Source organism: Humulus lupulus, chromosome 4 (assembly GCF_963169125.1).
Source record: "Humulus lupulus chromosome 4, drHumLupu1.1, whole genome shotgun sequence".
NCBI classification, from domain to species: Eukaryota; Viridiplantae; Streptophyta; class Magnoliopsida; order Rosales; family Cannabaceae; genus Humulus; species Humulus lupulus.
Window position 1 is genome coordinate 194,315,325 of NC_084796.1, and position 72,089 is coordinate 194,387,413.

Below are 72,089 nucleotides of genomic sequence, written 5' to 3' on the forward strand. Positions count from 1 at the left end.
GAGTTTTTGTTTGATTTTTACTGCTCATTTGGATAAAACCATTGTGCAACTTAATATTTCCCATGGATTTTTTTAAAAAAAAAACTTTTTGTAAAAAAACTATTGAAAATAATCTTCTTCTCAAAGAGATTTATGTATTGAAAATTGATTTTGTAAACAGGTTTCAGCCCATAGATGCCAAATGAATTTTGATAATCTGGCATATAACAAACATATTGTTCAATAGAAGAAGATTAACAAGCAAAATGGACAACTCAAAAAGGACATAATCATAGTTCAATTTCAAACAAATGGAGAGTGGAGTCAAATTTCACTTTCTATTGACAAATTTTTCAGTAATCAAACAATTCTCCCTTTTCTAAAAAGGAGAATAAGTATATGGTGTACAAATTTTTTATTGCTAACTCTTTTTAGTTAGTGCTACAAATTACAATCACTTCAATTGAGAAGTTATATCAATGAAGACATCTTCAATTGGAACTTCTTTAACGATTTTGGGCAATCTACTAATTTTAGTAGATGATACATACAGTTGTCATGATTATTATATTTTCTTGTTTATTTCCTTCTATAAATAAATCTGTACGTGCATACTTTATAACACATGATACAAACAGTGTACGACAAAGTCCATAGATAAAAAAATAAATCTATGAACTGTCAAACATATATTTTTAAATCGACTATTAGTTTTCCCAAGTCAAAACATGACAAAAAAAATGTTTTAAGATCAATGTATATTCATGGTATAATTCATATTAAATTTATAACCTTATATTAACGAAGACAAAATAATGATTGGAATTAAGAAAAACAGACATGAAATACTGATAAAAAAATTAAACAAAACACCACTACTTGTAATATTAATGGAAATTAATAAAAGGAAAACGTGGGACTTAAAAACAAATCACCCCATGATACAAACTCCTAAGCAGCAAAACACTAGGAAAATCTCCTAGTAAACTCAAAAGCAAGATTGTCAGCATAAACATTACACAAAATACTGCCAATCTCTACAAAGATCAGAAAATCGAACAAACTCTTTTGTGTTAAACAACCGTATAGCTACCCAATGTCCTTCTTTGTCCCATATGGAACATTAAAACATTAATTAGTTATTTTTTCATACTCATTTTGTCGAGCTGATTAGTACTACTTATAAATAAAACATCCTATGTTCTCTTATCAAATATACCCAAAATAGAGAAAATGAAAAGGAACAAACATTATTTTTTCACTTATTCTTTAATGCATCACTCGTCGAAATACTTTCATAAGGATTCCATGCACTTTCCCATGCAGGAGATTTTCTAGTCATCGCTGTTCTGATACTGCCAAAAGGATTTATGTCTGCAACCTAAGACAAATCAGATTGGTTGATAGAATGAATTAATTGTAGGTGAATACTTGAGAGAGAGAAGATGCAAAAGCCCTAAGCATAGACCAATAAACTTATAGGCCAGTTTGAACCAAATGTTAAAGTAGCATTGCCACTTAGAAGTGACCCAAACAAATAAGAACCCTTTCGAGCCCTATCAAATCCAAGCTTTTTTGTGGCATATTCAAAATCATACAATAGGTGCTCTGGCTATTAACATTTGACATATAAAATTACCTCGAATATATAAATAGGTTCAACAAACGTAAAGTATTTATAAGTTCAGCCAATTCTACGCCAAGGTGGAGCAAATATTGCTATACAAAGGAACCCATTCTCTGTAAAGTCATCCTAAACATGAATTACGTAAAGTATCATCAATAAATGAACTGACTAGTAATGACACTAACATGACATGGATATTCGCCCTAAAATTATGCTTGTAATCTCAGCAACCTATATATGTGTGTGTATCCCTGCCACCACATAATTTTATTGTTTATACATGAATTGGTTAGAATAAAATTATCCCACATTAATCAATTAGACTAATTTATCTCATTAGGTGAATTCTAATATGCTCTCTAATTACATAACCTAAACACATTATATGCTCTCTAATTACATAACCTAATCACTTAATAAACATTATACACTCCAATCCTATCATTCTTTCCAAACATGATCTAAAAGACATTCACAACTCTAGCCAATTCTTACTAAATATTGGACTAACACTTACTATACTTTAGCAACTTACCACCACCAAATAAAAACATATAACCAAAAGGAAAAGCACCTTGAAAAAACTAAAACAAAATAAATAAATTTTAAAAATTAAGAGTTGAATAAAATAAACCCCAACTCAAACAGTAGATAACAATATTGGCAATGGGTGTTGATATTTCATTTCTTGTAACCTTAAATGCTACAGTATGTTACTAGAGTGCAACAGAGAGCTACGATGAACCTGTACTGAAGCAATAATCCCTAGTTCACCGAACCGGTCTGCAGTCCCAGGTGCAAGATGTTGGGCATGCTCAATCTGAAAGTTAGCTCTAGTCATGCAAAAATAAGCATGGAAAGAAATATCAATATTAAAACTTTACAATACTTAATAGCTACTTGGAGCTTAAAATTATGGTAACTTTAAGAATCTTGATCAAATCAGAGAGTCTAGTCTGATTGTTGCCTGATTTTTTTTTTTTTTGTATTTTGTAAATTTGAAGATTTTATTTTGTTCCAAGAAATCCGGATATACAGCTATAGATTTAATTTGATTTGTTCCTATTTTTCCATATTGTAATATGCCTAAATAAGAAAGATAATTTTGTCTTCCTTAATCAACGAATCATATCACATTTTCTACCCTATTCTAGAGCAAAAACTCTTACCCGGGATCTTCGATCCCTTATTCCATTTTTAGAAATTATGGATTCATACATATCGAGGATCCTGTCATTTGCTCTATCACCTATAGCGTGAATGGCAACCTGAAAGAAGAATAATAACAGTTATAAGTCTTATGACAGAAGAATAATAACAGTTATAAGTCTCATGATGGAAGAATAATAACAGTTATAAGTCTTATAACCCGCCATGCTTCCTGTAATGCCCTGAAATCCCTAATGCGGTTTAATGGCTGGATTAGAAGGCCAGGAGGGGAACAACTGCTTAATTATGCCATTAACTGATAATATGCATGTTTATGTGAATTATATTATAATATGATGTTAAATGCATGCATGTGGGTCCACATTTCATTACAGGGGTGTTTTGGTAATTTGGCCCATTGAGGGCATAATTGTATATTTATATGCATGTCGGTGACATATTGTTGAGACCACATTATAATGTGGGTTTGTTCGAGCTATTTGGAATGAGACGATATTGGAATATTAATTAGTGGTCTAGTCATAACAAGTTTAAGTTCGGGGCTCGGGGTGAGTCTTGGGGTGATTTTAATGATTAGAGCGTTGTTGGGAATTAAAAGGGTAACGGGAAATGAATTGTTGGTGTTTGAGAATATCTAGAATAGCGGGAATTGGAGAGTGTTAATTATGATTAACGGAGTAGGCGGAAAATGTCAATTTTTCCCTTGGGAGCCTTCAGAAATCCTTATTTGACCTAGGGGTATTTTGGTCTTTTCACCCCTAGGATAGATATAAGCCATTGAAGGCTGTATAAAGAAGAGGAAAACAGAGCAACTTCAAGAGCTTCTCCCATACTTATTTTCTTCCCTTTTTCTTTGTGATTTTTGAGCCTAACTTGAGGATTCAAGCTTGGGAAGTAAGTCTTGAGAGCTTGGGAGTGTGTTCCACCATTGAAGAGCATTATAATCTGATATTGAGGTAAGTTTCTAGCCATTAAAATCCATGGTTTGCTCTGTTTTAGCTATGGTTTTCAGCTGAGGTTTCTAGGTTGGATGAGTGGTTTTGTTGGGAGTTTTTGGCTAGGGTTCTTGTGGTTGTGATGCTTGGGGCATGTGAGGATGGTTTTTGGGTTCATTTGGCACCAAAAATGAGGTTTGGAAGCATTGGAATCGAGTTGGAATTGAAGGAGTCAAAGGAAGAGGTTTCAAGGGAGTTTCTGGTTGGGTGTACTGCTACACATGGTTCTATTGGGCGGTTTGGGGTTCTGAGTATAGCGTTGGGGCGCTATTGAGCAGCGCTGTAGCGCTGCTCTATTCGTCCAGAATCCCATTTTGAGTGTTTTTAAGGGTTTTTGGCTCGGGGTTTCAATTCTTAAGGCTCAGGATCGAATCTACTCACCGTATGGGCATGTTTCGAGGTCCCAAGAGTGGGGTTTAGGTTAAGATCCTTTCATTGTTGATTTTCATTAATGGAGGTTATAATTGGTTGTGATTAGTTAACCACTAAGGAATCAAAAGGTCGATCATTCTCAGGAGTTGTTCTTGTTTTATTTCTCGCTCGAACGAGAGGTAAGAAAACTGCACCCTGTGTATATGACATGCGTGATTGTTGTTGAGGCATGTTGGTTGAGAAATGTGGACATTGATTGCATATTAAATGCCAGCAGATGTTGTTTACTTGTGTATGGCACTGATCACTTAGAATCGGCACTGGTCGCTTATTACTGACCTGAGAGTCAGAAACGGCATTAGCGTCCTGAACGCAAGGCCGATAAAAGATTGGATCTAATTGAAATCAGCGTTGAATGACTCTAGGAGAATTAATGTTGGACCAACTCTAAGGTCGATGAAACTTATAAGCACTTGACTAGTCTAGGAGTAGTTACTCAGAGCCAGGGCCTAAGGCCTAGGTGACAGCTTGTCACATGGCTAGGGAGCGGAACCCCACAGATATGACTCTATGGTCATGCGATAGGTTATATTGGTGACTTGTTCATCGAGCACCTATCTTGATAAGCTAATGAAAGGATCACTTATTTGTAAAGCTCCGGTGACCCTAACATCACATGGCTAAAGGGAGCTGAACCCACCTTAGTGACCTTTCAACTATCACTCATCTGTTTTGGACTGAAAGTCCTGAATGATTATTATGATCATTGTTGATATTATATTCATGCGTTATTGTGTTATCTTGCTGGGCTTTGGCTCATGGGTGCTATGTTGTGCAGGTAAAGGGAAAGAAAAGCTCACCCAGCCTTGAATGGAGAGCTTAGGTGGTGCTGTCTACATATGCAACCGCTTGACCACCACGGCCAAGGAGTTCTCATAGGAACTAAGGGGTTTACCCTATTTTTGCTGCTTAAGTCGGCGGGTTGTAAATTTGAAACAGTAATGACCATTTTGAGTTGTAAATAACTTGTAAAAGTTTTTGTTGGGCCCATGAACAGTTTTATGTATTAAATAAAATATATCCTATCCTTTTGATTGGTTTTCCACCTTAGCCTGTTAATAATAATTAGAAGCATGTTTTTAACCAAAGGACTCAAGTAGCGAGTTAAATTTCCGGTTCACCGTTCATCGTTACTGTTCTAGGGTAACCAGGGCATTACACTTCCTCATGTGTCTTAGGTTGGAATGTGCAAAACAAGATTGTAATACAATTATAAATTTCCACTTGATACAGTAACATCACATGATCCGATACAAAAACTACGAAAAACTATAATGATTGGCATTTTAGATAGAAAAAAGATTCAAATAAACGATAATTCTGCATAGCAAAAGAGAATGTGAAAAAACCACAAAGAATCTCAGCTAAAAACATTCAACAAAATAGATCTAAAGGTCGATAGTTCTTAAACAAAGAAATTTAAGTGAATAAAAAATAACAATAACATTTTCAAGCAAAAATTTGTGCAACCTCTTTGACTTCGCTATCAAGGTCCTTAGTGCAGCCAGTACTTCCAACTACAATTAAATATTGAAAGAAATTTGAATATAAACACAAACATAAATCTAAAAGGCATTAAATAGACAAAGCCCATATGACGCAAAAATATATTATACTCAAACTAAGATAAGTACAAATGAATATTTATTTTTAAATTTTTTTACAAGACTATTTGATGCAAAAATAGAAATACCAAATAAATACACAAGATGAGGAAAATTAATCACCTAACTTAATGTTCATTTTAAACAAACTAGCATCTTCCCATTCTTTCAAAGATGTAAAATTTGAGAGAACTAAGAAACAAGGTTCATGCATGCATTAATTTAGAGTTGTTCAACTTATTCTTCAATATGAAATTAACTAGCAAATGAGGTAACTAACTAGGCATGGAAGTTATAAAACTTAGTTGGATCTATCCGTAGCTTTTGATGGGCACTAACATAAATTTTGTTTTCAATTTAGGAATTTTTTGCATAATGAAAACAAACCAAACTTGCATAATGTCTATGGTGTAGTGTTTGGTGGCTTTTGGGGTCAATTTATTAGCTATGGTTTTCTTTTTGGTTGGTGGTGGGGTTGATTGAGTGGTGGATTTTTGCTTTTGATCTCTTGTTTTTGTGGTTGCCATAAGGGTGTAAAATGATAGCCAAGAATGGCTATGGAACTTCACAAATAAAATATTATCAAGCAATAAGGCAATCTAGCAATATATCCACGTGCATATCAACTACCAAAGCTTCCCTGTAACAATAAGGCTCAGTTATATATCCAAAAGGACCAGCGGTTAAGTATCACAAACAACTCAAGAACACAATCCAAAGCCACAGATTCAACTCAAGAAATATTTTTCATTGATAGTTCAGGAGAAATAACTGTCCAAAAGGCAACATGCCCCCTCACAGATCAAAGTAAACAACAATAGACCCCTGTGTAATTTCCCCAAAATCACAATGCTACACTCAAAGATCAAGACAGGAGGAATATTTCCACAATACACAATAGAATTAACCAAAGATGACAACGCAAGAGGAACAATTCACAAACACAACTAAACCAATCCAAGGTATATAAAAATATTACCTAGAAAGATCTAAAAAGGAGCAGCTCGGTAGTGGTGGAACGACATTGGGGCTTGGGTTGTGGTGTTGCTTAACCAGGAACTCATAAAGTTGGGGTTGGGGCTGAATTTTTTCTGGGTGCAATGGAGCTCTCAATGCAGGAGTTTTCTTGGAGACACACATGGCCTCGCATTAACGGGAGGCGTGCCTGGGCTTGTGGAATCTAGGCCCTCACTTGGTGCACACCCGAGGCTCTACAGCAGAATGGGTGCAGAATTGTGCCTGGTGGTGGCTCGTGAATGGAAGTCACACTAGGTCGAAGGCATGCAGAGGTGGGCTCGCAACTGAGGTCACTTGGTTAGGGGGTAGGGTTCACGGGTGCCTGAGATTTGGACCTTGGCTTGGAGAAGAAGGGTTGTGAGGATGATGGTTAGGTGGTCGGAGCTAAGGATGATGGTGGTTACGGGAGAGGCGGCTAGGGCGAAGGGAAGAGAAAGAGACGAGAAGGAAGATGGGAAAAAAGGTATCGGGGTAGGCTGGTTATTTTTTTATATTATATTTCTATTACTTTACCACTTTTTACATAGTATATATTATAATACATTTTCAAAAGACTTAATTATGTGTTGTGGAAAGTAGATTTTGGTGTAGTGACACCGCTAAATTATGTCGATACCACAACGACATCAACCATAATACTGATGATTGCCAACAACTAAAGGAAGAGATCGAAACTCTCATCCGAGCTGGACTGTTATCCCAGTATGCCCAAAACCGAGTTGTTCCTAATTAGCCAGACCGGGAAAAATAATAACCCAGTTTCAAAAAATCTGGTCGGCCAACCTCAGGCTTAGACAGATCAGGGGAACCAAGTCGTTCCCCCTCCAATAATAGGAGAGAATATAACCATTATTGCCAAAGGACCTTATTTTACAAGCACTAGTAATGGGATCCAAAAAAGTTACATACAGGAGCTAAAAACCCACAAGGATACTGAATTTATTCCAGAGCAGAGGTTATTACAACAACAGGGTTGGAGAAACAACCAATCATTTTCACACAAGAGGACACTAGCAACGTTCAATTCCCGCATAATGACTCTCTTGTGGTAACCGTTCATCTCCCTAATCAAAGGGTACGAAGGATATTGGTTGATAATGGGAGCTTAGTAAACGTGATTTTCAGGTCCACCCTATAAAAGATGGGATTGTCCATAACCGATCTTATGGCAACCTCATTGACCCTATACAAATTTTCAGGAGAAGGAACGACAGCCATAGTGACGATCGGACTTGTAGTTACGCTAAAGGATGATACGCGAACTATTTCTAAAATACTCGAGTTCATCGTAATCGATTATCTAGCCGCATGCAACACAATTTTGGGATGACCCGCGTTGATGACTTTTTGAGGCTATCACCTTGTTGACGCAATTTTTCGCCAATAGTAGATTTAGAAATCTAATAAGGATATTACTGCTTATTTGTAAACCGTAATGAAATTATAAGAACACTTTTGTACACACACAAATTTTACATGGTTCAGTGGTTAAAATCCACCTAGTCCACGAGACAATATTATTGCTTTTCTCTCACAATTTCTGCATAGTTTCTGTAATACAAAAAGTTCGTCCCCTTTCCTTTCCATTATCCCTCATATTTAAGTGGAATTTCCTGAACAGGTTTGGGTAACTGTGTGCATAAATATGGTATACATTTAATACAGATTATTCCCATTTACATTGGGATACAATTGCATATCAAAATAGAATATACTCCTGCTATCACGTATCATAAATGATAAATATGCAATACAGACTAGGCATTAATGAGAGTATAAAGATCCTTTTGAGTCTCTTAGAATCCTTCAGTATGTGTTCTGACTAGGTTTCCATGAGCTGAATATCTTCATCGAGTTGGTGATCAAAGATTATCTGAACCTTAGCTAGGATTAACTTTAGAGTGCCAAAAGGGGAATCTAGCCACTATATCTCTCGAATTGAACCGTTATCCTAAGAGGCGGCCTAACAACCACCTGAATGTCATAATGCCAAGTCCTATCTTGATCTTCTCATATCATTGTTAACTAGAGGTTCTACTTGGTTGCTTTTCCACATATTCATCTGCCAGCTGTTCCCCGAGCTGAGTGACTAGACTCATGCAAATTTTTAGGGTACAACATTTTCCCCCCAAGCTCCTGCTCATGCTTGATGTCATCACTTTCTGACATGCACATTAGGGGATTTTTGGCTTCTTCCATGTGAAATCGTGCTTTCCTTCTACTCTAGTGTTGGACACGTGGTTGTTTGTAATTGGCGTCCATTCAGGTTTCGAGGACTGTGACAACTGTCTTGTCAACTTTTTACTGTCGTATGGCTCATTTAATCTTGGCCTTTGGATCTCGAACTATCCCAATCGAATGCTCGAATTAATTCCCAAAGTTTACATATAAATAGGGAGATCAGACCTAAACCTTACCACCTTAGCATTCAAAAACTTTCTATAACGCCCCACATCACTATGGTTGCTTCTTGGAATGATGACTGGCCCTACAAACCAACACGAGTCTTTCCAGTGTGCTTTGTCCTCACTCGCACGCTTCCTGGGAAAACTTCCCAGGAGGTCACCAATCTTGAGATTAATCCAGGTCAAGCACGCTTAACATTGGAGTTCTCAAGTGATAGGCTACCGAAAAGAAGATGCATCTTGCTGATATAGGTAGTACCCATCAATCCATTTAAGCCTTCTTCAACTATGTAGTCCCATACCTACACAGTCTTAGAATCATAACACTTGACCTTCCCCAGGCGGTGTGGGATTGCACAGCTTTACCTGGTCTTTCCCCTTATGGATCACGGGATTCTGACTGTCACAATCACCCCCCTTACGGGCCCGACGTCCCCGTCGACCACACTTCCAGCTAGGTCAAGGCTCTGATACCATTTGTAACGCCCCACGTCACTATGGCTGCTTCCTGGAATGACGACAGGCCCTACAAACCAACTAGAGTCTTTCCAGTGTGCTTTGTCCTTACTCGCACGCTTCTTGGGAAAACTTCCCAGGAGGTCACCCATCTTGAGATTACTCCAAGTCAAGAACGCTTAACTTTGGAGTTCTCAAGTGATGGGCTACCAAAAAGAAGATGCATCTTGCTCATATAGGTAGTACCCATCAATCCATTTAAGCTCTCTTCAACTGTGTAGTCCTATCCCTACACAGTCTTAGAATCATCACACTTGACCTTCCCTAGGCGGTGTGGGATTGCACAGCTTTAACGGTCTTTCCCCATACAGATCACGGGATTCTGACTGTCACACTTTCCTTTTCAAAAATAAAATTTCCCTTTTTCTCTTAAACTTTTCCAAAAGACATTCATCACCCTTCAGATTCTCAGAAGCTTTCAAGGAGCTTCATGTGGACGTATCGATATTTTCTTTGAACAAACATATAAATTGTAAGTATTTCCTCATCTGGTTTGAATCTTTCAATTCTTTATTTTCTAATGATTTTTTTTTTACTTCAGAAAACATTCTTTGTTTAATATCGCTTAGGGTATGTCTAAGTTTAAATAGGATTTGGTTTAGGCTAAATGAAAAAGATTAGGCTTGTTTAGAAATAAGGTATTCATAAAACTTGGCAAAATTTCTAGGTTTTACAAAGAAAATGTTACTGGTAAATCGATTAGAATGCCTATTTGGATGTAGAAGCAAAGAGGGCTCTAGGCTTGGTTCTAGTTAGCTTAAGGGTCACGATTCCTTAAGTAGTTTTGCGTTAAACCTCTTTCAAAAAAAAAGTAATGGGTCTGACCAGTCTGACACATGAATCCCGAAGTATCAGAGAATTTCACAAATTCAAATTGTGTGGCCTAGGACCATGCGTGGAACCACGCACTGATGATAGGACACATCTTTAGCTCGTGTCAATTTTAAATCACCAAAAGTAAACCACTGAAACCCTCGGATCATCATACCTTTTATCACTATTGCTAGTAATTGTCTTAGGTCGCCACTAATGGGCCTCTTTGTCGTCAGGCGATAGATCATGCCCCCCTAAAGAAAAATATCGTCAACTCCTTTGCTTAGAGCAGGAATAAGGGCAAGCAGGTCACGTATGACTCCCCAATTTCTCATTTTGGCCCTGTGGTGGTGAGGGAACTTCTCGTCAACCCCAACGCTTTCTTCGAGGCCAAGCACATAGTGTCCCCGATAACGACATAGGGGCAGGTTAACAAGATCCTACTGATCCATGGGATTGAGATGGGAGTAGATGCCCTCCTTGCCCGACCTCCGTTGGAAGGAGAGCGGAGCTACGCCCCTCTTTAAGATGACTATGGGGCTTGTAGTGATGAGCACCTAAAGGTAAGTGGATTCCTCCCATTAGACTAGAATTTCACAGATTTCATGAACTATGTCAAACTGGCTCCATTCCAGCTTCCCCCAAACTCGTATCAATTTTTGGTGGGGTTAAAATATTTTGTTCTGATGCACGAGTGGGAGGTCCCTACTTAGGCATATATTATGTATATTTTCGACCTCACGTCTAGTCTTGACCAGAAGGGATGATGAGATGGTTTTTATTACCTCACTCGCTTTCCCAACTCAGCCTCTATCATCGACCACCCTAGCCACCCAAATGACTATAAAGACCTGTTCTTTATGTCAAATGGGTTCAAGTACTGTGAGCATCGATACTTCAACCGCCCTCGTACGTCTTCTAACTTTATGAATTTAGTACATAAATTCTTTTATCACTTTCACTTTTTTGTTTTGTTTAAGTATTCTAACTGAGTTCATTCCTTGTGCAGTTTTATTTGTGAGGATAAAGCGGTCTGAGACCCTCGGGGATCAATATGAGACAATGTCTAGTCTTCCTCCAAAGTAGAAATACTTTCTTTTGAATGTGAATGACGCCACCATGATGGCCTGCAACCTGATCAGTAAGAGCCAGACACTAACTCTCAAAACTTGAGGTCCACTTCGTGTTATTCCCGAGCTCCCCCCTCCTTAAGGAGTCTTGCTCGCCATTGAAGAGACTGAGGAGGTAGAGGATGTGGCACCTCTAGTGCATAAGAGGCGAGCTTCTGAAGAAAATCACGGACCTGATCCAGAATGAGCTGCTTCCGAGGCAGCAACCGGCCTCTCCGGCCAAGATAACCCATATAGAGAATTGGACCGGGCTGCTGTGTGTGGACCATTTGGTGGTACGCTATGACCACATCTACCCCAAAGGTACCATTGTGGTTCACAACACTCTCCATTTTAGGTCCTCTATTTTTTAGGAGTATGGGACAAACCGTAGGACCCGCCTCCCTTCCGTCAGGCTGTTTATGCCCCTAGTTTTTAGGCAGTATGTAGATGAGTCCAGCTCAGAGGAGGAATCTGAACCCCTTAGAACCTAGGAAGTAATAATTTTAGACTCTCCAATGTAACACCCTCACTTATTTTAGTTAAAACCATATCTGAGGTGTTACGTTTTAAAACTATATCATAATTACTTTCTGCAGAAGTCTGGATATATATTTTTTTTTATAAAAAAGAAAAGAAAACTTATTTCACATTATTTACATTAAACATAAAGTGTGTCTCAGTCATATTATACATAAGTATTAAATAACCCAAATTTTTTTCAAAACATAACTTCACACTTTATTAAAAATATCACATTGATAAACCGAAATAACCCACAAAAGGTCGATATGTTCATATGTACAAATCAGGGTCAGGACCATGCTTCAATTCTCCTTATGTCATTAACTCATTTCTTTCTCTACCTGCAACACAAGACAACTACGAGCCTAAAGCTCAGCAAGCATAGTAATGCATGCAATACTAATGATTACCCAAAGTCAAAGGACATACACTTCTTTTTAAATTTTGGGCCTGTTAATATTGTGCACACTGTTTGAATTGGTCAATGCATGTAGGGCTTGTTACACATATAATATAAAATCCCATGGGTTGTCCTCCGGCTAGCCATCACCACAGTAGGGTGCATTAGAAACCTTATTCCATCGTCGCCACGTCGGGCTCAAGAGTTAAGGTGGCCACACTCTGTGGTGTCAATACATATAACAATAACTCATATGGAGGAGAAATAAAAACGGAAACATGGCAAACAATATAATTGGTTCACTAAAACCTAGCCCAAATTATTGGGCTGCCACTATAAGCCTACTATAGGCCTCCGTTTACACTTACTAACACTTTCATTTGCCTTTTCAAAACAGTGGCACTGAACTTAAACTTCTTATTACAACTTGCTTTTATGTTGCATAAAACTTGATAAGGCATCATATAATTAATCATCATAATATCATGCATGGTCTTATATCAGACAATAATTCACCATATCACTATTATGCCATGCATACAAATTTATGATGAAGTGTCAATGTATGTTAATACCACTTACTTACAAAATATTCATATAATGCATACTTTCACATAACATATAATTCTTATGTTGCAGTTACGTACTTTACTTACCTTCTGTCAAAAATATATTTCACTGTGTAACAAGTGGTGTCTTAGGTGTTGATGTGCTTATCCTGACAATTGCATGGCTTTCTCATCATAATGATGGCAGTAAGACATTGAACTATCATTTAAAAATACCCATAAAACATCATATCAAATTTCATATCCAAATCATGCCTAAAATGCCTTAAACCACCTAGATCGAGCGTTAGATTTATCTTAGACACTTAGAGAAATTTTGACAGAGTTTCCCCTTAATTTTAGCTCTCCCCAAATATCAAAATCAATCAATAATCAACATCAAATAACCTACCATAACCATATATCCCAAATACCAACATAATTCATCACAAAGTTATCATATACCGATTTTGATAAAATTCTAATTTCCAAGATCATCACCCAAATTAAATGAGTCTCCACATCTATTCAAATATTTATAAACATATCTACCCTCTTATAAACTCAATAAAATAACCAAAAATCAGCTTGTACTCCAAGAACCCCAAAAACCTCATAAATCACAAGATTTCACTTACCGAGCAACTTTTCGGTGAAAACAATCTCTTCAAGCTTTTCTAAACCTCAAACCTCTTGGAAACCACCAAGAAATTTCTTAAAAAAGATAAAACACCATAGATAAGCTCTCAGAAAAATTCAAAAACATGGTTTAACTTTAAAGTACAAAAACTTACCATCTTTTGAGACTATGTGGCCCAAAGATGCCACCTTCTCTAGCCGAAATTCACATTTCTTAAATTTGGCATAAAGTTTTTTCTTTTAATTTCTCCCACATCACCCCTCAAATGTTCCTCATGTTCTTCTTTGGATTGAGAATACACCAAAATATCATCAATAAACACTATTACAAACTTATCAAGGTAGTCCTTAAACACATATTTAATTAAGTCCATGAATGCAGCTGGAGCATTAGTTAATCCAAATGGCATCACAAGGAACTCATAATGGCCATACCGAGTTTGAAATGCGATTTTTGGTACATCCTCTTCTCTAATCTTTAATTGGTGATACCCAGATCTCAAATCAATCTTTGAAAATACTCCTCTTCCATGTAATTGATCAAAAAGATCATCAATTCTAGGAAGTGGATACTTATTCTTGACTTTCAACTTGTTCAGTTCTCTATAATCAAGACACATTTGCATTGTCCCATCCTTTTTCTTCACAAATAGCACCGGAGTTCCCCATGGTGAAAAACTAGGCCTGATAAACTTTTTATCTAGGAGTTCTTACAATTGTATCTTTAATTCCTTTAGTTCTGCTGGTGCCATTCTATAAGGTGCCTTGGACACAAGGGCTATTCCAGGAAGTAGCTCGATCACAAATTCAATTTCTCTATCTAGAGGCAATCCCGGTAAATCTTCTAGAAACACTTCTAAGAAATCTCTAACTACCGATACATCTTCCAGTTTTAACTTTTGCTCCTTATAAGTGTCAACCACACTGGTGAGATAACCCATACATCCACTTTCCAACAGTCACCTGGCCTTCATAACAGAAATTAAAGGAATGCAACTTTTTGATGTCCTTCCAATAAACATAAACTCATCTTCCTTCGAAGTCTTAAATATCACTGTTTTCTTTCTACAATAAATAGTGGCATTATACTTTGAAAGCCAATCCATACCCAAAATCACCTCATAATCATGCATCTTTAACATTATTAGATCAGCATATAATTCCCTACCATCAACGCAAATAGGAACCCCCCTCAACCAATAAGTAGAATACAAAATCTCTCCAGATGGTAACATTGTACTAAAATCTTCTGACAATTTTTCACACGATCTACCCAACCTTTTTACATATGTCAGGGATGCAAATGAATGTGTGGCACCTGAATCTATTAATGCATCAGTGAGAATACCATATACAAAAATATCACCTGACACCACAGAGTTGTTGGTATCAGAATCACCCTAAGTAATCGTGAACACCCTAACATTTGTCTTTTGAGGTTCATCCTTCTATTGTTAGTTCTTCATAAATGGACAATCTTTAATAAAAATGATCCCCCTTGCCACATTTGAAGCAGCTCTTAGTTAGAAGCATGCACTCCCCGAAATGATTCTTTCGACAAGTTTGACATCGTGGCTGTTGTTGGAATCCAAATTGCCTATTTTGCTGACCTCCTTTAAATTTCTTATTCTGTCCTTGTCTAAATTGAAAATTATGGGCCCCTCTTTTGTTGTCATTGGGAAAGCGGCTTTGTTCTTTGTTGAATGGAGTGTCTCTACGAGGCATGCTAGTAGCAGCTTTAGCTTTTGTTACTTTTCTTCTCTGTGTTCAGCTCTCGAAGATTTCTCCACAGCTTGAGCATAAGAAAGAGGCCCTGTACGTCCCATATCCACATCTCTAGCCAATTCTGGTTGCAGACCCTCCAAGAAGTGATTCACTCTACTAGTTTCAGTGTTAACCAAGTCTGGTGCAAACTTGGCTAACCGGTCAAATGTCCTGGCGTACTTAGCCACTGAAAGATTCCCTTGTTGTAATCTAGTGAACTCACTTACTTTAGCTGTCAACACAGCTTCATTATAAAACTTTTCATTGAAGAATAGTTCAAATTCTGCCCAAGTCTTCTGATTCACTTCTCTAGTGTGCTTAACCACTTCCCACCAAATCTTAGCATCCTTTTTCAGTGTATGTGCAGCACAAGAAACCTTTTCCCTATCACTTAGTTGCATAAACTCAAAGATGTCTTCTAAAGAACTCTTCCAGTCTTGTGCGTCAAGTGGGTCAGTGCTACCTTCAAATACTGGTGGGTGTTATTTTCAGAAACGTTCATATAGTGGTTCCATGGGGTGCACTACAGGTGGGGCTTGTGGATGTGGAGCTTGAGGAGGTGTTGGAGTTTCAGTAGGTTGTGATGGTACTTGTTTTTGTCGTTGTTCTGCTAACAAATTCTTAATTTGTTCAACTTGTCTATTCACTACCGCTCGTAATTGAGCCATTTATTGTTCATATTTATTACTGCAAGATCCTTCAGTAGCCCCCATTGCATGTTCACGATCCATATGTGTTATTATATATATATATATATATATCTTAAGACAAAATGCCCATAACTTATGTCATTTATCCAATAATGCACATTAGGCATGCAACCATCACATAATAAATGCACACATAAAACTTACAGGTGAACTGAGCATTATCCTTTCCTCAATGTGTACATATGAACGATCTACAAGAACATTTTAATCATAGCTCTGGTACCAACTTATAACACCCTCACTTATTTTACTTAAAACCATATATGAGGTGTTACATTTTAAAACTATACCATAATTACTTTCTGCGGAAGTTTGGATATATATATATTTTTAAAAGGAAACTTATTTCACATTGTTTACATTAAACATAAAGTGTGTCTCAAACATATTATACATAAGTATTAAATAACCCAATTTGTTTACAAAACATAACTTCACACTTTATTACAAATATCACATTGATAAACTAAAATAACCCACAAAAGGACGATATGTTCATATGTACAAATCAAGGTCAGGACCTTGCTTCAATTCTCCTTATGTCATTCACTCATTTCTCTCTTTACCTGCAACATAAGACAACTGTGAACCTAAAGCTCAGTAAGCAAAGTAATGCATGTAATGCTTATGATTACCCAATGTCAAAGGACATACACAACTTCTTTTTAAATTTTGGACCCCTTAATATTTTTCACACTGTTTGAATTGGTCAATGCCTGCAGGCCTTGTTACACATATAATATAAAATCCCATGGGTTCTCCTCCAGCTAGCCATCACCACAGTAGGACGCATTAAAAACCTTATTCCATCGTTGGCCCATCGGGCTCAAGAGTTAAGGCGGCCACACACTGTGGTGTCAATACATATAACAATAACTCATATGGAGAAGAAATAAAAATGGAAACATGGCAAACAATACAATTGGGTCACTAAAACCTAGCCCAAATTATTGGGCTGCCACTATAAGCCTACTATAGGCCTCTGCTTACACTTACTAACACTTTCATTTGCCTTTTCAAAACAGTGGCACTGAACTTAAACTTCTTATTACAACTTGCTTTTATGTTGCATAAAACTTGCTAAGGCATCATATAATTAATCATCATAATATCATGCATGGTCTTATATCATACAATAATTCACCATATCACTATTATGCCATGCATACAAATTTATGATGAAGTGTCAATGTATGTTAATACCACTACTTACAAAATATTCATATAATGCATACTTTCACATAACATATAATTCTTGTGTTGCAGTTGAGTACTTTACTTACCTTCTGTCCAAAATATATTTCCCCGTGTAACCAGTGGTGTCTTAGGTGTTGATGTGCTTATCCTGACAATGGCATGGCTTTCTCATTGTAATGATAGCAGTAAGACATTGAACTATCATTTAAAAATACCCATAAAACATCATATCAAATTTCATATCAAAATCATGCCTAAAATGCCTTAAACCACCTAGATCGAGCATTAGGTTTATCTTAGACACTTAGAGAAATTTTGACAGAGTTTCCCCTTAATTTTAGCTCTCCCCAAATATCAAAATCAATTAGTAATCAACATTAAATAACCTACCATAATCATAAATCCCAAATACCAACATAATTCATCCCAAAGTTATCATATACCGATTTTGATAAAATTCTAATTTCCAAGATCATCACCCAAATTAAATGAGTCTCCACATCTATTCAAACATTTATAAACATATCTATCCTCTTATAAACTCAATAAAATAACCAAAAATCAGCTTGTACTCCAAGAACCCAAAAAACCTCATAAAACACAAAATTTCACTTAGAGAGCAACTTTTCGGCGAAAACAATCTCTTCAAGCTTTTCTAAACCTCAAACCACTTGGAAACCATCAAGAAATTTCTTAAAAAATATAAAACACCATAGATAAGCTCTCAGAAAAATTTTAAAACATGGTTTAACTTCCAAGTACAAGAACTTACCATAGAATGACCAAAACTAAGCTTAATCCACTTCTTTGGCTTTGATTTCACTTGGTTCTCCTTAGAATCACTTCGAACCAGCCAAGAAATGGTTTTTGGTTTTATTTTCTCTCTATTTTTCAGAGTCTTGGTTGTGCAAAGTGATAAGGTTGATGACAATCCTTTATTTTCAATGATTAGGCCTTATTGTATCAAAATTTGACACCTTTCACCTCATCATTTCACCTTTTCACTTATGAAAACCTTATCACTTAAATAATTTCAACTTAATCATATGTTAGGCCTATTATCCTTATGTGTGAGACACTCACCCCAAACCTTAGGTCCATATGAGGTCATACCCAATAGTTATGCTTACCCGATCGAGCGTAGCGCACTTATGCTAAGCTTGTTTTGACTTTGCATCAATACCACTGATTATGTGTACCTCCCATCAAGACTTGATCTAATGGTTCTCAAACCATTTTTAATTCATAAATGAGACCTTAATCATACCTCAATTATATTTGGTAAATCCACTAATACTCAATTTTTCCCCGAAATACTAGTAATCGACATTGTACTATTTTTCACCACTTAACATCTTTTGCCTTCTATATCTCACTTTTCTCACTTGATTTCATGCCTTGTCCATATTTTTCATACTTTCTTATATCTTGAACACATCACACACCCATAAAAGACAACTCAAATGCCACAAGGTTAAAAAATATTGAACATACACATAGACATCATATACACAACTTTTATACTTATACATGGAAACACTTATAAGAATATGCATATGCTCAAATTATACATATTGTATGATATGTAATTCAATGCAATCATGTTATTATTGGCTATATTATATAAAAATAATGTGGGTGCTACATCCCCCTCCTTCGGTAATCCAGGAGTTAGAGGTTATGCCTAACCAAGTCCATAACCCTGAGCTGATCTTAGTAGATTCCTCCCCTAGCTCGGAGGGTAGGCTTATTGCTCTTTTTCTTGTCTTTACATTACTTTGACTAATTATTTCTTATATCTGAATCTTCTACTCATTCTTTTTCAGGCGAAGATATGGAGCGGCCAGATTCCTCGTGTTTTAGGGGTGCCTTTAATCCCAGCAGAGCTGGAGCTAGTCCTGTGGTGCAAAGGCGCAGACTAACAAAGAAACATACTCCTAAGAATTGGACTTCCACCGAGTCTCCAGCTAAGGAAAAAGTTTCCAGCTCCACCTAGGAGCAACCACAAAAGATTTCCCCCAGCCCTGGTGACATCGGTCATAGTTCTCCAGACCATGCCTCCTCTTCCTCGTCATGTACCTTCCTCGGTTCCCTAAGTGATCCAAGGCGAGGCTCCCTTCGTTCAGATCCCGGTGAAGCTACTCGTCTTGGAAAGGATCCCCTAGGCATTTCAGGGAACTATTTATGAGATGGTGAGCCATATGGTGGGCCATGCCTATAGAGCCAATGCCAAGGACATAAGGGCTATGGAGGAGTGTACTACTGAGGACATCCTCGAGTCTGCTATGGGGATAAACCTCACTATGAGTGCTTCTCATTCTTCTAACTTTTTCTTTTTCTTTTCTTCTTAGTTTTTCTTTTTTTTTTTTTTAAATAGCTAACATTGACTTGCCTTTTCCTATTGCAGTCTGTCCTGGCTCGACTCTGCAGAATTTCTCGGCTTAAAGCTAGAGATGAGGAACTCTAAGCCACCCTAAGCGTCACTCCAAGAGAGCGAGCAATCCGCAAAGGCCTCCCTAGTTTCCTTCCAGGAGAGCGAGCGAGCTGCAAAGGTAGGCGAGCGGATGGTGAAGAACCAGGTCTTGGAAGTGATTCATCGCTTGGACCAGCTGCAGGCCAAGAATGAGTGGCTCAGAAAGAAACTTGAAGAGGTCGAGGCCAAAGCCAAAGAAGAAACTGAGAGGGTGAGGACAGAGATCGCAAAGTTCTCGACTCAAATGGAGAAGATGCTTTACTATTGCTGGGCTTTTAAATAGGATAGGAACTTCACCTTCATGCAACCAGGTCTATGGGAACCATATCTTGACAAGTTCAAGATTCGATTCTCACAAGAACCCTTGGAGACCGCAAAAGCTTCTGACACTGCTTGTGGAGATGGCGAAGAGGTGACATTTTTGAAGTGAGTCGACAAACCCCGGTGATGATATAATTATTTTTTTTATAATTTTATGCTTTTGTAATTATGTCCCTAGGGACCAAAACAATCGCCTTCAGGCACAGATCGAGGTTTTTTCCCGTCAAGATAACAATATATTTTTTAATACATATCTAACTTGTGATCTATTTGTGTTCCCCTTAGTCTATTGTTTTCTCATGTTTTTTAATCCTTAGATTCTTGTACATTCAAAATCTTAGCGGTTGTCTTTAGATCGGGATAGATTTTGATGGCTCAACTAACTAATTTTAGTCGACATCTTAGTTGCGTCCAATATTTTTCTCGCTTAATTGCATCATACAAGTTAGGAATAAGGCCTCGGGCCTGGTCGTATCCAGGGGTTTTAATAGGCTTAATAGCTTTGTACCTGTTAGGAATCAAGCCTCGGACCTGGTTGTATCCAGGGGTTTTAATAGGTTTAATAGCTTTGTACCTGTTAGTAATCAAGCCTCGAACGTGGTTGTATCCAGGGGTTTTATTTTTAGAGATTTCTTAAACTTAGTTCTTGTCTGGAATTTTGAAAATCCAAGCTTTAAAAAGCCGATGATTAATCAATTTTTCCAAACTGTAAGTTTCAATTTTCATCCGAACAAGCTGAACTCTTTTAAAAGCTATCTTCGGTTATGTGCCCAAAAGCAACTGGAACTTATAAATGTTTTAGGTTGCTTTTACAGAATGAGATCGTGATAACAAAACAATAAAATTGATTACTTAATAATCCAACTGTTATTAAACTGAAATGGCTTTTATAAACAAGCTTTACATAAATGGTAATTCCAAAAACATTAAAGACAACAAAATTATTGATAATACTTTTTGAGGTGTAGGGCATTCCAGGTCTGAGGGACTATTTCTCCACTTAGCCAAGCTAGCTTGAAAGTCCCTTCGCGCAAGATCTCCACGATCTGATATGATCGTTCTCAGTTCGGACCTAACACATCGTCCTTGGGATCTTCACTTGCTAAAAATACCCTTCGAAGAACCAGATTTCCTAATTTGAGTCTGTGTCATTTCACCTTCGAATTGAAATAATGAGTAATTTTCTGTTGATAATGGGTGAGCTATAATTGTGATGTCTCTCTTTTTTATTCGATTAGATCAAAGGATGCACTAAGTAGCTCATGGTTATGATCTTGATCAAAGGTCTTTTGTCTTTGGGTCATCACCAACACCTCAATTGGGAGCATAGCCTCGCTTCCAAAGGTCAGAGAAAAAGGGGTATGTCCCGTGGAGGTTCGATGTGAGTTCCGGTAGGCCTAGAGTACCTGCGGAAGCTTCTCGGGCCATAATCCCTTGGCTTCATCTAATTGTTTCTTCAAGTTGGCCTTCAGGGTCTTATTTACGACCTTGACTTGACCATTGGCATGTGGGTATGCAACTGACGAGAAACTCTTGGTTATGCCATATTTTTCAAAAAATTATGTGAAAAGATCACTATCGAATTGAGTTTCGTTGTCTAACACAATTTTTTCGAGAGCCCAAATCGAAATATTATATTTTTTACAACAAAATCCAAGACTATCTTTGAGGTGATGGTTATGAAAGGTTCAGCCTCTACCCACTTTGTGAAGTAATCGATGGCGATAACAACATAATGAACTCCTCCTATTCCTATCAGCAATGAACCAATTAAGTCAACTCCCCATACTGCAAATGACAAAGGGGATGAGATCATGGTTAGCTCGACAGGAGCAGCTCGGGCAATTATGGCGAAGAGTTGACATTTGTCACACTTCTGCACATACAAGATCAAGTCCTTTGTCAGCGTGGGCCAAAGATAGCCCTGTCTCAGTACCTTTAGAGGTAGATTTTTCCCCCTAGCATGGTCTCCGCAGAATCCTTTGAGTATTTCTTGCAAAATATTTTGCGCTTCCTCAGGAAGAACACATCGCAAGAGTGTTAGTAAATGCCCTCGGTGATATAGAATCCCTTCAACCATGACAAATCGCAGAGCTTGATATAACTGCTTTCTCACGTCCTTTCGATCGTCAGGTAGCTTTCCGGTTGTGAGGTACTCCACTATGGGGGTCATCCATGTCGATTTTTTTTTCAATCATTCCAACCTCAATTGTTTCTACTATTATACTCGAGCTTTCCAGGAATTCCACTCAGACTACATTCACTGTATCCGCCTCTTTGGTGGTAGCAAGTCAAGCCAGGGCATCAGCATTGGAATTCTACTCGTGAGGTACTTATTCAACGGAGCTGAACTCAAACTCAAACAATTTGCTCGTAACCTTGGCTAAGTAGGCCACCAATTTGATACTGCAACCTTCATATTCCCTCAATATATGATTGACTACGAGCTGAGAATCACTATAACATTGGATGGCATTTGCCTTTAGCTCTTTCGCCACCTTTAGCCCTGCTAATAAGGCCTCATATTTTCCTTCGTTGTTGGATGAGTTGAATATGAATCTGAGAGTTGTATGGAATTGATGCTCTTTAGGTGAGATTAATATTACCCCAGCTCTCGATCTATTTTCATTAGACGATCCATCAATGGAGATTTTCTATAATTCCTGCACCAGTTCCCATATCATCTCGTCCTGAAAACCTGTGCACTCGGCCACAAAATCAGCAAGGGCTTGGCTCTTAATTTCTGTTTGTGGCATATATAATATCTCGAACTAGCTGAGTTTGATGGCCCATTTTAATAGACGTGTTGATGTTTCAGGTTTTGCAAAACCTGCCATAAAGGTTGGTCAGTTAAGACGTGGATAAAATGTGACTGGAAGTAAGGCCTTAGCTTCCTTAAAGCTAAAATAAGACAGAACACGAGCTCCGAGAATTCTTTTACTTACATAATACATAGGTTTCTGCGCTCGATTTTCTTCTTGAACTAACACAGCACTAGCTGCATTTTCTATCATGGGCATATATAGAAACAGACACTCCCCGGACGTCAGTTTTGATAGTATGCAGGGTTCAGCTAGATGTGCTTTCAAGTCGTGAAATGCCTATTCACATTCTTCAGTCCATTCAAACTTCTTGTTTCCTCTGAGCCAGTTATAAATTGGGAGACACTTGTTAGTGGATTTTGAAACAAAGTGGTTTAAGGCTACCACCTTTCCAGTTAAGCTTTGTACTTCATTACGCGACCTAGGCAAAGGCATTTCTAACAATGACCTAATTTTCTCTAGATTCGCCTCTATCCCCCTTGTGTTAACTATAAACCCCAGAAACTTTCCCGAAGAAACTCTAAAAGTGCACTTCTAGGGATTCATGTTATATTTCCTCAATATGCCAAAACATTCTTCCAGGTCGGATACATGATTACTGGTAGTCTTTGATTTAACGATCACATCATCGACATACACCTCTATGTTTCTCCTGATCTGGTTAAGGAACATTTTGTTGAGAATTCGTTGGTACGTAGCACCGAAATTCTTCAGCCATAATGGCATAACTTTGTAGCAGTATACGGTATGCACTGTCATGAAGCTGCTATGCTCTTGGTCTGTAGGGTTCATTGTGATCTGGTGATATACAGAATACGCGTCCATGAAAGACATGAGCTCGTGACCAGCTGTGGCGTCTACCAAATGATCAATTCTTGGCAATGGGAAACAGTCCTTAAGACAAGCCTTGTTGAGATCGAAGAAATCAATACAAGTTCTCCACTTACCGTTTGGCTTCGGGACCAGAACGAGGTTAGCAACTCAAATCGGGTATTTTGCTTCCCTGATAAATGTACATTTAAGTAGGCGAGCTACTTCTTCTTCTAAATCTTCAGATCGTACAGTCCCCAAAAGCCTTCATTTTTGGGACTTTGCACCCACATTCTTGTCCAAATTCAAAGTATGCATTATTATACTCAGACTGATTCCCACCATATCATCATGTGACCAAGCGAAGACGTCCAGGTTCTTCCATAGGAATTCGACCAGCTCCTTCCTCTAGGCTTCAAGATTTTTCCTAACTGTGACAACTCTTGAAGGTGTTTCTGGGTCGATATTTATTTCCTCCAGCTCCTCCACTTCTTTGAGCTCAGATCTATCTTTGCCTACTCTCAGATCAATGTCATCCTTTTGGGTGACCTCATTGTCTCCTTCTTGATGTTCTTCCATCCCATTGGTAACTTCTATTACTTGGGACTCCTCACCTCCTTTGTTTATGACCATTGCTTGTTGCCTGGGTTGTGACTTTCCCTTCATAGCTACGTTGTAGCATTCTTTGGCGGTGATCTGGTCTCCACGTACTGTGCATATAACTGAAGTTGACGGAAACTTCATCGTCAGGTGTCGGATCGAGGTGATGGCCTCAAAAACCATCAGCGCAGGTTGTCCCAAAATCGCGCTATAGGCATCCGGACAATCGATTACCACGAACTCAAGTGTTTTTGTAATAGTTCGTGTATCATCTCGTAGTGTAACTACCAGTCTGATTGTCCCTATGGTTTCCATCCCTTCACCTGAAAATCTGTATAGCATCATAGAGGTTGCCTTTAAAACGGTCGCGGACAATCCAATTTTTTTCTAGGGTGGACCTGAAAAGCACATTTGCTGAGCTTCCACTATCTACCAATATCCTTCAAAATCTTCGATTAGTGAGCTACATGGTTACCACCAACAGGTCATTATTTGAGAATTGAACATGGTCAGCGTCCTCCTCCATGAAAATGATTGGTTGTTTTTCCAAATGATTTTGTTTTGATAACTGCTTCTCCGGGATAAATTCCACACCATTATGAGTTTTAAGCTCATTTATATACCTCTTCTAGGCTCCATTACTCGTGCCCACCAAATGAGGTCCTTCGGCAATAGTAGCTATATATCCTCCTATTATTGGGGGAGAGTCGACCTTATTCATCTGATCCACTTGAGTCCTCGGCTGACCTGCTGGAGCTTCCAGAGCTGGATGAGAATTCTGCCGGCTGATTGATTGGGAGCAACTTGACTTTGGGCAAACTAGGCTAACGGTCCAGACCAAATGAGAATCTCAATCTCATCCTTTAGTTGTCGGAAATCATCAATATTATGTCCGATGTCATTTGTGTATCAACAGAACTTTGAAGGATCTTTCTTTGCCCTCTGATGCCTTAAATGCTCTGGCTTCTTCCAATTATCAATTAGCTATCAAGCCCGCTAGAAACTCCATCCTAGTTCTCGTCGGATCCTTTAACCAACATCATGCATAGACCATCATTTTCCTCCTGTCTTGGAGTGTCATAACAACTCTGCAACCGATTCTAATCTGTAAAAAGATGCAGAACTTGGCTCAGACATATTCACCACCGCGCTTGCCCAAGGAAACTCCCACCTCCAAGGCATTCCGTAACCTTGACAAGGTTCCAATCAAAATACATCACTATGCCGCCAATCAAGACAATTCCGAGTCCAATTCAGATAATCTTTGAATACTCTTTTCACCTATTTCACAAGAACAGTTTGGCATTGACCAAACCCTCAACACATAGCTCAGCATCCTCTGTGTCCTTATCTAATATAGTAGCAACCTCTTGCCTATTCTCTTCCCTGATCTCCAGCTGGTAATAACCAGATCAAAGATCCCTAACTATCCCCGATCCTTACCTGGTAATAACCAGATCAAAAACCCTTAACTCTTCCTGATCTCTAGCTGGTAATAACCAGATCAAAGATCCTCCCTGAAGAATATCATCCTACTCAACAATTGAGACCTTAATTCTCTCTGCCTTGTTAAACCGTTCAATACAGTGTCTTAGATCTGATTCCATTACTGACACCAGTCTTATCATCATTCCATCTCTTTACGCAGACGTATTCCTTAACAAATTTCTTGGATACTCACCTGGAATCCCACAAACTAATCCAGTCTATCTTAACCCACTGATACAACTCAAGTAGTGTCCATCATACTAGTTAAGGTTCTAATCTTTCCCCTGCAACAGATTTCCCACTCCAGGTACAAATGCTAATCACTGCGAGGATCTCCCCTTTTAAACTCAAGAGTTACTGCTCCTTTCTTACAACCCATCACTGTTCCCTATACTTGACCAACTCTTCATACTCAAAATCCTTAGGTTATGATTGTCTTCGGGGATACTTCAAGTAGTAACTGATATGTTCATTGTTCTTAGCGTGCTTTCAATCAAATCCCTTCGTACCTGATCTCTTCCCTTCCTGTAGCTTAACCTTGAATACCTTTGAAGAGTGAAGTTAAGACCCTCTGAAACCTTACCTCTGACCCTGCTGCTTCAGTTGTGATATCATCAGTATAGTAGTCGTTCACGTTCTACCTCTAGCTGGGGAGTAGTTTATCCTATTACCATTGAATCTGAATGCAACCCATCCATGTCATTTCTCTATCCTCTGCTTACCAGACTTGCCCATGCCATTGAAGTACTAAGCGATTAGGAACCCTTACTGTTAATACATCACACCCCTCCCGGTACAAGTAATAATTCCTGAGATGTCTCTTTCCTTGATCCTTATCTAGTAATAACCAGATCGATGACCAACTCCTGAAGACATCATCCGGTCTTGTAGCGAGGCATTTAAGCTCTTCATCCCTAGCAGGCAATATCCACGAGTCCCACGGCACAATATTCTGCCCAATACACTTACAAGCCGCACACCTTTCAGGTGATTCAATAATTCCTCAAGCCAACCTAATATCATTCCTCATAGCGTCCCTGATACCAAATCCCTCCATACCCAAGTTCCGAACTGTACCCGAAAGCTGCATTCTCATCTGCATCCCTACTGATCAATTTAATTTCTATTCAGTCTAATCAATATACTTCAAGAGATGCTCATGACTGTCCAGGATTGTCCCTTATGTAACACATTAACTTCCCTCAGCAAATACTCGTCTGAATCCTTCCTAATAGACGCACAACACCAAGTCCTTCCAGTTTTTTTCCAACCTGAGCAAAAGCTACCCAATCCACTGGTCACTTCCGAGGAACTAACTCTGGGCTCTAAACGAGTAAAGTATCCCAATCTTTCCTATCCAAACCAGGAGCCATAAAACCACCAAAGGTTCTCATTCTGCCTACCACTGAGTAACCACACTTACTAAGTTCCCACAAACGAAAATATCATCACCTGTATTCCTTTTATCTTAAGTAATGAGGCCCTCTCTCTACTGCCCAAACACAGACAGCCTTCTCAGAGTTTAACTCACAAATGACCGGTCATCTCCGGCTACATCCATTTGTACCATAACCCAAAGTGGATCGACCAACCCACCAAACTCAACAATATATACTACTGCTATCTTACCACTTTCGACATTCTTTTACCACAAATGCCTAGTACGGCTACTCTTTCCCAATTTATCCTTCTCATATCACTAAGAATGGGATTAGCCACACCCATTCATTAATTGATTCCTGAACAAACCCCAAACCTTCCTCGAAACCAGAGGATAATACTTCCATACAATAATTTTTATCTGTTCCTCCTCGGTAACTTGCCTGTTTCATCCATCCAATCCATTCTATCAGACCTCACAGCCTGTCTCATATATCAGCAAACATTTGCCGCGAATCTCAGGGGCAGGTGGAGGATTCCAACCCCTAATTGTCATCTTCTACCCTTACCAAAACCAAAAACTGAGTCCAGTTAACCATTCTCAGCACACACACCCTGAATTAATCTGTCTTCACCGACTAAACTTCTCAGCCCTGACGTTTATATCCAAAACCATCTCAAGGGCAGATCCAAATAATTACAACAATCGAACACACATAAAGCATACCAAACACCAATATTATGCATAACCTATCAAATTTCTTTATCACTAGATGCTTTCATACCTATTATGCCCGCCATGCCAATAAACAGGTATAGCATATAAATTCAATTTAAACACGCAATAACCCGCAATCCATATATCATCATTATCCATGTATTCATCCACATGCAAGAGCAATGCTAATCAGCATGCCTTAATATCATCACACAGCAGTCAAGGGCCAAGCCCTATCAGTATCTCATGCTCCCTATCAATCATACCAATTAATACACTCATATTTTATTCAAGCACTTAAGCTTACAATTTCATGTATTCACTACAAACCCCTGAGTCGAGCTTGTCTTTAGCGGCGAGTGTACATGTCCAGCAAATCTTCAGGAACCCATAAACCCAGACGGCTCTGATACCAAGTTGTAACGCCCTGGATAACCAAGACCGTTACACTGTGTGTTTAAAATAATGCAAGACCTGCTAATCAAGTCATTTAAACAAAGTGGATCCAGTGTCATCAACAGATTAGGAATAAAAGATTTTGGTCACAACAGGCTATTTTCATTAAAAATGACAGTTTAATACATGGAAACTCAAAACAGGGTTTAGACATCTTAGTTACAACAAATGCCATGAGTTACAAGTAATTCTAGCCATTCTAATGGCAAAATATACATTTTAGGTTTCCGTTCCTGTACAATTCCTCGACCGTGACGGCCGAGCAGCTGATAATGTATACCTCGCCCCCAAAGCTCTCCAACTCATGGTTGACTCAGCCTACCCTTGCCTTTACCTGCACCAAGTAGCACCCTTGAGCCGAGGCCCAACAAGAAAGCATGATAACATAGCAAGATCAACATCATTTATCAAATATTTCACAATGCACAACCAGGAATTCAGCATTTCGTAACATTTATCCAATCAGTGATAACACACAACAGATTAACAGTTTGTCATCCAAACAACCAACAAATCATATTCATAACACAATATTCACAATCATAATCCATCAAGTATTATTCAGGGTTAGCACCCTTAGTCGCACCCTCTATTTAACACACTGTCTTCGGCTCTCTTGAGCCACCCCCAGTGTAATACTCACTGACTCCGGCCAGCTAAACCGAGCTCAGTGACAAATAAGCTGCCTCAGCTACTAGTGGCTGAGCCGCGCCCTGTGCGCAAATATTGATTCTGACACTCTTAGGTCAGTTATCGCATGTCCCATGGTATAATAATACCATCCCATGACATGATATACAAATGTCGGGAGCTCTTAGTCCCATCGTGTTCACATAGTTAATCACATTCACATAACAGCGCATACAAGCATAGGGAACACTTAGTCCCAACCTAACCACATAATCAGGTGCAGCTTTCTTACCTTTTAATTCACTAGCTTTGATCACTTGACTCCTTGAGCACGATCCCCCTCGAGCCCTAGCGCTTACCTAATCACAATCATGGCCAAATTCATTATAAATCCCCAAGCTCAAAACCTAGCCCCGAGGCCAATCCCGAGCCCCCGGGAAGTCCTAGTTCCACCAAACAAGGTGGTGGAACCAAACCCCAAACCTTAGGTCAAAAACCCTTGCAAACAACCCTAAAATCCACTTCAGGAAGCAGGGTAGCGCTACAGCGCTACAAACAGAAGCCAAAATCCCTCAGCAAACTTGACCTAGCGCTACAGCGCCCAAAGGCTAGCGCTGTAGCGCTAGTCACAGACAGACTTACACCAATTTTCCTCCTCTGCGATTTTCTCGAACCAACTCGAACCAAAACTCTTCCAACTCCTTCCCAATCTCAAAAACAACCTCATGACCATATTCCACTCATCCCAAGCACCCCAAACACCTAGAACTCAAGCACATGCATCCACAAACTCAGAATTCACCATAGCCACTCCTAAGCTCCAAAACTCAATCAAATCCAGCTGAACAACAAAGTTAGAGTTTAGGCTTTATACCTTTGATAGAATTTCGACCACAAGCTGTCTCTAAACCTTCTTGGCTTGCTTCTCCTCAGTATTAAGCCTGAATTCCCTAAAGTTCCATCCAATTCAACTTAGCACCATAGCTCAAAACCCAGAAACAGAAAAACCAAATCAGCAACTGAAGAGATTACAGAACCTTACCTCAAGTGATGGCCTAATCTTGCTAAACCCTTGCCAAATCCTCAATCTTTGCTCAGTAACCTTGTGGCTTAATTGGACTAACTTTCCTCTGAGTTTTACTCCAGAAACCCTCAAGAAATTGGTGAAGAAAACATAAACCGACTTAGAGAGTACAGCTCTGTTTTCCCTTCCTTTTCTCTTTTCATTCTTTTCCTTATTTCCTTTCTTCCTGACTTCTATTACTTTCTACAATTCCCACTAACATAAAGCCTCAGCATATATATCCCTTGCATGCCAAATGACCTTAATGCCCTCCCTATCAAGCCCAAACCCTTTAATCCACTTAGGGGCATTTTAGTCATTTTACCCAATTCCCGCTAACTCCTCGAGTGTCTCTAACATTTCCCGCTTAATTCCCGATACCTAACTAATCTCCAATTATATCTCTCAATGTTAAAAACAATAGACTCCAATATGCTCACTAAGTTCCCATTTATACCCCTAGGCTCACCCCGAGCCGGGTATAAATCCCCGCCATGACTTTTCCGCTAATCTGCTCACTAGGATCGTCTCGAGTCACAGATCACAGATATATCCACATAATAATGTGGTCTCAACATTAGCTTACCAAAATATACACAAGTATGCAATTACGCTCTCAATGAGCCAAATTACCAAAATACCCTCACAGCAGAGTATATAGTCCCATGCATGCCTTTATCATCATATAATAATATGACCCACACAATCATGCATATAATCACATAATAGTACAGTAAACCAATTATGGCCCTCCCAGCCTCCTAATCAAGGTCCCAAACCTTATTAGGAAATTTGGGTCGTTACAATTTGTCCTACTATTTCCACGAGCTGGAGCGTCTCTTTGTGGATGCAGTGGTGTAGGATGTCGAACCGATGATGGCGAATGCCTTATCGCTAAGGCTATCCTCGTTCCATCAGGACGAACTAGATGAACCCCCTTGGCTCAACCCCAACATCCTCAGTTCTTTGTGCCTTGGGTTCTAATCGCAGCATATTAGGATTCGCTAGGGTGTTTTGTCACCATGAACTTATCCCAGCTCGCCCTGGTGGGTTGTTGTGGGAATTCCTGGGAATATGTGCAGAGGGCACGGAGCTGGGGGTTGCAATTCTGACCGACCGACTTACATGCTGATGATGATTCATGTGATGACCAGTGGGTTGAGAACTTTTGTGGTTTCCTTCTGAAGGTACAGAGCTCGGAGTGGCGTCCTGACAGCACGACTGGGTTTGGATCGGCTAGTCCTGTGGGACTTCTGAAACCCACTTTGCCTCTTCCCAACATTAACGTCGATTGCAAGAGGGGGTAACCAAGACAGGACCTCCTCAATCTGTCTGTTTTCCCTAGCAAAATGGCTCCTTAATTGGGAATTCTCCATCTAGATGGCAGTTCAATATCCTGGATTACGATTTGGTGGGAGTGACGCCGAACTCCCAGTATCATCATGGCCCACCGTTTGTTTCCCAGGTTGTTGTTGAGCATCTGGGCCCCTTTCAGTGGGAACAGCGATATGATGGGCTTGCTACCCACCAGGCTACTCCATTTCATTGTCATGCATCGATCAAGTAATTATCATGATGAATGTCGAATGAAACTTGTAAAGAACTAATTTCCTCTCCATGAAAGCACAAAACTATTGACGCGGTTTTTCGCCAACACTAGAGTTAAAAATATAATAAGGATATTAGTGCTTATTTGTATGCCATAATGAAATTATAAGAACCCTTTCATACACACACAACTTTTATGTGGTTCAGTGGATAAAGTCCACCTAGTCCACGAGACAATATTATTGATTTTCTCTCGCAATTCTTGCCGAGTTTCAGTAATACAAAAAGTATGTCCCCTTCCCTGTCCATTATCCCTCATAAATATAGTGGAATTTCCTAGACAAGTTTGGGTAGTCGTGTGCATAAATATGGTATACATTTAATACAGATTATTCCCATTTACATTGGGATACGATTGCATAACAAAATAGAACATACTACTGCTATCTCGGATCATAAATGATATATATATAATACAGTCGGGCATTAATGAGCGTATAAAGAGCCTCCGAGTCTCTTGGGGTCCTTCAGTATGCGTTCTGAATAGGTTTTCGCGAGCTGAATATCTTCATTGAGCTGGTGATCAAAGATTATCCGAACCTTAGCTCGTATTAACTTCAGAGGGCCAAAAGGGGAATTTGGCCACTATATGTCTCAAATTGAACCGTTATCCTAAGAGGCAGCCTGATAACCACCTAAATGTCATAATGCCAAGTCCCATCTCAAGTTTCTCACATCATTGTTAACCAGAGGTTCTTCTTGGCTGCTTTTCCACATATTCATCTGACAGCTGTACCCCGAGTTGAATGACTAGACTCGTGCTAATTTTTAGGGTACAACACACCTCGATTTGACACCTAGCGATGAAGTTCCCCTCAACCTCAATTATATGTACTGTGAGAGGAGGCCAGCTCGCTGCCAGAGAATGCTATAGAATTTCCATGAAGGGAAAATCAAAACCCAGGCAGTAAGCAATGGTCGTTATTGAGGGAGGAGAGGAGCTTCGGGTAATGAAAATTTCTAATGTGGCGGAAGAACCTCTGGAAGGAAGTAACGAGGTCCCCCAGGAAGACGACATTGATCTGAGATTAGGTTAAGACAAGTCTGAGCTCCAAGCGTTGGAAGAGCTCGAGGAAATCAGTATCGACCCAGAAGTACCTTCAAGGATAGTAAAAGATGGAAAAAAAATATTGGAACGGAAAGGAAGAAGGAGTTGGTCGAGCTTTTGAGAAATGATCTTGACGTCTTTGCCTGGTCAAATGTAGATATGGTGAGAATCAATCCGAATGTAATAATTCATACTCTAAATTTGGATATTAATGTGTCGCAAAGGCACAAAAACGAAGGTTTTCGGGGAAAGAGCGCTCAAAAACTTTAGAAAGAAAAATTATCTCTCCTACTTAAGTGTGGATTCATCAGGGAAGAAAAATATCTGACTTGGGTTGCTAACCCTGTTTTGGTCCGAAACCCCAATGGAAAGTGGAGAACTTGCATTGACTTCTCCGATATCAATAAGGTATGTCCTAACGATTATTTTCCACTACCACGAATCGATCAGTTTGTAGACGCATTAGCCGGTCATGAGGTCATGTCTTTCACGGACGCATATTCTAGATATAACCATATCGCAATGAATCCTGCAGACCAAGTGCACACTAGCATCATGACCGAGCATAACCTATACTGTTACAAGGTTATGACATTCAGGCTGAAGAATGCTGGTGCAACATACCAATAGCTATTAAACAAAATGTTCGTTAACCAGATCGGGAATAACATGGAAGTGTATGTCAATGATATGCTCGTTAAGTCAAAGACTGCCAATAACCATGTATCCAACCTGGAAGAATGTTTTGGCATGCTAAGGAAATATGACATGAAGCTAAGCCCTCAGAAGTGCACCTTTGGGGTTTCGTCGTGAAATTTCTAGGCTTCATAGTCAACACAAGGGGATAAAGGTGAACCCAAAGAAGATTAAGTCACTGTTAGAAATGCCCTCGCCCAAGTTGCATAAAGAAGTACATAGCCTAACTGGGAAAGTAGCGGCCCTAAACCGATTCATTTCAAAACCAACTGACAAGTGTCTCCCATTATACAACTTCTCAGAGGAAACAAAAAGCTTTAGTGGTGGATCGAACAATGCAAGCAGGCATTTCAGGATTTGAAAAATCACCTGGCTAAACTGATGGACCCAAAATGGGTAAGTTTTAAATATGTAAATCGCAAGTGTACGAATCGTATATATAGTATAGAGTTTGTGTAAGCAAGGATGTCGTAACCAAAAGAGTTGTCTAAAATCAAAAAGAAACTATTTTAATCCAAAATTAAATAAATTCTAATCTAGCTCTAAATATTGATAAGATTTAATTTCAAGAAAATAAAATAAAAGATTGAAAATAACGCTATTTAAGAGAAGAAAAATAAACCAACTATGATGTGTAAATAAGTTGTAAGAAAAATATTATTAAGATACTAGAATCCACAAAATGTAAGTTTAATAATATTTCTTAGTATATTGATTCCCAAGTTTTAGTAATAGGTCAAATAAACAAAACTATCATTTTCCAAATAGATTTATAATTTAAGCAAAAATTATTTCTAAAGATGGGATTTTTTTCTTCACTTTTTAAAAAAAAACATATAATTTCAAAGTATTTAAAGTGAATCAACCTAATGAAACAACAAAAAATCAAATAACATTATTTATAAGGCAAAACATAATATTTTTGTTCTAAGCATTTGATGTGTACAATTTAATGACACATCTTAATCAAATAATATTATGTTTTCCAAAATGAAGAACGAAGTGTAATATTATCTAACAATCAAAAATACAAGATATTAGAGATGAAAGACATATATGAAGAAGAAAAATCCATAAACTGTGTTGCATTACAAGGAAAATCAACATACAACAACAAATACTATCTAGTTACAAGTTGCTTCATCATGGTCTGAATAATCTTATAAAAAAGATTAGAAGCACATAACTGTAAGGAACAGTTCCTAGCGCAGCGGAAATTGCGGTAATGGTATACAACAAATTTTTTTATATAAACAACTTCATATAAGGATCCTTTAATATACATTATGTTAATCAATATATAATATGTATATGAAAAATAATACCAAATGATTTACCTCTTGTAGCCTATCAAGAATCTTTGAATCTTTTTTTCTATATTTCAATCTTCCTACCTCGCTAGAGTACTCACACCTAGATCTTCTAAGACGTTCTCTACATCTGAAGATGTGGGTGGGCACATAGAGAACAAGGATCAATTTTGTGAATCAAAAGTATTCTCAACACATGGGACTCTTGATTATAGGCTCGAGATAAAGGGTTTTTGTTTTGTGAAAAAACATGATAGTTTTTCTTCTCTATAAAATCTTGTTAAGACTTGTTGTTTCTATTTTCTATCATATAGAATATATAACCATTATTATCATAATAATAATAGTAAATAAAAATTATGATCTTTAATAATAATAATAAAAGACAAAGTCTAAAATTCTATTTTAAAACCCCTTTTAAAATGTATTATTAATTAAATAAAAAATAAAAATAAAAACCAATATCTGATAACATCAGAAGTGCCACACGCATAAAGCAGTCCAAGGCCTATGCGCGTGGCCTTTCCAAGAAAAATGGGATTTTATTTTTCATGTGGTTTTTATTTTAATTAATTAATAATTAGAAATCCAAATAAGGTATCATCTTTTTAAGGAAAAGATAACAAATTAATTTTCAAAATTCAAAGTTCAAAATTTGAATTTCCATTATCATCTTATTATTAAATTAAATAAATGTAACAATCAAAATCAATTTTGACTATCCATATTTATCTATTCACACTTAAATAAAATAATTAATTAAAATCAATTTATTATATTTCTACACAATTTCGAAATTTGCACAAATGCAATAATGAATTGTGCAACTTTAATTATCACATAATTGCACATTTATCCTAAAGAATAAATATTCTCTCAAATAGTCCATTCACAGTTTAACCCTTGTATCAACTCTTACCTTGATCAGTGTTGATAGAGCCGCCTCAGGGACCTATGGACCAATAATTCCAAGCTCCAATAAAGAAAAGATTATTAACCAAAACTCTTTGATTCAATAATCATATTTATTAGTCTTGTGATTATTCCACTATAAATATGAGACTGAACTCTTGAGAATTAAAGACATATATTTAATGAGTACTTTATTATAACCATAATGTGTCCGTTGATATAATCATTACATAAAAATTAATCCTCTATTGATGATTCGTAATTAAGTGGGAATAAAATTACCACTTTACCCTTTTAATTATATCTTAATTCCTAGTGTACCATTGACTTTACTAGTGAAGGTTAATTCATAATCTAAATATGAATTTGACGTCAATAACCTTTTCAGTTCCAAAAGCAAACCCAATAGGGAATCATCTTTCAATCTATAAGAAGTTATAGATTCCATGTCTGTTAAGCTATGTCCCTAGCCATATACATCATTGAGTCCCCAAAATAATAGTTCTTAGCCTGATCATTCTGATAAACCATAAAACATGAATCAAGGGATCAAATGAAATATATAGGAGTTCATAGTAACTTTAGGATTAAGATTAGTTGGTATATGATCATCAGTTGATGTGTTATATAATACTACGAAACAATATTTAAACAAGTATTATTAAATAACATATGGTCCAGTTCTACATACTCTCAGCGTGCAAAGTACCTCCACTAAAGTGTCCTACTACACTAGTGACCCGGATCTAGGTCACATGTATTCATAATACTAGTGGACCGTACTAGTATTATTCTAAAGATTCCATAAGTTTATTTTACTACGAACTATTTAAGTTCACTATCTCAATCTCAATCCTCTCATACCAATATGAGATTGAGACCACATAGATGGACTTGGGAATTTTTTGATATTTACTTAATATTATTAGCAATAATATAGTTCATAAGCTACATATATACAATAATTCAATTCATTCATTTATTTCATTAAAACCATTGTGAATAGGTCTGCAAGATTATCTTAAGAGGTAATCTTCAAGAGAGCAATATCTCCTCGATTGACTATCTCTCAGATCAAGTGAAATTTCCTCTCGATGTGCTTTCCCCTCTTGTGACCTCTGGGTTCCTTTGAATTAGCTACTTCCCCACTGTTATCATAGTGAAGAACAAGTGGTTGATCCATGCCTGGAACGACTTCCAAATCAATATAAAACTTCTTGAGCCACACAGCCGCTTTAGCTGCTATGTATTCGGCTTCCATGGTGGAGTCTGCAATACTTGATTATTTAATACTTCTCCATACTACAGCACCTCCTCCAAGTGTGAAAACTGATCCAGATGTCGACTTTCGACTATCTTTCTCTGACTAAAAATCAAAATCAGTATATCCAGTGGGGTTGAACTCTCCACCTGAATTCACAAGCATGTAATCTCTAGTATGTCTGAGATACTCAAGAATATTCTTTACTGTTGTCCAATGACTTAATTCAAGATTGGATTGATAACGACTAACTATCCCTACTACATAATAGATGTCAGGTCTGATGCATGACATTTCATACATTAGACTGCCTACTGTAGAGGCATAGGGATACTGTCTCATGTCCTCCTCTTACTGAGGTGTTTGTGGACAATGTTCTTTAGACAATTTAACTCCTAACTGGGTAGGCATGGCTCCTTACTTGGATTTTTTCATGCCAAAGCGTTCTAGCACTTTATCAATATAAGTTGCTTGAGACATTCCCAAAATTTTGTTCTTTCGATCTCTACAGATCTGAGTTCCCAAAACATATTTGTCTTCTCCCAAATCTTTCATTTGGAATTTCTCAGCTAACCATTTCTTTACTTTTGATAATATTTCTATGTCATTCCCAATGAGTAGAATACCATCAATGTAAAGAACGCGGAATAACAGAAGCTTATCTTTGATCTTTGTAAACATAAGGTTCTTCAACATTTTGTTCAAAACCAAAGTTTTGATTGTTTCATCAAATCTAAGATTTCAGGATCTCAAAGCTAGTTTAAGTCCATAAATAGACTTAAGAAGCTTGCAAACCTTTTGTTCTTGACCTTTAACTTCGAACCCTTCTGGTTGAGACATTTAAATGGTTTCGTCAAGATAGCCATTCAGAAAAGTTGTTTTAAAGTCCATTTTCCAAATCTCATAATCCACGCATGCAGCTATGGATAAGAGTATGCAGATAGATTTGAGCATGGCCACAGGTGAAAAAGTTTCTTCATAATCAACCCCTTCTTTTTGTGTGTAGTCCTTTGCTACTAGCCTTGCTTTCAAAGTCACTACTTTGCCATCTGCTCCTCTCTTCTTCTTGAATATCCATTTGCAACCAATAGGTTTAACATTCTCAAGTGGATCTTCAAGAGTCCAAACAGAATTGGAATACATCGATTCCATTTCAAAGTCCATAGCCTTTAGCCATTTTTCTTTGTTAGAATCTTCCATTGCATCTCTATAAGTCAATGGATCATCTTTGTTTATGTAAGACATAAGCATCTGAACTTCATGTTCATAGCGTACTGGTTGTTTACCAACCCTCCCACTACGATGAAGCTCCCTATTGTTTTGACTAGAACTAGCGATATCCTCTAACCATTTTTCTCTTGCCATTGTTTGTGATTGGTCTTGCTTACTTGAGACCATTTCCTCAAGTCCGACTTTACTTTGAGTTTTGTAATTATTTATATAGTGATGCTCCAGAAAATTTGCATTTGTAGATACAAACGTTTTGTTATCTTTAGGACTATAAATTATACAACCTATTGTTTCTTTGGAATATCCTACAAACATGCACACTTTAGTGTGTGATTCCAACTTCCCAGTCGTTCCTTTAAGCACGTGTGCAGGACAACCCCATATACAGAAATGGGGTAAACTAGATTTAGTACCATTCCATAATTCCAAATGTGTTTTTTTAATAGACTTAGATGGAACAACATTGAGTATGTATAGAGCACATTTTATTGCATAACCCCAGAATGTTAAAGGCAATGATGAGAAACTAATCATCGATCTAACCATATATAATAAGGTTTCATTCTGTCTTTCTGAAACACGATTTTGTTGGAGCGTTCTAGGTGCAGTGAGTTGGGATTAAAATCCATTCTTACGCAAATGGTCCTCAAGTTCATAATCTAAGTACTCTCCACCTCGATCTGATCGAAGTACTTTTAGTGTTTTACCTAATTGCTTTTCAGCTTCTGCTCGGATTCCCTAAACTTATCATAGGTTTCAAATTTCCTTTGCATTAAGTATAGGTAACCATATCTTGAATAATTGTCAATGAAAGTGACAAAATATTCATAACCTCCTCTAGCTTGGACATTTAGTGGATCACAAACGTCCGTATGTACAAGTTGAAGTGGTTCTGTGGCTCTTGAACCTTTAGCAGAGAAAGGTCTCTTGGTCATTTTTCCTTCTAGGCAGGATTCACAGACTGGGAGAGAACCAATAGATAGTTATCTTAAAGGATCATTCTTTGTTAGTCTGTTAATTCTATCTAGACCAATATATCCCAATCTCAAATGTCACAGGTATGTTTCACTATCGCAATCTGTCTTTTGCCTTTTAATAGATCTGGGATTTACAGTTTTAAATAATTTAGAATTATAAACATGCTCGATATTAGACTCTAACTTGTAAAATTCACCTTCAGACTTTGCAAAACACATGTAAAATCCATATTTCAAAATAATAATCAAATTATTTTTAAAATAAATATTAAAACCTTGTTCATGCAATTTTGATAAGGAAATTAAATTTATAGTAAATCCAGGAATAAAATAAGCATTGTCCAACACCATAAATTTATTATTATCAAAAACAAACCGAGCATTTCCAACTTCATCTATCGAGTCTCCTGTCCACTTCCAACTCTCATTGTCACCTCTCCATGAGCCAGCTTCCTAGATGTACTAAGACTGTACGAAGAAAAACAAACATGATTAGTGGCTCTGGAATCAACTATCCAAGATGAAAAATCACCTTCCACTAAACATGATTTTAAAACAAGCAAATCAAATTTACCCTTCTTTTCGTCTTTCAGTTCAGCCAAGTACTTAGAACAATTCCTTTTCCAATGACCGTCAACTCCACAATGAAAGCATGCTCCTTTTGGTGCCTTGTTTTTGGAGTTCGTTGCAAAATTATTCTTCTTGGAAGACTTGTTGGTCTTCTCTGATTGTTTGTCATTTTTCTTGTCCTTTCGTTGGCCACCTTTCCTTTTCTTTGAATTACCATTTGAAGAGGAAGGCTTGGATTCAGCAACATTTTCCTCCTCAACTTTAGTGAAACTTTTGTTTAGAGATTCAAAAGTTTGCAACTCATTCAGTAGGTTGGTCATATTGTACTCCAACTTGTTCATAACATTTTTGGTAGTGAATGTCGCAAAAGCTAGTGTCCAGTTCTGCATACTCTCAGCATGCAAAGTACCTCCATTAAAGTTTCATACTACACTAGTGACCCGGATCTAGGTGACATATATTCATAATACTAGTGGACCGTACTAGCAGTAATTAATCTAAAGATTCTATAACTTTATTTTACTGCAAACTATTTAAGTTCATTATCTCAATCTCGATCCTCTCATACCAATATGAGATTGAGACCACATAGATGAACTAGAGAATGGGTATGTGTTTAAATATGTAAATCGCAAGCGTACAAATCGTATATATAGTATAGAGTTTGTGTGAGCAAGAATGTGGAACCCAAAGGAGTTGTCTAAAATAAAAAGAAACTATTTTAAACCAAAATTAAATAAATTCTAACATAGCTCCAAAGATTGATAAGAATTAATGTCATGAAAATAAAATAAAAGATTGAAAATAAAGCTATTTAAGAGAGGAAAAATAAACCAATTATGATGTGTAAATAAGTTGTAAAAAAAATTATTAAGATACTAGAATCCGCAAAATGTAAGTTTAATAATATTTCTTAGTATATTGATCCCAAGTTTTAATGATAGTTAAAATAAATCAAACAATTATTTTCTAAATAGATTTATAATTTAAGCACATTATTTCTAAAGATAGGATTTTTCTTCACTTTTCAAAAAATATATAATTTCAAAGTATTTAAAGTGAATCAACTTAATGAAACAACAAAAAATCAAATAACATTATTTATAAGGCAAAACATAATATTTCTATTCTAAGCATTGGATGTGTACAATTTAATGACACATCTTAATAAAATAATATTATATTTTGGAAAATAAAAAACAAAGTGTAATATTATCTAACAATCCAAAATACAACATATTAAAGATGAAAGACATATATGAAGAAGAAAAATCCATAAACTTTGTTGCATTACAAGGGAAATTGTAGCGCACCAATTTTTTTTTAAATAATTTTGTGCTTTATTTTATTTAATTGTTCAGTGTTATGAATTATTTTATTTAATTGTTTGATTTTTTTGTTAGAAATTGTGTTTATTTAATTGTTATTTGTTTTATTTATTAATTAATTAATTTTGTGAATAAAATGAGTTTTGGTTGAATGTACAAAGGTGCAAGGTAGATAGTGATGCACCTTAGTAATTAAGTGTGTACATGTGCATGGTTGCATGGTGCACCTGTAGTATAATTTTCTACACATCTTTATTTTCCATTTATTAGAATTATTTTATTTAATTAAAAGGAGAAAAACAAATAAATAAATGAAGAAAGAGAAAGGAGAGTGGACGACCATGGGTGGGATTGGGAAAGATTTTATTCACATTTATTTTTTTTTCAATCAAATAAAATAGATTGGATAATTAAAATTAAAATAGTAAAAGAGTTGTCATCTTTATTTTCCTACCATCAAGAGAAAAATCAAATAAAAATAAAAATAAATGAAAATAATTAAAAAGAGGAAACTTACCCATTTCCCACTAGGCTAGGCTATTTTCTCTAAGTTAGATCAAAGGGAAAGAAAGAAAAGAAGAGGACATTTTGTGCATTGGATTCGTCGGCCATAGAGAGAGAAAGGGAGAGAGTGAACGTGAGAAGGAGAGAGAAGGAGAAAGAAAGGAAGAAGGAGAGAAAGAAGAAGAAGGTTTTTAAAAGAATCTAGGTTTGTGTTCCTGTTCCTCTTTGTGATTTGATTTTCTACCCCTTTTGTTTTTTTTTCTTTTCTTGATGACTAAGACTTTTGTTCTCTTGGATAGTTGTTGTTTTCTCTCCTCAAGTGGGTTGCGAAAACCCTAGGCTTGAACAAGGGGTGATTATAGTTTTGGGTATTGGTCAATTTGTGTGTTCTTGATTCTACAATCAAGAGAGGTAATGAAACTATAGCCCTATTGTTTTAACTTTTTCTTGGGTTATATGAATGATGGTATATTGATTTTTCTTCTCTTTTGATTTTGGGTTGAAAAGGTTGTGTTGTTGGATGCATGGAAGATTTGGCCTAGACATGTGGGCTATGATTTTATATGATATTGTATTTTGATAGGGTTCATATGTTCATGCTTATGAGTTTGGGGTAAATTGTTAATTGAGGGTTTCAGCCTATCAGGTTTGATGTATGTTGTGTTGTATTATTTTGTGTCACATATACATGTTAGAAACATGCTTGGAATTTCTTGGGTTTTGAAAAACAATAAGGGATGGAAGCATGATATGGGTTTCGGCCCAAGGGTTTCTTGTAGCATGTTTATGCATGTTTGATCTTGAGATGTGCCTATGATTTAAATATCTATGTGATGTTAGGGATCCTTTCTTAGGGTGATAATATGTTGATAGGTGCATGCTAGGGTTTGTGATGGGATTTATGTTGATTAAGCATGTTTGTTATTGTATGAGTTTTGTGAAGAATGATGTGAAGATGAATTTCATGATTGAATATGCCTGCTGATTTTGTGTATAATTGGTGAGAACTTTGGTGAAATAATGATTTGCATGCAGAAGTAATGTTCCAAATGCTATTTTGATTTTATGAAATTAAAAGGGTGTTTTAATTCATACTAGTTAATGGGGAGTGGACAATTGCAGCTGCCTTTTTGGGTAAAGTCAAAATGTATTTATTTAAATAATTTGTTAATGGAATTAAATGAATTTATAAAAAATTAACTTTTATTATTTTAGAAAAACCTAGACATCACCTATAAATAGGTCCTTAAGCCCCTTTCTACCATCTTTGAAAACCTTTGCTCACCCATTTAGAGAAAGAAGGAGAAGGAGAAAAAAAGAAGAAGGATTCAAAATTTGGGGTATGTGTGTTCTTGTGTTGATTTTTGAATCCTCTAAGTCTAAGCCCTCTTCTTCTTAATTCTAAGATTTTATTTTCATTGTGGTGCATTTCGAATATCCCTAGGTTGCCAAGGATTGATCAATCTTGTGTTTACCATCAGGAGGTAATTGAAAGTTTGTTGTTATATTTTTCCTTTCTTGATTGGTTGATGTTTATAGAAAAGCATGATAAGGTTTCATGTTATGCATGTGTTGATGTTCTTATTTCCTCTCCAAAGTCTAGATCATGTACGCTAAATTTTTGTTTGATTTCATCATTGAAATTTTTATGGATTTTGGTGATGTGGTTTCGGCATAGGCATGATCTAGGGTTCTACTATGTTTTCAAAATAATGTTGCTATGCTGAATACATGTGTGGGTTTTATATTTTGAATAACAAGCACACTAGGATTCAATCTCCTTTGAAAGCTATGATTTGATTTTAGATGCATGTTGTGGTTTTTGTTTTTTTGTCACTTATACTCATTAGAAACATGCTAGGGTAATTGGTTAAATTGAGAATTAATCTTGGGTCTTTTATAAATGATAATTTAGTGATACATGAAGGTTATGGTTTGAGTTTTTTTTTAAGAAAAAAACATGAATTAAAGATGAATTCCATGTTAATTATGCTTGCTGATTTTTTTTTTATAATTGGTGAGTAAAATTGATGAAACAATATTTTAAATGCTCATGTGATGTCTCTAATGATAGTTTGATTTTTATGTAAATAAAAGGGTGTATGATTTCATATTTAAATGGAGTTTTATCAAATTAACACATGCTGATTGTTGTGGGGAAAAATGTGATTTTTATCTAACTTTGTGATTAATGAAATATTGGTTGTTGGAATTTGTTTTTAAAATTAAGAGATATTTTTTAAATGAGATAAATAATGTGAGTGTATCAAATAAATTATGTCCTAAGTTATGTATGTGTAAAACTGATATTTTTTCATGAATTTTCCCAGTATTATCAAAGTGTAGTTTTTTTTATTTTTTTTTATTTAAATGAGGAAAATATTTTGGTTTAAATTCACTTATGATTTTTTTAAACAAAATAAAGAGTTGCAAAAAGTTTATGTTAATACATTAAAATAATTATTTTGTTTAAAATTAAAGGATCTTTCACCTACATAATTCAAGCCTTAAATAATATAAGTGAAAATATATTTTTGCCACACTTTAAAATTATGAATTATCATTTTAATCATGTAATTTTTATTAATTTAGAAAGGCTATATTTTTCTAAAGGAAACAAGAAATTTAATAAGTATTTCTGAATGACTACATATTATGTTATTTTTCTATGCAATTTAAAAGAATAAATGGAATTATTATTTTATGAGGTATTAAGAAAAAGTTAAATGAATTATTTTTATGAAGTAAAAATAATGTATTATATGGTTTAATCAAACTTCGAGATCTAAAGAAACAAATAATAGTAAAGAAACCATGTTGCTGAATTTTATTTGAAAAAATAAGAAATAAGCATCAAGGAATTATTTTTTTTAATGTAACTTTTTAATAACGCTCCCACGTATGCATGTCGCATGCAAATGCACTTTTACATTCAAATATATGTCTATTATTCAACCATATAATTTTCACTTGAAAACCATGCATGAATAATACTTAGAATTGGCATTATTCTTTTGTGGTTCTATGTAAAAAATGTGCATGTTTAGGAAATTATATATAAGTTGACCATGTGTGCATGGCCCATGCACACATGGGGTATATGTGTTGGGCACAAGAAATCTCGTGTGATGCTAAGGAGTACTATTTGATTATGATTATAGGCTCGTTGTGAAGTTTGTTCCATTTTTGTTTTGCTCGAACCTAAGGTAAGGAAGTTTGATAGAATTTTGTTTATTTATGCTATGAACGGTAAGATTGGTTTGTAATGAAGATAAATTCTATGTATGATGATATATCTTGTGATATGAAGTATGAAATGTTGTTGTTAATTGATATGGTGAAATTTGATGAACCATGTATATCCTTTTTGTGTTGGTGCTAATGGATTGCATGTATTTCTATATGTTGTATGATATGTAAATAGTTGTTCGCGTGTTGAATGTGACACGACAAATGAGTTACTAAGGATCTAAGACGTAACCCGAGTTACCAATGATATAAAGACGTAACTCATAGGACGGACGCGCCGAGGTTATTCAATGACCAGAGCCTCCTGTTTACCTCAAGATGTGACGTGGACAAGATAGGAGGCTATGTTCACAAAGATATGATGATAATGTTTGTGATGATGATGTTTGAATATGTTTATGATATATGATGCATGATAAAGATGTATGATGATGACGTTAAGTGCAATGTATGACGGTATATGTATATGACATTGTAGGAGTCTTACGATAAGATTATGGTTTTGCTGTGTTTTCTTTGTATGTTGTTTGTACTTCCTTACTGGGATTTTAGCTCACCCCCTTACTTTTCCCCTTTCAGGTAATAAATAAGGTTTTTCTTTGGCAAGCGTTGTGATGTGGGGAGTTCTGACGTCAGAGTGTGTATGGCGTGGGGTTATCCTATGGGCGAATAAAACTATCAACTTAACAAGGCAATTTCATCATCTCCTTCACCATCCGAACTTACCTTTTTCTCTTTGGAGACTTTTAGTGCAATTGATTTTTCTTTTGAAGCATGCACTTTTTCTTTTTGTTGAATTTTTTATTGAGTTCAAAAGTTCTAAGAGAGCCCATCGACTCACCCACTTTCATGGTGTCAAGATTCCTTGCCTCCTCAATTGCAATGAGTTTTGTTTGAAATTTGTGAGGAAGAACCCTAACAATTTTTCTAACCAACACACTATTATCCAATTTTTCACCCAAAATAAAGTATTCATTGGCAATATCAGACAATCTTTCAGAAAATTTAGTAAGGGTTTTAGTTTCAATCATTCGAAGATTTTCAAATCTTGTGGTCAGCATAACAAGCCTATAGCACTTGACATTAGCAGTTCCTTCAAATTAAGTTTAAAGAATTTGTCAAGCCTCTTTAGGAGACGCAAAAGATAAAAATAATTGTATGTATCCTTCACTAACACCATTGAAAATGGCATGTAGTGCCTTATTATCATATTTGGACAACTTATCTTCAGCATCCGTTCAATCAACTTTAGATTTTTACCTTTCTCTTGTCATTAGTGGAATTTGTCGACAGGATGTGATCAACTGGTTAAAATTGACCTCCAAGCTTTTTTATCTTGAGATTTGGTGAATATCTTCATCTGAACTTTCCATTATGGGTAGTTAGAGGCATTTAGTGATGGAGGAAGAATTATGGAACCATCTTCTGCAAAGAAAGACATTTCACAAGTCACAAAACAAACAAAAAAATACATGATCGTACTAAGAGTTTAGTAACCCCCTCTAATACCAATTGACATTCTATTTTTAATGATTGCCAAGTGATTAAATCAAAAAAACTTAATAAATTATGAAATAGTTATTAAGTTGTTTTGAGAGAATCAGGATTTGATCTAACATTTAAGCAAGTTGTCTTAACAGGTTATTATAACAGTTATGAACAACGAAATATAAAAAAATCAACACAGAAGATTTTTTACGTGGTTCAGAAAACCTATTCCACGGGGTCACGCCAATAGATAAAATTGGTTAGTGAATGTTGACCCTCAAATTAGTCAGCGACACGGAGTCAGATAAACGATATGAAATGAGATGAAATCAAGAAGAAAAATCAAATGGAAAAATAAATGACACAAACGATTTATAGTGGTTCGGCCCCAATTGGATGGTAATGACCTACATCCACTTAGTGTTCTTATTGATGTAGAATTCCAATACTGTGATCAATGAACTAGGGTTCATGAGTTTCACTAGCTTTGGGAAGATTACAACTTCACTGAATAATCACACTCTACTTTTCTCTCAGAATACAAAGACCAAAAGTCCCTTTCCTTGAGCCATTTCATTCTTATTTATAGGCTCAAGAAGATTACACGGGCCGATGGGCCTTAATTACCATTGAGACTTGTGTATCTAGGTAATAAAAGAAATTACAATTAATGCATAATAATAGAATTGCATGAATAAAGGAAGTATGCGATCAGGCTCGTCACATATAAGTATGACACTTGACAAATCAACAACTTTCTGGTCGAGGGGCGATTAGGATGCATCAACCTAAAGCTACCATGTGCCTGCCACGTGTAGGTCAATCCTGCCACGTCATCAGGGGTCATTTTTGGGTAAACATTTGCCCCCCAAGTTTATTTTACTGGGACCAGCATAAAATAAACTTACACAACCGACTTTTCGTATGCCTTGTCAAATCTGTCAAAGCCATCTATGCCTTCTCGAAAAAGGCAACCAATCATATCACTGCAGTTTCCCAAAAAGGTGTTGGACGGCTATCAAGTTTTCCAATGCCTCAAAAAATAACCTCTCATCATTACCTTGGTAACTACACTTCGACCAATATAAAAAAACCCCTCAAAATCATTTTTTACTTTTTACTTTTCACTTTCTCCTCAAGAACACTGAAGAACAGAGCGCAAAAAACACAGATACTCAGACGATCTTGACGACTCACAGAATTTTTGCCCAGCCACTTAGCGTCTTAGAAATTTTCTCCAATCTTTATTCAGGTAAGTTTCTTGAACTTTTCAATCGCTGAAATGCCATATCTGTTAGACCTTTGAGTTCTTGCATGTTCTTGGAAAAAAAAAGTTTTGGGGTAAATGGGTATGTAGATATGAGCACAATAAGATAAGGAAAAAAACACTACAGGAGGCCCAGGAATTGGCTTGGGAGTTAGGATTATTGATTTAGGACGTAAAATTGAAGTAAAAATTCGATTTTTAAGCATGTAGAAAAAACTGGGTTTTTCCCGCCCTTTCAGAGTCGAAAAGTTTTTCCTGAAAAACTTTTCACTTTCGTTCTTTAATCTGTTTCTCAAACTGTTCACATAGAATTTAGTGTTTTTGTTAGAATGTTGCTGGTCGTATAAAAGCTTAACTTTTATACACGAGCAATGTTATTCCAACTTTTCCGCTTTTTTGGTCTTTTGGTCGTAGATTCTCATCTCCCCTTCTTTGTTCGAAGATTTTCATGCACGACCCATTGAGAGGTGAGAGGCTGATCGATGACGATTTGCTCGCGCAGTTACTCAAAGATCAGGAACAGCCTTCGCTGCTAATCTCGGAAATTCCTTTTTCTCATAACCCTTTAAATAAACCTTCGATCAGTCCAACAAACATGGGTCGAGTAAAATCCATTGCTCAAAAGAGAAAGAAAACAGCCACTCCTCCTGTCGAACAGCCCGCTCCTCGGGCTGAAAATCCATTGACCAACCCTCAGTCTGAAAACACTTCCCAGCTAAAAATCCAAATAAAATCCCGCCTTTGAGATGTCCTTCAACCAGAGGTCGAATGGTACGTTGCATCTCCTAGCAATATTACAGCTAGGATGGTAGGGAACTACCTCAAGAAGTACGGACTTCCTGGGGTAACCCTAATCAAACCATCCATCGACCAGCGGGCAAACCTGCCTGGGGGCGCCTTCAGCGCCTGGTCGAGATATCATATTGAGGCATGGAAAACCTTGCCTCTTCATCCATTTTTCCAGGAGGTGGCCAACTATTTTAAGGTTGCTCCCTTTCAAATTACCCCAAACAGATATAGAGTGCTTTCTGCTCTCTATATTCTTTAGAACCACAAGAAGTGGCCTGTTCCTACGCCACACGAGATCAATTATTTGTTTGATCTCAAATCCAACCCCAACCAAAACAGCACGGGATTCTTTCACTTCTATCACCAGGAATCTTCTCGCACTTTCCTGAGTGATATTACCCACAAGTCCAACATGGGAAAGCACTTCCAGGAGTACTTTTTAACAATGGATCTGGTTGCCAACAATCTAGCCTTCAGTGAAGGAGGTAAGTTATTTATTCACTGTTCATACATTTCCTTTAACTTTTCTGCACACTCCTTAGAATCTTGGTGTTATTCAGGTCCATGGCATCAACCAGCTCCTACTCCAGAGATGGAGATACGAGCAGCATCCCTGGCCAGTATGACCAGTATAGAAAAAAGCGTCAAAGAGCTGGTCACGGAGAATAATCTAAGGCTGGTTGGCCTTTTGGCCCCTCACCAGGATGTGAGGGAAACAACTGCGGGGAGTGTTACCGGTGAAGAAGTTCCCGAGCAGCACCACGATGTGTCACAACCTACGAGGAGGAGGACAACTGGAGTGACTATCAGGCAACCTTCCAACACCCCTCGAGCAGCTGCTGCCCCTGCTCCAGCAGGAAAGGGCAAGCAGAAGGTTTCTGAGTATCCCGAGCCTACTCTAAAGTCTTCAGATGAGAACGGTACTGACTTCTCACTCTTAGACAGTTTGCCCATTCCCTGTCATTTATTTGACGGGGACATCAACTTTAAATACATGCCTAATTTTAATTTAGACTTCTTTAAGCCAGGAATGAGTGTAGTAGTAGTACAGTAAATAATGTAGCGACCAGTAGTTGTAGCTCGTGTATTTTACTTATAATTTATTTTCTCTCACTTCTTTGATTTAGCAAACACCTCTAATTATATTGCCTGACTGTTCGTATGTTTCCTTCCTTGCAGATATGCCTGCTGAGAGAGCCTTCGACCTATACACCAATCCGACGAGCAACAAAAAATCTACTCGGCGCCGTCCTAGGGAGGGCTGCAACGACCCTTCTGCAAAGAGGGCTCGAACGGAAGACCCTCCTGCACCAACTCCTACCAAAGAGACAACTCCCCCTCTAGGTGCTACCGACCAGACTCCTCTAGTGCCCACCGACCAGAATCCTCCAGCTCCTGCCAACCCAAGTCCTACAACTCAGCCAAATAAAATCTGGTCGAGGCGATCTTGAACTCCGCTTGCACTTCAGCAAGTGACAGGCTGAAGAAACTATCTAGACACCAGCGTAGTTTGGAATCCTTCAGCAACACTCCTACCATGCCAGTTGACCAGCTCCTCAGTCGCGGGCTGAACGAACTACTCACTGTAAGCTGTCGCTACCATTATGGTTTGATTGTTCATCTCTCTGATAGATACTAACAGCCTTTTTACTTTTATTTTCTGATCGTATGGGATTCTGACCGTGAGTACTAGTTGGCGCCGCTCGAAGGAGGTGGTCGCCAAGCAGGCTAAAGAGATTAGGGCGGCTGAAGAGAGGCTGGTCGAGCATCACAAGGTGGTTGAAGCCAAGCACACTGAAGAGTTGCGAGCAACTGAGGCTAAGATCGCCAAGCTCGAGGAGGAATTGAAGAAGAAAGCAGACTCCATTGCCAAAAATACTGCCTCCAAAGATAAGTACAAGGAAGCCTCGCTCATAAACTACCGAGAAGCCCACAAGCTTCAATCGGAGTTGGAAATCAGCAAAAAAGAGGTTGTTGACCTTGAGGAGGCCAATGGGCGCAACCTGGAGAAGTACGATGGAGCAGCATTCCAGTGCCTCTACATGTTCTGGAAAAGCAACCCCAAGGCTGAATTTACTTATCTACCTGACCCTATAAGGGAGGCTAAGTTGGCGAAGTGTGCTGCCCGCCTGGAAGAGGAGGAGAAGGCTCAGGGATCCCCTAAGATATCCCTAGCAACAGGCATTGAGGGTGTCAACAAAGATGCTGGGGCCACAGACGACCAGCAGCCTTAAGAGCCTCAGCAGAATCCCCCGGCTGCTTCATAATTTTATCTATTTTTTTTATTTTGTAGCTTGGGACATACGAACCTCGGTTTGTGATGTCAAGACAATATATTTTTTGCTGCATAGGCAGCTTTTCCTTTTAATAGACAATTACATCCAAGCAGTAACTGCTCGCGGTGTAAAGGATTTCTCTTTTGATATTATAATATTTTCATTTTTCTATAACATCTGTTTGTATGATCGAACTTAGCATAGCACTTTGGTTGATTTAACAAAATTTTGAAAAATACTCTAAGTACCTAACATGCTTTCCCTTATTTTGCTGGTGTGTTTACATATACTTATTGATATACTTTGCTTGCCTGGTACCTTATATGCCCGTCAAGTGATTGAGGAGCTTTAGGTCCTCGGTCACTTGCCTTGACCAAGACATGTTCGAACATTACTGCTCGTAATAAAGATATATGAAAAAAGATAATATAACAAAACAACACACGTAATGAGCAATTACTTGTAATGAATACAATAATTGGCAAGATTGACTGGCTGCGCACAGTCCCTTTTATTTCTCGTAATAGATGGACAATCATGTCTGTACGAGTGATCAAAATATGATCTTACACTTATAAGCGATCAGTCACATGGTTGACTAACCCTTGTTCATAAACTTGTAAAAAGCAAATTTAATACAAGCCAATTCTTTAAGAAGAATTGTTTATTGATAGTACTTGTGTAGGTGCTCTCCATTCCAATAGCGAGGAATGAGATCTCCATTTAAGCGAGCAAGTTTATAAGTGCCTGGATGGAGGACTTCTTTGATTTGATATGGTCCTTCCCAGTTAGGTCCAATTACTCCAGCAGCTTGATCGTGGGTGTTAAGGAAAACTCTTCTTAGTACCAGATCTCCCACATTAAATTTTCTTTCACGTACTTTAGAGTTGAAATACTGGGCGACCTTTTGTTGGTAAGCTGCTACTCGGAGTTGGGCTTGCTCGCACCTTTCATCGACCAAATCCAAAGATTCCATTAATAACTGGCTATTAGTGTCTTGGTCCTATGCAATCCGTAGATGGGACGGCGGATCTAATTCAACAAGCAACATAACCTCATATCCATAAGCCAAGGAAAATGGAGTATGTCCTGTTGTTGTTCGATGTGACGTTATGTACGACCAGAGGACTTCAGGCAATTGTTCTGGCCAAGCCCCCTTTGCTTCTGCAGACCTTTTCTTTAAAGAATCCTTTAGTGTCTTATTGACAGACTCAACTTGGTTTTTTTCCTACGGATGAGCGACTGAAGAAAAGCTTTTGATAATCCCATGCCTTTCACAAAAATCTATGAACAGATCACTATCGAACTGCGTGCTGTTGTCTGAGACAATTTTTCTTGGAAATCCATATCGACATACTATATTCTTGACCACGAAATCCAGCACTTTCTTGGTCGTTATGGTTGCAAGTGGCTCAACTTCAGCCCACTTCGTGAAGTAATCAATAGCCACCATGGCATATTTGACATTGCCCTTTCCTGTGGGCAAAGACCCAACCAAATCTATTCCCCACACTACGAATGGCCACGGGCTTTGCATCTGCTTTAGTTCATTAGGGGTTGCTCGTGGTATCTTGGAGAATCTCTGACACTTGTCACATTTTCGAAAAAAATTCACAGAATATTCGTTCATTGTTGGCTAGAAGTATCCTTGCCTTAGGATCTTCTTTGATAAACTCTGCCCCCCAGTGTGATCCCCGCAGAAACCTTCATGGACTTCGTGCATTAATTCTTTGGCCTTTTCTTTTGAAATACACCTTAGGAGTGGCATTGAGTACCCTCTTCTGTATAGAATTTCATCGACCAGAACAAACTGAGCAGCCTGCCCCTGGAGGGCTCTTGCTTTGTTTCTGTTCGTCGGCAACACTCCGTGCGTCAAGTACTCAATGAAAGGTGCCATCCATGTATCTGCTGCCTGAATTACCATAGAGGTTTATTTTGCTTTGATGCTTGGTGCGGACAGCCGCTCAACAGGAACTATATTTAGGGTATCAGCATCCTTTGCACTTGCTAATTTGGCCAAAGCATCAGCGTTTGAGTTCTAGTCGCGAGGTACTTGCCGGAGAGTATATCTTTCAAACTACGCCAACAAATCCCTTGCTTTGTTCAAATAAGCAACCATCTTCAGACCCCTGGCTTGATATTCTCCAGTAATCTGATTAACCACCAACTGAGAGTCACTATAAATTTCAAGTGACTTTATGTTCATGTCCCTGGCTAATCGTAAACCTACGAGCAACGCTTCATACTCAGCTTTGTTATTAGACGCTGTGAAATCAAATCTGATTGCGTAGTGGAATCGATGTCCTTCAGGTGTCACTAAAATTACTCCGCCTCCAGCGTGATGTTCATTAAAAGAACCGTCTGTAAATAACTTCCAAGAGGGAGTTTGGCTTTGAGGCTCAAGCTCTTCTGTACGTTCATTGTCTAGAAGCCCAGTGAGCTCTGTGACAAAGTTTGCTAGAGCTTGTCCTTTTACTGCTGCTCGTGGTGAGTAAGAAATCTCAAACTGCCCAAGCTCAACTGCCCATTTTAATAATCGACCAACAGCCTCCGGTTTCTGCAGAACTTGTCGTAGGGGCTGGTCGGTTAGCACTGTGATGGGGTGAGCTTGAAAGTATGGTCGTAGCTTTCTGGAGGCTAAGATTAAGTAGTAAGCTAATTTTTCAATGGGAGGATACTACAGTTCTGCTCCTATTAGCCTTTTGCTTATATAATATACAACTTTTTGCACATTTTCCTCCTCTCTTACCAAGACAACACTAGCAACACATTTTATGACTGCCAAATAGATGAACAAAGTTTCTTTTTCAACTGGCTTAGATAGGATTGGTGGTTGCGACATATGAGACTTTAAGGCCTGGAAAGCCTGCTCGCACTCCTCCATCCACTCAAATTTCTTATTGCCCCTAAGTAGATTAAAAAATGGGACGCACTTGTCCGTCGATTTGGAGATAAATCTACTTAGAGCATCAATCCTCCCAGTCAAGCTTTGAACATCATTTATCTTTGTTGGCGATTTCATATCGACCAGGGCCTTGATCTTTTTGGGATTAGCTTCAATACCTCGTGAGTTCACTATAAATCCCAAAAATTTCCCTGATCCAACTCCGAAGGAACACTTGAGGGGATTTAGCTTCATCTGATATTTGTTCAAGACGTTGAAGCACTCTTGCAGGTCCCCTATGTGTTCTTCTGCCTTTTTCGACCTAACCAGCATGTCATCAACATATACTTCCATGTTTATACCGATCAGTTCTTTGAACGTGTGATTGACTAATCGCTGGTAAGTCGCACCAGCGCTTTCAAATCGAAGGGCATTACTTTGTAATAGTAAAGCCCTGTATTAGTTTGAAAGCTAGTGTGATCTTCATCAGGTAGGTGCATACTGATCTGATTGTACCCAGAGTATGCATCCATGAATGATAGGATCTCATGCCCTGAAGTGGCATCAACCAACTGGTCGATTCTTGGGAGCGGGAAATAATCTTTTGGGCAGGCTTTATTAAGGTCTGTGAAATTCACGTATCTTCTCCATTTTCCATTTGGCTTGGGTACTAGTACGGGATTAGAGACCCAAGATGGATAAAATGTTACCCTGATGAATTCATTCTCCTTTAGCTTCTCGACTTCGTCTTTTAGAGCCTTCGATCTGTTTTTGTCGAGCAGCCTTCTTTTCTGCTGTACTGGTGGAAAGCTTTTATCTATGTTCAGGACATGGCTGATAACTACTGGGTTAATTCCAACCATGTCTTTATGCGACCAGGCAAATACTTCCTCGTTTTTCTTTAAAAATTCCACCAGCTTTTTCTTTATTGTTGTCTCTAAGTTTTTACCGACTTTCACAACCCTGGTCAGATCTGCCTAATCGAGTTGGACCTCTTCGAGGTCCTCGATTGGTCCTATTTCTTCATCAAAATCCCCAAAGAAAGGATCTAAATCCTTATCCTCACTTTGGGCAACACCCTATTTGGTGACGCGCTCACCTGATTGGGCTTGTATTTCATCGACTAATTGCAGCTCTTTTCAGGTGACTTCCTTCGATCCACCTCTCTTTGCCTTAGTAATCGAGGAATTATAGCATTCCCTCGCTTCTCGTTGGTTTCCCAACACGCATCCTACCCCTGCATCAATTGAGAATTTCATGGAAAGGTGCCAAACTGAGGTTACAACTCACAGGTTAACCAGAATAGGTCTTCCAATTACAACATTGTATGCGGAAGGACAATCAACTAATATAAAAGTAGTGAGTAATGTCCTGTTTGCAGGCGCGGTCCCTACTGTAATCGGAAGCCTAATCGACCCCGTTGGCGCGAGCCCTTTACCAGAAAAACCATGAATGGTTTGGTTGCATGGCTCTAGGTCCTTCACTGACAACTTTCATTCTCTCCAATGAAGACTTGTACAAGATATTTAATGAGCTCCCTGTGTCAACTAACACCCTTTTGACCATCATGTTGGCTATCTGGATGTCCATGACCAGAGGATCCGAATGAGGAAATCAGACATGTTAAGCGTCAAGCTCAGAGAAAGTTATTAGCTCTTCCTCTGTTCGAGCTTTATTGGGAGTTCGCTCCACCACATTTAGCATCTCGATGTCCTGGTCATGGCGTAAGGTCTGAGCGTATCTCTCCCTTGCCTTCCCCACTATCTCCTGCAAGGTGTGGGCCGCCACAGATGGTTAACAATGTACCTGCCACAGGAGATGCCTATAAAGGTCACAAGCATTGGCGTACAGGCGCTTGCTCGTTGCCTCCTTGAGCCTCTCACTGAGAACCTCTCGTGGCTCGTACGTATCTCCTCAGGTGTCCTTGTCTGATAAGGAACTCAATCTCATCTTTCAGCTGGTGGTTACAATCATTAGTCTCATGACCATAGTCGTTGTGGAAATGACAAAACTTTGTTGTATCTCTCTTTGAGATATCCTTTCTTATAGGCGCTGGTCACTTGTAAGGGACATTGGAGCTGGTTGCCTGGTACACCTCCGCTCTGCTTTCGACAAGGGCCGTATAGTTGGTAAATCTTGGCTCGTACCTGTTGCCCTTAGGGCGCTTATTCTCGGACGTCGAAGGCTCATTATTTTTCCTATTTCCACCATTTTTATCGTTCCCGTTGCCTTTGCCATTGCCATTGGGTTTATCCGACCCGTTGGCAGCTTTAGCGGGAACTTCCTTTGGTCACTTGTCTTTCGCGGGCGATTTCCCTTCGTTGAAAATCGCATCTTCGAGCTTTATGTACCGATCCGCTCGATCAAGGAATTACTGGGTAATTTTTACCCCATTCTTCCTTAAACTATTCCAGAGGGGAGAATGGTGCCTTACCCCAGCAGTAAGGGCCATTATTTTCCCTTCATCACCAACTGTTTTAGCTCCAGCTGTGGCTCACATAAAATGCTGGACATACTCCTTTAAGGACTCTCCTTCCTTCTGGCGTATCTCGACCAGCTGGTTAGCTTCAGTCGAGTGAACACGGCCAGCATAGAATTGCCCGTAGAATTCCTTCACGAACATTTCCCAAGATACTATGCTAGCAGGAGGGAATTTAAAAAACATCTCCTGAGCAGTGTCAGATAGGGTGGCCGGAAAGATCCTACAGCGAGCATCATCCGACACCTTCTTGATGTCCCTCTGTATCTCGAACTTGTTCACGTGAGATACTGGGTCCCCATATCCATCGAAATTGGGCAGTACTGGCATCTTGGATTTTCTGGGGGTTTCCGCCATTGCTATTATTTGTATGAAAGAAGTGCCCCTTCTCCGATCATACTCGATGTGGGATGTCCGGGTCCCTACTAGCTGCTATACAGCATGGTTTAATGCATCGATCTGGGCCTGCACGGTGTCTAGGATCGCTGAGGTGACTAGTGTCGAGGGAGCATATTCATCGCACCTTCCACGCCTGTCATTGAGCACGTCCCTCAAATTTTCATCTCTGCACCTTTGCTCGCTAACACCCAACCAATCAAAGACATTAGGCTGCCTAGGCTGCCCCCCCAATGTTCTGTCTCGTAGGCCTATTTTCTCCTGGTGGGGGATTCCTTTCCCCACCTCTTTCTCCTTGACCTTGATCAGCATTCCCTCTGCCGGAATCAACTTCATTATAATCATGACTGTCCCTGAAATGTGACCAACTATGGCATGACCAGCTAATCGCACTGTTTCCTCCTCTAGCTGGCATCTTCCGAGCGTCAGGGGGAGGCCTATGTTGGTTGGTGGGTCCCCGGGCATTATTATGTCGTAGGGGTCCCCTAAACGCAAAGCCTGACTCGGCGTGTCTTCTATTAGCAGAAGGACGTTGCCCCCTGCTCGGTGGATTTGGTTCCTTAGCCGTTGGGTATCTAGGGCTTCAGGGAGGCTACCTAGCCCTATTCTTCCTTTGACGCTGGGGATTATCTCGACCAGCATGAGAAGGTGGCTGCTGCTCAGGATCCTAATATGGGATATCCTGTTGAGCAGCATGTGGTTGCTCCAGCCTTTGAGGGTTTGCCAGCTGAAGCGAAGGACTTGGGTTTGGGGCCTGTTGTTGTGGTGCACTTGGTGGCTGATCTAGTTGAGAAGTCGGCCCAGCTTGCCCTCGGGCCAACTGAATGGCTACTTCTAGGGCGGCAATGGCATCTCGCTGCCGGTGATCCATGTCCGCCTGCCGCTCATTCAATTCTTGACGTTGACACTCGATTTCCCTCTGCTGCAATGCCAACGTCTCAGCCGCATTCTCTTGATTGGCCCTCAGATTGGCCAACTCCTCTTGCAACACATTCAGTGTTGTCCTCAGGGTTTCAAAATCTATTTCCTCCTCTTCAAAATCCAATTGTGGTTCATCTTCAGGCATATTTGGTGGAGGAGGCTGAGTGGATGCACCACCAGAAGTCTGCCCCGTCTTCCTGGATGTTTTAGCCATTTGATTTGCTTGAAGTCTTGAGTTCGTCTCTCAACGAAAGCACCAAAATGTTGACCCTCAAATTAGTCAACAACACGGAGTCAGATAACCGATATGAAATGAGATGAAATCAACAAGAAAAATCAAATAGAAAAATAAATGACACAAACGATTTATAGTGTTTCGGCCCCAATTGGATGGTAATGACTTACGTCCACTTAGTGTTCTTATTGATGTAAAATTCCAATACTGTGATCAATGAACTAGGGTTCATGAGTTTCACCAGCCTTGGGAAGATTACAACTTCACTGAATAATCACACTCTACTTTTCTCTCAGAATACAAAGACCAAAAGTCCAAAAGTCCCTTTCCTTAAGCCCTTGCATTCTTATTTATTGGCTCAAGAAGATTACATGGGTCGATGGGCCTTAATTACCATTAAGACTTGCGTATCTAGGTAATAAAAGAATTTACAATTAATGCATAATAATAGATTTGCATGAATAAAGGAAGTAAAAGGAAAAATGTGATCAGGCTAGTCGCATATAAGTATGACGCTTGACAAATCAACAACTTTCTGGTCAAGGGCCGATTAGGATGCATCCACCTAAAGCTGTCATGTACCTGCCACGTGTAGATCAATCCTGCCACGTCATCAGGGTCGTTTTTGGGTAAACAGTGAAAAATCTCAAGATACAAAATATTGACTTATACAATGTAAAACTCCTTAAACTATTGTCGCAAGATTGTTGTACTCTCTTCACAAATCTAGTTTTGCTATAACACTAACTTTGTTGAAATCCTTTCAATTGTTAGTGAGTGCTCTCTTCTTCATGAAGTGAATCTTTGAAAAATATGCTACTAAAGTTTGTAATGCTCGTTCATAATGGATACCACTTGTTCACAAAAAAAAAACAAAAAAAGAGAGACAGATAGATGAAAACACAAACTGAATGCACTAAGACCCAATACAAAAAGATCAAGTAAACCATGATTGGTCTTTAAAAATAAAAATACTCTTCAAGAATGATCTGTAACTTTGGAATAGAATAGATCAATTTTCTTAGGAGCCTTGACAAGAAAATAAATCTGAATGGTCGTCTCTCATAGATCTATCAAAATCTTCTATCATTAAAGAAATATTCACAATATTCTTTAATTCAAGAAATACGTCTTTATGTGTCTTTCTCATTAAAAGGAAAAAGTGTGATTCAACAAACGCAATGTGTCTGGTCAATCCAACAAACCAGATTCATTCTTGGTTAAAAATTACCAAAAATAATTCATATCCTGCAATATTTCGGTCAGAGATAAAGAATAAAATGTATCACATAAAAATCAAGGCAAATCATATTTTATAAACCAGGAAAGATACAATTTTATTCAAGGAGATTATTTCTAAAAATAAATTGATTCTCAACAGCTATAAAATACACATCAAGATCGAAATACACTTTTTGAAAGTATCCAAAAAATATTTGTCACATTAAACATAGTAATTTATCTAATGAATAAACTCTTAATAAATTAATATGTATGTTTAACTTTTCCAACCAAATATTCGAATTTTAAATACACCAAAAAATATTTTATGAGTTGTAAAAGGTTGTCTAACTAAGTTAGCCAAGTAAGAATTTTACAAAGACCTCTCCTGCCATTCCTTTAGTCTTCTTAGTGTTATTTTGTGTTAAAACTAGCCTTTACAAAAAATCTCATCATCCTCATATAAAAGAAGTATCACATGAGTTGGTGTAATATTTTGGTACATAATTTTAGTGCACATATCATTATTGGCTCTATTATTGAGCCTTCTTCCCCCAATAAGCAAACCTCCATTGAGTGTTCGTGGCATTTTTGTCAATAATCCATTTCATAACAATTGGATAATCAAAATTAACCTCGATGGTCGTGTTGTTATTTTCATGCTTCCAACCTACTTTTCTGCTTTCAAAGACTGTCTTGAAGATTTTACAAATGCCATACTATTTTGATAAAACTCTACCCACTGTTGGGTGTTGTTAGAGTGAATGAAATATAGGCATATGAATAATTCTATACATGTAGGCGGAATTAAAATGTATAGATTGAACATATACAAAGATGATCAAACATATATACCTCTAGTCATTGCTATTGAAATCTCGATCTAGTTTTAGATCTACAAAAGAAAAAGAAGACAAATTAGAACGAATACACAGGCTTCCAAGCTCTCACTAACTCTTGTAGATGGAGTTACTGAAAGTCAGAATGAGCAGTGAGCTTGGGGACCGGTATCCTATATTTATAGAGTGAGACCTACCATCAGAGTCTCTACCATAGTTACAGAGGTTGACATATTCTCTCAACTTAATTGAGATATTCCCTCCATTTAATTAGGAATTCAAATTCGGTTACAAATAAATATTGATCATTCAATAGTGAATATTTTTTTATATTAATATATATATATATTAAATCAATTAATTCTAACTGATTTGTTTTATATCAATATCGTTTAAATAAAAAAATATTCTAACATTCTCCCACTTGGTCAACATTTAATGTATCGTTTAATCCCAATGATTATCTTTGTTAGATAATAAACACATGAATCATGGTGATAGGTCCTCTTTTATGACGAGTATTATCTTCCATGTGTTACAAGATAATTATTACATAACAATGTACTTTATGTGGCTATTTACTTAAACAAATAAACCCTATGTTTATTAAGGTCCTATAAAGATAAAATTTTCTCAAATAAAATTAAGAGGCACATAAATATGAGAAAACATCAAAATAAGAGTTTCATTAATAATAATTTCAGTCTGTACAATAAATTTATTTAAGGGAACCAAGTCCCATGTTCACTACATGATCCTTGAATTTATGAGGTGGCAAACCTTTCGTCATAGGAACAGTAATCATCAATTCACTGCTAATGTGTTGAATGACCGCTTTATTTTCTTTAACACGTTCTCTCACGGCTGAGTACTTTATGTTAATGTGCTTGCTTCGACTACCACTTTTGTTGTTCTTAGCCATGAATACAGCAGTTGAATTGTCACATAACATTCTCAATGGCCTAGATATGGAATCTACAACTCTAAGGCATGAAATGAAACTCTTTAGCCATTCACCATGCGATGCAGCCTCAAAAGGCTTCAATAGTAGAAGTAGCGGTCAAGATCTGTTTGTTACTCCTCCATGACATAGCTCCACTGGCAAACATAAACATGTAACCAGAGGTTGATTTATGTGAATCAGTACAACCAGCAAAGTCTGAATCTGAATAGCCAATTACTTCCAAGTTGGAAATTCGTCTGAACATGAGTTTGTAATCCTTAGTACCCTGAAGGTACCTCATAACTTTATTTGTAGCTTTCCAGTGGTCTGACCCCGGGTTACTCTGAAATCTTCCTAACATTCTGACAGCAAAGGCAATGTCGGTCTTGTGCACACCTGAGCATACATTATGCTTCCAACAGTTGAAGCATATGAGATGTTCTTCATTTCTTCCTTTCCACAATCATTCTTTGTACACTGGCTCAACTTTAATCTATCACCTTTAACAAAAGGAGCAACACTTGGTGAACAATCTTTCATCTGAAATCTCTCTAAAACTTTGTTAATGTAGGCTTCTTGAGATAGACCTATGATACCTTTGAATCTATCTCGATGAATCTTAATGCCAATGACATAAGACGCATCACCCATATCCTTCATCTCAAAGTTCTTTGAGAGAAATTGTTTCACCTCATATAGCATGCCTTTATCATTGGTTGAAAGGAGAATATCGTCCACATATAAAACAAGAAAACAAATCTTACTCCCACTGACCTTCTAGTATATACATTGATCCATGACATTCTCTTCAAATCCAAAAGAAGAGAAGACATCATGGAATTTTAAATACCATTGGTGGGATGCTTGTTTTAAACCATAAATGGACTTCTTAAGCTTGCACACCAAATGCTCACCATCACTAGAGGAGAATCCTTCTGGTTGTTTCATGTATCCTCCTCCCCTAGGTCACCATCCAGGAAATCAATTTTCACATCCATCTACTGCAGCTCTAAATCAAAATGAGCAACTAATGATAGGATAACTCTGAGGGAATCTTTCTTAGATACCGGAGAGAAGGTGTCTGTGTAGTAAATTCCTTCTTTTTGAGCGAATCCCTTAGCAACGAGTCTCGCTTTGTGTCTCTCGATGTTCCTTAATGAGTCTTTCTTTGTTTTGAAGACCCATTTACACCCAATAGCCCTCGCCCCATTAGGCAACTCAACAAGATCCTAGACTCTGTCGTTCTTCATAGAACTCATTTCTTCATTCATGGCATTGTACCACAGCTCCGATTCTTTATTATACATAGCTTGTGAAAACGTTTTTGGATCATTTTTTGGTCCAATATTGTAGTCAGATTCTTGCAAAAACACAACATAGTCACTAGGTATCACCGATTTTGTTGTCATAGTAGATCTTAAGGCTACACCAAAAGACTCTTGGGGAGTAGGTGGTTCAGCTTGTTGTCCAACAATTATTGGTGTAGATGTGATTTCCTACAATTGATTAGATGGGCACCATCAACCTGTCAAGAACAAAGAGAGAGAGAGAGAGACGAGAGTTCAATTGGGAGCACCGATAGGGTGTCAGCCAAAGGGACTCCGATGCTCAAGTTAGTCAGATTGTAATGAAAGCCAATTTAAAGTAATAAAACTATGATATAAATAATGAAATGGTAATGGATGGATGAGAAGTGGACTGATTAGAGTGACGGTGGCAACGACGGCGGAATTCAACGATCGGGTCAAGTCTGATTGGATCAGACCAGGTTGACTGATTCAACTTGCTTGATTGGATCACCTGGAGAGAATAGTACTTCCTTTCATTAAGAGAGTAAAGTAGAATAAAATGATTATTAGATGTCCCGTTCTCAACCCCTGAGGGTCTTATTTATTGTTCCTTCTTTACGTTCCATTCTCCTCTCGTCTATCTCGCCCATCTGACCCGTTCTTAGTGGTTCCCTCCGATTTTCATGGGAAGAAGGGCGTGCATTTTGACTACTTCAATGTCCCTGACTGACTGAATGCACCCAGACTCGGGTCTGGGTACCAACTAGCTCATTTGGATGGCTGAGCCCATTTACATAGATTTGGGGCCTTACTTGCCTATTGGGCCTGGCGAGCAAGTCTGGCTGACTAGATGGGCTTTAATTGTAGAAAAATTTTGTCCACTACAGTTTGTCCCTCACTCTCTAGTTAGAATTCATTCTAGCTAGAGAGTCTATAATGTCGAATTCTAAGCACCATGGGACCTTAAGGCTTTCTGGCCAAACGGGGTGAGTGTCCAAGTAGCCAGGTGGAAGAGTGGGCCGAGTGGCTTAGTGGCCGGTTGGGCCGAGTGGCCTAGTGGCCGAGTGGGCCGAGTGACAATGTAACGACTCAACTACCTATAAGACTTAGGTCATTAAACCTACTAGACATATCTACAACTTTGAAAAGAACATACTTAAGAAAATTCATAACTTTATTGAAACTTTGAAGAAATAATATTTGTAATACATAAATGAGCTCATTGTTTTGAAATAAAACATAACTTTAAATAAAATTGTTTACAAAACTAAATGCGGAAAAATACATAAAAACATAATTTAAAGAAACTAAAACAAAAATGTTGTCCTCGAATCGACACTCAGCCCATCCACTCTATTCACCTCCATACACACACCAAGCTTCCAAGAATCATTCTGCCTTTGCATTTATTTCCCTGCATCACACTAAAAGAAAAGGAGTGAGCCTAATGCCCAGCAAGGAAAACTACTAACAACATAAAACATATACATAAAACCATATCATAACATATGCTAAAAACATATCATCACATATATTATAAACATGTCATATCATATATTATAAACATATTAACACATACTATAAACATATTATAACATATTCCATATAAGACTATACTAATAATGGCCATTATGACATGTGAGAAACCATCTACGTCCCCTGTCTATTATTTGAGGTAGGTTAGATCACATGCTGTGTATGATAACCCATCTACGTCCCCTGTCTAATATTTGAGGTAGGGTAAATCATAACATATTAAAACATAAACTTATCATAACATATTATACATAACATTAAAGCATAACATATCATACAAGCATAAAAGGTCTAGCCTATTTTCCTTACCAAAACCGGGATATGAGAACAAATGCGGGACTTGGAACACTCCTAAACCAATAATTAGAATAGTGAGTATTTCTAAAGGGAAAAGATTAAAATATTGGAACTAAACCACCAAGAGAAAACTTACCGAAAAGACACCTTAAGTTCAAAGAACTTAAAAACCTAACCACAAAACCATAACAAAAGTTATAACCTGAATATAAACTAAAAAGACTAAGGAATTAAACAGAATTGAACTTAAGAATAATGGTACCTTTATTGATCTTATGGATTGGCCTAACCTCAATACTGAAATACTCTAATCCTTACTTCCCAAGTGTTTGATAAAGCTTAAAAATAGTAAAGCTTTTTCTTTCCCAACCCAAGTGTATCACTCTTATGTCTCACTAATACATTGGAGTCTGATCACAGCTGAAGAGTAAGTGAAAGGGCTGGGTGCAAAGTCCTATTTATAGAATTCTATGAATACAAATTTTCTTTTTTGGCTTTGAATAAAAATAATGAATTTAATTGAAAATATTTGAATATTGATCAGTCAAATACTTTGAACTTGGTCAAATTGTTTAGAGAGATGTTTAAGGAGTCAAAACTTGAATTTTCAAATTAAAAACAAAAATAATAAAAAAAAACAAATAGAATCCTAACTTCTAACTCCTTAAATCTCGTAACTCTAAACTCATCTGCAGTAAAATCAATATAACTGGAGTTGTATGACTCTGATTTAGACTATCTTTATACTGTTAGAAAGATAATTCAATCATCTACAACTTTCTAGAAATACTATTTTTCAAAATTCATAACATAACTAGGTTAAAAATAGGTCACAAGTTACAGTACCCTAAAGTTATGGAAAATCTATTTAATTATCTAAATAACAAACTAATCCACAAATAAATAAAATTGTGACAAATGTCATGGTACTAACAGATTCTAGTGAAGACTAAGTCTTATATTTCCCTTATTTTATCATTAAAATAATAATTCCTTAATAATCATGCATATGACAAGTGTCATAATCCTATTGGCTCTATCTAATCCTTAGGAATAACCATGCTCATGACAAGTGTCATAATCCTATTGGCTCTATCTAAACTTTAGGTTATAATAATTATCATATTAATAACCAGCAATATTAATCAAACCTTATGTTATAATTAATATTCTTAAACTATAGGTTAAACTTATAAAATCCATAACTATTGCTAGGAGTTTCCAACTAAATTCCGGTTTGAACCAAAATCCACGAAATCTAAAATTCTACCACTACTACTAGCTAGCTAAATAAGTAAACACTCTGGGACTCTACAATTCTCCCCTACTACAAAGAATTTCATCCCTGAAATTTACTTACCAAACAATTCCAAATACCGTACTTGCATGTCCTCCTCCAACTCCCAAGTTGCCTTCCGTTCATAACTATTTCTCCATAGGACCTTGACTATTGGAATACTCTTAGACCATAACGGCTTCATCCCTCTATCTAGGATGCTAACTGTCTGTTCCTCATAAATCAAGTCTTTCTGAAGTGCTATTGTATCATACTTGAGGACGTGAGATGGGTCTGACACATATCTACGCAGCATTGAGATGTGGAACACATTGTGATTATCTGCTAATGCCAGCGGCAGGGCTAATCTATATGCAACTGCTCCCACTTTGTCCAATATCTCAAAAGGACCTATAAATCTGGGACTAAGCTTGCCTTTCTTCCCAAACCGCTTCACACCTTTCCTAGGAGATATTCTTAAGAAAACTTGATCTCCAACTTTGAATTCCACATCTCGTCGCTTGGCATCTACATAACTTTTCTGATGACTCTGAGCAGCGAGCATACGCTGTCTAATCAACGCTACTGCATCCTAAGCTTTTCTAACAACTTCGGGTCCAAGTAGTTGCCTTTCCCCTACCTCATCCCAATGTAGCGGCGATCGACACCTCCTTCCATATTGTAGCTCGTAAGGTGCCATCTTGATTGTTGACTGATAGCTATTGTTGTCGGAGAACTCTATCAGTGGCAAATACTTACTCCATGATCCCTCGAAATCAAGTACACAAGCGTGCAACATATCTTCTAAAATCTGTATGGTACACTCGGACTGACCGTCTATCTAAGGATAAAATGTTGTACTAAGACTTAACTTGGTACCCATAGCTTGTTGCAAACTTCTCCAAAATCTCGATGTAAACATCGATCTTCTATCAAACACTATTGTCTTGGGGATTCCATGTAGTCTTACTATCTCTTGAACATAAATATCTGTGTATTGCTCAGCCGTGTATGAAGTCTTGACAGGTAGAAAATGATCTGACTTGGTTAATCTATCTATTACTACCTAAGCCGAGTCGTGCTGCTTATTTGTTCGAGGCAAACCCGTCACGAAATCCATTGCTATGGTGTCCCATTTCCATTCTAGAATGCTGATTGGTTGCAATAAGCCTGTAGGCCGCTGATGTTCTGCTGTTGGCACACCAAACATTTAGACACGTATTCTGCTACATCCTTCTTCATTCCTGGCCACCAATGCATTGCCTTGATGTCGTGAGTCATCTTGGTCAATCCTGGTGAACTGAGTATGGTGTATTGTGTGCTTCTTCTAAAATCATCATCTTAATCCCTTCATCGTTTGGCACGCATACCCGATCCTTATATCTTAATAACCCCTGACTTTATATTGAAAATTTGTGGCCTTCATTTTTCTAACTGCATCCATATGTGTTACTAACGTGTCATCATGCACTTGCCCATTTCGTATATCTTCTAACAAACTTGACTGAATGGACAAGTTAGCCAGTTTACCAATGACTACTTCTATTCCAGCATTGATCAGCTCCCGCTGAAGCGGCTTTTCTATTCCAGCTAATGCTGCTAGACTTCCATAATTCTTCCTACTTAGCACATCAGCAACTACGTTTGCCTTTCCTGGGTGGTATAAAATTTCGCAGTCATAATCCTTTACTAGTTCTAACCACCTGCGCTACCTCATGTTGAGCTTCTTCTGAGTGAAGAAATACTTTAGGCTTTTGTGGTCTGTATAAATCTCACACCTTTCTCCATAAAGATAGTGGTGCCAGATTTTCAACACAAAGACCACTGCTGCCAACTCCATATCGTGTGTTGGATAGCGTTGCTCGTACTCCTTCAACTATCTTGAGGCGTAGGCTATCACCTTGTCATTTTGCATCAGCACACAACCCAACCCTTGCTTCAACGCATCACAGTAGACTACAAACTTATCATTGGGTGTCAGTACAAAAAGTACTGGTGCTAAACAAAGTATTGGTGCTGAACATAGCTTATCCTTTAACAACTGGAAACTTTCTTCACACTTATCATTCCAGTTGAACCTCTGCTGCTTCCGATTCAGGTTGGTGAGCAGAGTGGCTATCTTAGAAAAACCTTCTACGAACCTCCGATAATAGCTTGTTAATCCCAGAAAACTTCTTATTTCTGATACGTTCTTTGGTCTTGGCCAATTTTTCACAGCCTCTACTTTAGATAGGTCTACAGCAATCCCGTCCTTGGATACTATGTGGCCGAGAAATGCTACTTGTGAAAGCCAAAATTCGCACTTCTTGAACTTGGCGTAAAGCTGATGCTTCTTTAGTTGTAGCAAGATTAACCTTAAATGTTTCTCGTGCTCGACTTCATCCTTTGAGTACACCAAGATATCGTCAATGAATACTATAACGAATTTATCTAAATAGTCCTTAAAGACTCTATTCATTAAATCCATGAATGCGGCTAGAGCGTTGGTGAGACCGAAAGACATGACTAAAAACTCATAATGCCCGTAACGAGTTCTAAAGGTTGTCTTAGGAATGTCTTCTTCCCGTACCTTGAGTGAATGATACCCGGACCGTAAGTCAATCTTTGAGAACACGGTCGCACCTCAAAGTTGATCAAACAAGTCGTCAATCCGGGGTAGCGGGTACTTATTCTTAATCGTCACCTTATTCAGCTTGCGGTAATCTATGCACATCCACATACTGCCATCCTTTTTCTTCACAAACAAAACTGGTGCTCCCCATGGTGAATGGCTCGGTCTAATGAAACCCAAGTCTAGGAGTTATTGTAGTTGCGTCTTTAACTCCTTGAGTTCGGTAGGTGCCATCCAGTATGGTACCTTGGAAATAGGCTCGGTGCTTGGTACTAGCTCGATTGTGAAGTTAATTTCCTAAGGCGGTGGCAATCTTGGCAAATCGTCAGGAAATACCTCTGTAAAGTCCCTTACAATATGTACATCTCCGACCTTTAGTGGTGTTTCCTTTACCACATCTGTAACGCTAGCTAAGAATGCTTGACATCCTTTTTCTATCATCTTCTGAGCTTTAAGTGAAGAAATAAGCGGTGTGTGTAAACCTAAGACCTTTCCCATAAAACATAGCCTCTGACCGTCAAGAGTCTCGAACATTACTTGCTTACATTTGCAGTCGATGGTTGCGCCATGCCTTGCTAGCCAGTCCATTCCCAGTATAACGTCAAAGTCATTAATCTCCAGTTCTGTCAGGTCTCCTTCTAATTCTACGTCCTCAATCTTGATTGGTACGCCTCGTACTACCCGTGATAATAGGACTATTTCACCCGAAGGTAATTCTTTTTTAAACCTAGTTCTAAATATTTCACAAGGTTTGTCTAATTTCTCTATCATTCCTAACGAGATATACGAATGAGTGGCTCCTGAATCAAATAATACAGAACATATATTATTGAGGATAGAAACCTGACCTGTGACCACTTTATTGCTAGCATCAGCTTCTCCTTGGGTTAAGGCAAAAACCCTGGCAAGAACCATCTTGTCGTCTCTCTTCCATTCTGACTTGAGCTGGGGACAGTCCTTCTTCCGCTGCCCTTCCTGACCACAGTTGTAGCATCCCTTGGTGTTCGCGTGGCACTCACCAAGATGTTTCTTTTGAAATTTAGCACATTGCGGGTACTCTACATAACCCGACCTATTTCCTCCATTGTTCGTTCGTGCCCTTTAATCGTTGTCGGACTGCTTATTTTCAGGATGCCTTCTTTTCTTAACGTTATTGTTGTTGGACTACTGGTTGTTGTTATTGTGGTTGTTCCGACCATTCTGGGGTTGACCCTGCTACTTAGGCTCAGGCTTACTAGCCTCCTCTTTACTAACGTTTGCCTGAAGCCTTTCCACTTCTATTGTCGTTTCTATAACATCGGCATAAGTAGTATTCCCTGGGTTCAGAAGCTTAACTCCTAGCTCGATCTTTGGTCGAAGTCCTCTAACGAACTTGTTCACTCTCAGAAAATCAATTGGAACCATCTCAGATGCAAACTTAGCTAATCGGTCGAACTTCCGAGCATACTCTACTACCGTCAAATTGCCTTGCAAGACTAGCGAATTCCTCAACCCTTGAAGCAATGACAGCTGAATTGTAGTACTTTTTGTGGAACAGCTCCACAAATCTGTTCCATGTCATCGTGGTGACATCGTGAGTTTGATGTACTAGGTCCCACCATATTCTTGCATCCTTCTTGAGTAGAGACGAAATGCAAGATATGCGGTCCGCATTGCCGAGGTTCATGTACACAAGGATCGGATCCACATTTCTAAGCCACTCTTCCGCCTCGAAGGGGTCAGTTGTCCCTTCAAAATTTGGAGTGTGCTGCTTACGAAACCGCTCATAAATAGGTTCCATATTTTGAGCTGGTTATGGCGCATAGTTCGCCATTGGCCATTCCCTGTATGGACCAACTTGTTGGGGTGCTCGAGCCATTTGCTGGGGCTGTGGTTGCGGCGGAGGCGGAGGCTGAGGTTGAGCCTGCTGCTGCTGTTGCTGCAGTAATTCCTCAACTTGCCGTCGTAGTCTGGCAACTTTCGCAGTGTTATCAACTGGTGACGGTGGCGGCGACGGTGCATTCAGGTTGGCATTTGGACGCCTTCCCCTTCTGCGAACTAGAGGGTCTTCATTCATCTCAGGGGCGACGTTGGGGACATTGTCATTGGTGCGAGCAGATCTTCGGAGTGACATCTTCAGTAGAGTTCTAACAGTTGAGGAAAACATGTTAGAACTTACCTTAATAGGCTCTAAGGAAAAAACTTAATCTAAGCAAACATAACTCGGACTTATTAATTATGACTTCTTATGAAAAGAATTATATAAGCCTTCTTTATAATTAGGGTGTGTTTCTAAACTTAGAAAAATAAGCCATCTTTATTATTTTCTAAGTGTGTTTCTAATTATCCTATATGACTTAATTGTCAGGCTCGAAACTGATTGTTGTTCCAAAGTTAACCATACTGAGGGAGGGCTGGGATCAGTAAAATCGTACCCACTACTATGGCCCCCTATCTCTCAATATAGAGAACCTAGTTCATTGATTTGTATCCACCATCACCGAACTTAGTCATTATTTTTAAATTTATTATTTATTATGATTGCAAAAACAAAATCAAACTCATACATGTCATCAAAATAACAATGATATTAATTTGGAAAAATAGTTTTCACTAAGTACAATCATAAAGCAAAATAATAAATAAACTAATCTATTCTAAAAATCGGGATCTTCAACATTAGATCCTTCATCTAACATGTCATCATCTATCTCTTCATAATCATCATTTTCGTGAGCCTCAAAAATTCCTCTTGGAAGATTGGTAAAGATTCTATTCTTTTGTTCTTGAGTGAATTGGAATTCCATCTTAGATGTAAATCTAATTATGAGAAAATAATATCTCATAGCCGGCGGAACTTCATCCTCAACATCTATTGTTTCTCATATTTCTTCCAAAGTAGCAATTACAACAGGAAAATCTCTAAAAAGCCTAATTACTAAAATATATTGCTCCGTAGCTCTCATCATTATTTGCTTAGTTTCTTGGAGATGAACTATTTGATTATAGAATAAAAGAAATCTCTGAGTGATTCTCTCCAATATTCCTATGGTATTTCTTGGTTCTCTAATCCTTTTTAAGGCTTTAATGGCTCGGATATCATTATATGATAAAGCTCCATCCATATCTTAACTGAAAACATAAGACTAAAATGTTAGCTTAAACACATAAACATAATAACTAAAACATAAATACTTACATTGGCGGTTAGATTCGGAGCTTGAGCATGTGAATCAAGGAGAATTTCGTGAAAAATGAACCGTTGCTTTGATACCAACTATCACGACCCAACTACCTATGAGACTTAGGTCATTAAACCTACTAGACATATCTACAACTTTGAAAAGAACATACTTACAAAAATTCATAACTTTATTGAAACTTTGAAGAAATAATATTTGTAATACATAAATGAGCTCATTGTTTTGAAATAAAACATAACTTTAAATAAAATTGTTTACAAAACTAAATGCGGAAAAATACATAAAAACATAATTTAAAGAAACTAAAACAAAAAATTTGTCCTCGAATCGACACTCAGCCCATCCACTCCATTCACATCCATGCACACACCAAGCTTCCAAGAATCATTCCGCCATTGCATCTATTTCCCTGCATCACACTAAAAGAAAAGGAGTGAGCCTAATGCCCAGCAAAGAAAACTACTAACAACATAAAACATATACATAAAATCATATCATAACATATGCTAAAAACATATCATCAAATATATTATAAACATGTCATATCATATACTATAAACATATTATAACACATACTATAAACATATTATAACATATTCCATATAAGACTATACTAATAATGGTCATTATGACATGTGAAAAACCATCTACGTCCCCTTTCTAATATTTGAGGTAGGTTAGATCACATGTGGTGTATGATAACCCATCTACGTCCCCTGTCTAATATTTGAGGTAGGGTAAATCATAACATATTAAAACATAAACTTATCATAACATATTATACATAACATAAAAGCATAACATATTATACAAACATACAAGGTCTAGCCTATTTTCCTTACCAAAACTAGGATATGAGAACAAATGCGGGACTTGGAACACTCCTAAACCAATAATAAGAATAGTGAGTATTTCTAAAGGTAAAAGATTAAAAGATGGGAACTAAACCACCAAGAGAAAACTTACCGAAAAGACACCTTAAGTTCAAAGAACTTAAAAACTTAACCACAAAACCATAACAAAAGTTAGAACCTGAATATAAACTAAAAATACTAAGGAATCAAACAGAATTGAACTTAAGAATGATGGTACCTTTATTGACCTTATGGATTGGCCTAACCTCAATATCGAAATACTCTAATCCTTACTTCCCAAGTGTTTTATAAAGCTTAAAAATAGTAAAGCTTTTTCTTTCCCAACCCAAGTGTATCATTCTTATGTCTCACTAATACATTAGAGTATGATCATAGCTGAAG